The following is a 72,089-nucleotide window of genomic DNA, read 5'->3' as shown; positions in this document are numbered from 1 at the left end:
TATTTTTGATATCAAAAAATTTTAATATGTCCTTTAAAACACCAAAAATATATTCTGTCTTATGGCTTCTACTCACGTCTGAAAACCTAAAAACCTCTCATAAATATTAGACGTAACGCGTATCGAAGAAAAGTCAATGACATGTTACCTCTATCAGTAGTTTAGTCTATACCGAAAAGCATCAAAATGTAACTACTAATTGATTCTTTCATTCTGTGCTGTTTTAGGTACGCCGCTAAATGTCTTCGAGTCAGAAAATAAATTAGAAAATTTATTTGGCTATAGGATCATTTTTGAAAACTCTCTTACGCACAGCGCACAGGGATCACTTAACGTATGGGATCGATCGAATTCTTTTAAAAACAATGAATAAAATTTAGTCTGTATTATCTCACAGATATTTTTTTATTTCACAGAAACGAACATCATCAACTCTGATTAAATTAAATATTTAAAAAAATCTATAATGTGTCCATAAATGTGTGGGTCAGCACTGCCGACCCTGCCGACCCTGACAAGCCGCCACTGGAGAAGATGCCTACAAATCACCAAAGAGGATAGAATAAGAACAGAGGAAATATGGAGTAGAATGGAAGTAAAATGCTCAATTACAAAAAAGTTGGAAAACAGAGTCCTGCAGTGGTACAGGCATGTACAAAAAATGCCAGAGCACAAGTGGAAAAAAATAGAATAGTGGACTGGGACCCGCCGGGAAGAAGACGGAGAGGAATTTGATTATTTTGCATGTAATAAAAATTAAATTTTCTAATACAATGGCGTGCACGTTTTCAGAAGCAAAGTGTCTCAATTCATGTCTGTTGTCAGTTAGGTATTATGACATGATTTTTGCCACTACTTGTGGAATATTGATTGTACCTATTCTAGCATGTAAGCCACCCCATTAGATTAAATAGATCTTTTTTGGAGCTGTATGTAACGTGAAAATTCCTGTATGACCTAATTTTGATTACATATTTTTCAAAATTTTTTTAACATAATTAATAAGATCACTCTCTTTATAGTGGTGCTTAAGCATTTGACCATAGCTCCGAAGATGGTTTTATAAGCCAAAAGTGCTCAGCTAGGAATTAATAAATTTTACAGACTTCAAAAATATTTTTACTTTTTTTCTTTTCCCAGTCATTCAGGTGTAATAAGTGTATATAAGTTGGCTGGAAAGTCCCTTTGCACTAATAATAATAATGTTTCAACACCGCACCAATGTTTATTTGCGTTCCAGCGCATGTAAAGAATAAAAAACAAGCACCGAAAAATGGTAAGCCATATGACAACAAGAATAAAACCCACTTTTACGTAAGAACATTTTTGTTTACTTTAAAAAAATGTATTAAAGGAAACCTGAAACTATTTGTTGGTACAACACTGCACCGCGGCTGAGAAACGACATCGTTAGATATCTTTCGAGGTAACAATGCACTATTCGATCACAGCATACTCCGAAGATATACCTTATTACATAAATGGATGTCGTGAATGTCACTGCTTCCACTAAAATACCACGCTTTTTATCAATCACGTTGTTACGAGTACGTCAGCCTTTATGCCAACAACTATGTTGTCGGGATGTTGGGATTAAAAATAGTAGGTATATTAAATAAAACCACGAAAAAATAAAATAAAAAAAACCAATGGGAAAATCCCAATAGTTGGCTGTATACCATAGTTTAAAAACTCATACAGAAGTAAAAACTTCAAATTGTATTCTGGTATAAAATCGTTTATTAAAAACTATCTAAAAAGTCATCCAAATGGATTGCAAAACGTTTTCGTTCTAATTCAGAACATCTTCAGTGCCTAGAATGAAGTATTTCCACGTTAGATTAAAGCAAAAAAGTTAAAATTGTGACTGTAAGAAAGAAAAAACATGTGGTAATACTTACATTCTGCAGAGTAGTTTGAAACTAGCACACTATTTAAAGTGGTAACCCCATAATATATGGTTTACATATTATATATTAATAGAATATGTTGACTACAAGTCGATGTTGTTAATAGTTATAATAGAATACATACCTAAAGGGCAACATGCTTCCCTGCTCGAAAATGATAGGTACTTGCCAGTTCAATGAGCACAGACCAACTAAGAAAATAGGAAAAATAGAAATCCTATTTTCTCAGTTGGTCTGTGCTCATTGAACTGGCAAGTACCTAGCATTTTCGAGCAGGGAAGCATGTTGCCCTTTAGGCATGTAGTCAATGTAGTATATCTAGAACCGGCTCGGTGACCTCTATTCACCGTATATAAAGTATTTCCGTTTCCCAATGAAACACCCTGTATAATTATGTGAACAGATCTGACAGTTTTCGTTCTTGCTTGTCTTCCTCGACCTCTAAGTACACGATTTCGTGGGTCATCTGATTTTAGACAAATCCTGGCTTTTTCTGAAAATATCACATTTTGTCAATTCCCAAAGTTCCAGTTTTGGTAGTCAAGATATCAATTTAGGCGATCAGCCTTGTGCTGCCTGCATAACTCGGGAACCCATAACTATCTTCTGCTGTATACCTCTTGGTATGAACTCTTCTTCTTATCGTTTCAACTGAAACAGTCACACCTGTAGCTTCCAAAAGCTGCCTTTGGAGATGCAGGTGAGAAATGGTTAGGTGTCTTCCATCTGATTGGATAGTTAAACGATCGTGGTGAGTTGTTATTACCTTTTGGCGACTTTTCCTTGCTTTATTTTTGACCTTTCTTAATTCCTGTTACCTAGCATAGGTTTTGGACAGAACGCCCTGTGTTACTCCTAGCTCTGCAGCTATGTCCTCTGAGAATATTACTTGCTCCATAAGACCAATAATCTTTCCCCGTCGTAAGTCCTATAACCTCACATAATATAACATAATATAAGCCATATTTTCGTTTTTGGATGAAAAGTTAGTTTATTTATTTTCGTTCAATTTGCAACTCAAACAAATAATCTATACCGTACCGAGCTGCACTATCTGATTGTCTTATCAATTTGTTTATTTTCAATAAAAACCTTTATTCTTCGCAACAATAACAAAGCGTTTTCAAAAGAAATAAATAGTGATTCCATATACGTTTGGTTGTATGTATTTATAATATTGAATGACTATTGGATGTGAAAGTAGAGTTGCCAATGTAGACGAGCGGTGGGTAGTGTGGCTAAATGTTAGATATCTAGGATAAGTAATACATAGCAATAGAGTACCATAGACACATGTACATGATATATTTAGAGCAGTATACAGTGCGTCTCTAACATCTCTACAACATATTTTATGAATTATAAAAATTAAATTAATAAATTTCTGATCGGTACTCATTGGAGGTCCCGCAGAAATTCCGATACAATTAGTGTCTCTTTGGAAAGACAATGAAGTCGACTTTTCAAAGTAACAAGACATTTACTCAACACATACTACACATTACTCCCCTAAGCTAGATATAAATATCTGTAATTACGTGGCTAAAGGTTTAACACCAAGGCCAGAAAACAAACAAAAAAAAATAAAATTCTGTGTAATTGAACCAAGGCATTATCATAGTCTTTATGATATTGCACTGACGTCTTTTTCTATTCAATCGCCTATTCGTTTTGAATATCAGCGATCATACTGGCTGTAATTATTTTATTGACTAATGCTTTAAATAGATTAGTTATTATTGTGGAGAACCATTTCCTCAGTTTTTTTAACCATGAGTTTCTTCTTCTCCCAATTTTTCGCTTTCCGAATACTTTGCCTTGGAGAATTATTTTTAGTAATCTATATTTGGTGCCGTTTCGCGTTATGTATCCGAAACATTCTACTGTATCCTTTTAATCGTGTGCATTGTACACCACTTCTCTTTCTTTTTTTTGTTGGTTATCTTATCCGTCCATGATATCCTAAGGATTCGCATGTATAGCCACATGTCAAATACCTCAAGTTTCTTCTCCATGGCAATGGCTTCAGTGAGTGCCCAGGATTCAACTCCATATAGTATTAAGAAGATGTAACATCATAGGAGCCCTACTTTCATGTACAGATTAAAGTTGTGGTTTTTAAAGACTTGCGTCATGTTGACTTAGTCTTCTCTATTACATTTTTTATCTCCTGTGACTGATCCGAGCGATATAATAAACTGTTTTCCTCGGTCTACTGGTGTATTCTTGATAAGCAGTTGGGTATCTCAAATTTTATTCTTTATGTTTATTTCAGAGCTAGAAGTACATATTATATACGACGGAGATGCAAGGTGGATAACAATAATAACTGGGTAAAAAACAGAAGAATATAATGGAATGACGACATAAGCCGAATGACAACAAATAGGGTATTCAGGACAGCGAGAGACGGTTCCCCAATAGGAAGACGATCAGTGGGAAGACCACGAAAACGATGGAACGACAACTTACTAGAGGCAGATTGAAAAAACAGACAGAGTCATGTTTATACAAAAAAAAAAGAAGAGGTGTTTATTTCTAGTTTGGATAACATAACCAGTGATCCACATTTTATACAAAATACCTCTATACAAAATTAGTGGTAAGTAGACGAGATATAAATACACCTCTTCGTATATCCTATACACCAGGGGTCACCAATTAATGGACCGCGGTCCGCATCTGGACCGTGGGCTAGTTTTGTGCGGACCGCCATTAAATTAAGAATAGAGTGTTTGGCAATTTTGAAAATGTTTGGCCATGAAATTGTGTACTACATATTTGGCTCAACTTATGTGTGCGAAGCCGCTTTATCAAGAATGAACTTTATTAAAAATCGGTACAGATCTCAGCTAACAGATGAATAGCTCAACTCCCTAATGAGAATCAGTTGCACTAAACTCACTCCAAACTTCAGAAAGATTGTAAATAATAAAAAAAAAGAATGTGTGTGTACTTTGTACGCACGTAAGAAGTTATACTTCTACTACATATTATGTGGTTTTTAAGAGAATACCAAAAATTTTAAAAAATAAAAGAAAAAAACGCACACAAACACATTGAAAAATGCCACAAAGAAAAAATTATTTCTGAACGATAATAATTGTTGGCAAAAATTTTAAATACGCATTTTCTGAAAAAAAAAATTATATAACAAATATATGTACTTACAATCATAAAATGCATAAAAAAATTAAAAAAATAAAAACTTGCATCGGGAATCGAACCCGTGAATTTCGAGGCGCTTTGATTCGTAATCGAAGCCTAGACTCACTCGTCCAATTCCACATTATTTGTCATGTGGAAAAATAGGGTAACTGAACGTTTTACTGTTTGACAGTTGTTTTGAATATAATTAAATTATGTAGTTTAAATTTTGTGGAAGAAAATATTAAAATATAACAAAACAGTAAGAAAACAATATATTAGATGAAGATAGAAGGTAGAACTTTTGTTGGTAATCAAATTAAGTATGTAAATCAAAGCATTACATACCTACTAGATAAATAAATCTACGCCAAAAAATCATAATTTAAAAATAAAAATCGGACCTAATTTGGGATTTCTCTCTAAAATCCCCATTCTTGAGAAAATAAATGTATGTATTCCAACCTAATCCAAATGTATAATTACAATATGATTATAATAAAAACTACTTACCAAATTAGAATGAGTTTTCCTTGTCCAAAATAGCCCAAAAGTCCAAAAATATAGGTATATGAAAACTATTTAAAAAGGCAGTATAACTATTAACTAACTTTGTTTCTTTTCCCACAAATTTCAAAACGCAACAACCATAAATAATCAAACTACGTATAGCTGTGCCACAGCCGCCATATTGAATAATTTTTGACATGTCATTGAACATCCAATCAGAACAAAGTTATAATGCGCATGCGCCGGGGTCATAGGTTTTAACATATAAAAATTCACCCTCATATCGCCGGTAAAGAAGTATAACTTCAAAAATCATTTTTCTCACTGATAATTTAATTTTGTAAAGAGTTTTACGCTTATTGTTATAATTATTATAATCATTAATTTTGAATTTAAGTAAACTATACCTAATATATACCTATATAATCCGTATCTTTATCACATCTTTAGTGGGCCTTTTTTATAAAAAATATACCATTTTTGGTTTTTTATTTTACTTGATTACCCATTTAATTGACCTGGTTTTGCCAAGGTGTGTAAACATTTTAAAAATTTATCCTGGTGAAATTTTCGAAAACGTGATTAAAAATAAATCCTACTTTAATTTCTGAGTTGGACCGTATAAGAATTATCGATTTAGTTGAAGAAGGCCATTCTCACATCGGTTCGTGGCGGAAAGAGTGGGTGTTTCTCAGAGTGATGTCTCACGGATATGGAATAGGTTCCTCGAAGACAAACTCGATACGGAATAGAGCTCGGTCTGGTAGACCCCGAGTTACCAATGATCGACAGAATAGATATATTAGAATTTCCATCTGTAGAAGTTCTTCTATGTCTGTACCAGTCCTCCAAAGAGAATCCAGGCATGCTACAGGAGTCAGAGTATCGTTAACTACAATAAGAAGAAGAATTTTAGACTCAGGTATGAGGAGTCGGCGACCAATAAGAGTTCATCAGCTACAACCTAGACATGTTTTGGACTGCCTCCAGCGGGCTCAAGAACACATACAGCTCCCCCAACATTTTTGGAATTTTGCGCTTTTTTTAGACGAAACCAGAATCTGTTTAAATAGTGATAACCGACGAATTCGTGTGTGGCTAGTTGTGCAGCTCTTGTTGGTTCTCGTCACACACAAATTCGCCGGTTATCACTATTTAAACAGATTCTGGTCTCGTCTGAAAAAAGCACAAAATTCCAAAACAGTTGGGGGAGATCTATGTATTCTTGAGCCCACTGTAGGCGGTCCAAAACATGTCTAGGTTGTAGCTGAGGAACTCTTATTGGTCGACGACTCCTCAAACCTGAGTGTAAAATTCTTCTTCTTATTGTAGACAACGATACTCTGACACCTGTGGCATGCCTGAATTCTCTTTGGAGGGCTGGTACAGATATCGAAGAATTTCTAAGGATGGAAATTCTGATATATCTATTCTGTCGATCATTGGTAACTCGGGTCTACCAGACCCAGCCCTATTCCGTATCGAATTTGTCTCCAGGAACCTATTTCATATCCGTGAGACACATCACTCTTAGAAACACCCACTCTTTCCTCCATGAACCGCTGTGAATGGCCTTCTTCAACTAAATCGATAATTCTTATACGGTCCAACTCAGAAATTAAAGTACGATTCATTTTTAGTCACTTTTTCAAAAATTTCATCAGAATAATTTTCCAAATGTTTACACCTTGACAAAACCAGGTCAATAAATGGGTAATCAAATAAAATAAAAACCAAAAATGGTATATTTTTTATAAAAAAGGCCCATTAAATATGTGATAAAGATACGGATTTATAAAAGCGTAAACATCGTGAATACGAGGGGTGATGCATAACTTTTGAAACTATGTGTAATGTGTAACATCAAAACAATATACAATTAATTTATATTTTATTTACTGTATTACCAGAAAAGTATTCAACTCTACAGTGGCCAACAAACAATCAGATACTATTAGTTTTTCTTTCCATATTAGTCCATGTTATGAGACCGCTCCTGTATGAAAAATTTTCTGATTCGGTTTCTTTGCGGATTCCTGTTGAAAAATGTCCCCTTTAAACGAATCAGAATGGTTCCGGCGAAACAACTTTTTTAAAAAAATTCAAAATTTTCTTTTTGCTTCGAAAAATATATTTTTAGGTTTCTAGGGTTATTTTAAACAAAAAAGGTTTCTGAAAAGTTGATAGTTTTCGAATTATAAGCGATTTAATATTTTAAAAATAAGAAAACACGCATTTTCGATGCTTGAAAACGCATATTATGTAAATTATTAGTTTTTATTTGACCAAGTATGTACCTAAATTGAAATTTATACATTCAATTTCAAGATTCTAAGGAGTAATCGAGGACAAAAATAATGGCACGTTTACATGAGTTTTCAAGCTTTGAAAATGCTTATTTTCGCATTCTCAGATTTTAAATAGCTTAAAACTCGAAATCTATAAATTTTGAGAAAATGACAGATCTTTTTTGTTTAGGATGACTCAAAAATATGCAAAAAACATTTTCGCGGGCAAAAAGAGGTAATGTTTTGAATTTATTAAAGTTTCTGCCGAAAAATTTCGTCCGGCACCCTTTTGATTTTTTTCTAGGAAACATTTTTTAACAAAAATCCGCAAATATACCGAATCAGAACAACCAGACACAGGTAGCATTAAATCCGAACCTCGGAAGTGTCATAGGTTTTCGAAACGGATCCTCAGGGAAACTAATTGGTGACCCCTGCTATGCACTATGTAATTCTTTTGTTTGAAGTAGAAAGTTAAAATTATTTTTACACAAAGAGCCTTTTTAGATATTTTATAAATATATTTAATTAGACGCCATTATATCATTTTGTGTATTGATGTCATCAAACCGATCCAAGAGAAAAGAAAAGGTATTTAATGTCACTATCTATTGCGCAAGTTAATGAAATGTCAGAGTAATGAATATATCCTAATTAGAGTATATCCTAATTAGCAATATGTTTTGCCAATTAGGATATACATTACTCTGAATATGCATTTCTGATTTCGAAGAAGTCAGTCAAAGACAAAATATCCTCTTTTGTCAACTCCTCCTCGGTGTGTAGTATAACAGATTTACTTGATTGAAATACGAAACGGTGACTTTTTGGAAAAATTAAAAACTGTTTCGAGGAAGGTACACAAAAACTCCTTTACATATTTCAACCGCTGCTGTGAACTTAGAAACCAACAGAAAGCCCGCGATTAAAATGTTGCTTGACTACACAAATCTCGAGCTCGTAGAGATATATTCATGAAAAACGCGGGTAATATCGAAAATGAAATTTCCTTAAAAAAAAAGCAACTAACTTATGCACGGGAGCCAAAATGAAAAAATAAATTCTTAATGCAGCTTCGACGATATTTTCAATAGCGTGCTTTAATTTAATAAGTCAAATATTAATGAAATTTTCGACATTCTTCGATAAGGTTTCCTTTTTGCGGATTGATACTAAACTGATTTGAAATGTTAACCGTTACCTCCTGTACGGTTTCGGACCAGTGATGTTAATAAAATATAGGTAAAGGTATTTGAGATATTATCAAAAAACAAAATATATACAGGGTGGGGCATTAGTGCGAGATAGTAAAATTAATGGTTTGCCGTAAGAGATACGAAAACAGTTATTTAGGTAAAAATTGGGGCATAGACGGGAGCATAATTTAAAAAATATTATCAAATATACAGGGCCACCCGTATTGACAGGGTGACACAAATTTATGTTTTTTTTTTATGAAACACTCTGTATATTTTTACATTTTTGGAATCTCCTCGATGTCTTGTTTCGTAAAATAAATATTATACGAGGTAGTTTAAGAGATAATTACGTGTTTTTGCTAATTTCGTAGCCACATTCACACCCTGTAGAATTCCAGTGATTTTAGCTCAACATTTCTATTTATCACATGGTTTCCCAATCCACTAAATATCGCACAAGAATACAGGGAAAACATAACAGGAATATTAACAATACTAACAGAAATCTACCCCAAACTCGAAGACAGACGCATTAAATCTAGAATTACACGAATAAAGAAGAAAATACGTCGTCCACTAAATCTAGAACAAGTTGAAAATGATGACAACTCCGAAGATACAGATGTTTCTCAAGGAAACCCCAATTAAAAAAAAGCAGTAAAATAAAAATATGAACAATAAATGGATATTATTTAGGGGAATATACAAGAATTATTTACATACATCGAAACACTTCAACTTCTAATAAAAGAAATAAACCCACAAAGTATAAATATATCTACAAGAAAGTAACTTTAAAAACAACAAAAAATATAACTTAAAACATTTTTTCTACAACCGTGTTAAAAATGCAATTTTAGCACTCCATACGAGCGTTAAAAACGCTACTTTAAGGCACTAGTGGTTTAAAATTTTTAAGGCACTGCAGTTCGTATTGACCGTATATTCAATTTTCATGTAATGTCAAAAAATATAAAAATGGAATGTCAGTCAAGTTCAAGTAAAAATTTTTGTAGATATTGTCCTGTAAGTACGTTTGTAGAAAAAATATTGTATGATACGCGTGTTAAAAAGTACATTTTTAAGGCACGTATATGAATTGCAGAACTCGCTATCGCTCATTCTGCAAACTTTCACATGCGTGCCTTAAACGTGTACTTTTAACAATTATATCATAAATAACTATTAATTCCTACTACATATTATATTGTAATGAAATGATATTTTATGGTAGTTTTTTATTTCTTGAGCACTCCCTATACCGAAGTGGTTATTTGTGAGTTATTCGTGATTCTGTAAGCCAAACATTAATTGCAACAAAAATTACGTGAAATTTTCAACCAAAATATTCAACCAAAAATAATTTTTCGAAAAATAAATACATATTAATCTAGACAGGTCCTTAATTTATTAATATTGGATTTTCTTCTCCTTAAAGTGCCTATCCGTTCCGGATGTTGGCGATCATCATGGTTATCTTGACTTTGTTTACAGCAGCGCGAAACAGTTCAGTGGTAGGGGAACATCCGTAAACTACGTCGTAAAAATTTTGGAGTTTTTAATACCCTCCCCCCTTCCGTCGTAAAGCGTCGTTTGCAGTTGACTCCCACTCAGACCGACGTCGCAATTGCAACTCATGACCCCCTTTTTAGTGTTTTTTTTTAATTCCATGGTATTCCTAGATTTTTAAAAGTTAGCTCTCAAAGTTTATTTACGAATGTTTCCAAATCAGTATTACTATGAAGCTCATTAATATCCGCGTACTCTCTCAATTCACTGTACAACTAATAATTAGCTTTATAGGGACAAAAAACAACACTTTTATCGGAATTCCTATGCTTTCTTAACTGCATCATATAAATCCTGAAACTTATTTTGTTTTGATTTCAATGCCATTTCTTTTATTAAGTATAAAGAGGTACAATGTACTAAATAATAAATAGAATAGAATATTTTGTTTCTATTTATTCTTTTAGAATTTTTTCACACAGAGTATTCAGTGAATAAGTAAACAGTTTAATATTTATTGCTTCCAGACGTTGTTCTGAAAAGAAGCGTTTGTTTAAAGACATAGAACAATGTTTTCTTGTTTGTTATTCTGTATAAACCTGCTAGCAATATTATTAAGGCTGTTAGTGATAAAAACGAAATGAAAAGTATGCAATAGAAGTAATATACAAATTCTTATTCATTCTAAAATAGGGTATATTTTTTATATTCGTGAACTTCAAACGACGTTGGATGCGCACTTATGGTCCCCTCTCCCCTGTCGTATACCGGCGTAATAAGCAAAGTCCCCCTCCCCCTTTTCAACGACGTAGTTTATGGATGCTCCCTAGTCGTATTATACCACTTTCGTAAATTTTGAAGCCTGGAAATACCAGATAATATTAGATGAGATATCAAAATACCTACGTTAAGATTGTTGGCCCGTAAATTATTAATAAAAAAAATGAATGTGTGTGTACTTTGTAAGCACCTTAGAAGTTATACTTCTATTATATGATTTCAACGAAATAAATATATTTTAAACAGTTTATTTGAATTTTATTTAAACATTAAACTAATTTTAATACTTAGGTACTACTTTCCAAAAATTTTTATTAAAATAATACAAAAAAATTAAAAAATTAGTTATTCTAGTTAAATTCTTATTCATCTTAAACTAAAAAATCTAGTAACTAACTTTATACTGTGGGTGTGCGCGTACTTTATACTACTGTCATTTTTATAAAAATTCACTCTCAACATTTTTCTCAATCGCGCCTAAAGAAGTATAACTTCAAAAAGATAGAATATTCTACCTAGTTGGCTATGAGAGTACAATTGCTTAAACATTTGACATTATACTATTTGTATAGTTCCAGTAAGTTTATCATTGCTGATGATAAATTCTTATGGCTAGTATTGCACATTTTTGTTGTAAAGTTCTAGCACAAAAACCATATTAATCCTCATTAGAAAAATTTATATTAGTAATGGTAACAAAGCAACTGGAACTATAAAAATAGTATAATGCCAAATGTTTAAGCAAGTGTCATATCCAACTAGGTAGAATATTGTGTTTTTATTAATATTTTACGCACCAACAATCTTAACTACGTATAGTCCGTCCGCTATAACTTTTCCCATGCGGTACGATTCATTTTCAATCAAATTAAGTCAAAACATAAATTGAAACGAACGTCGATGTGTATATACATTTTGTATACTGTATACTATATACTACACACATCGGCGTACGTTTCACTTTCTGTTTTGACTTAATTTGATTGAAAATGAATCGTACCACATGGGAAAAGTTATAGCGGACGGACTATATATGTTAATATCTTCGTATATGTTTTTTTTTCGAAAAATATTTTTGATTGAATATTTTCACGGCCACCTAAGATTCGGCTAGATTTTAAACAGTGTTTAGCAACTTTCTAAATAAAACGAAAATCTCTATCTACAAAATTGTTCTTAGAACTAAGTCACTATAGAAGTCCACTCTTACGCGAAAACACTCCTTAATGCTAAATTTTTATGTCTACAATTTTAACATATACAGGGTCTTGAAAATCTATGGTCTCGTGGTCTTTTACATACACAAAATTTATTTTATTTTTCATTTTACATACAAAAAAATTGTTTTATTTTTGACCTGATTTTGAAATACAAAAATACATATGGACGTAGTTAAGCAGGAAATGTCCAACCCACAAATTGTCAAAAATGAGATTTTATTACCAGCGAGTACAAAATTCCTGTTTCTGTAATGTGCAGAAACCATCCAAGCGAAAACACTACCTCTTTCTAATAAAATCGTCAAAGATCTAACCCACAATCATGCCTAACTTAGATTTGTAATATAAATAATAACGTCAAGTGATTTGAGCGTTTTCTAAAAAATATAAATTGATTTCAATAACCGTATTAAAATAACCGTTGAAACGTGCCCAGTGGTTTGAATCATTTCAACGCTTCACGATAGACTAAAATTAGTATGTGTTTTTTGGGATGGAAAACGTTCAAGTGGGTTAGACGTTTTCTACCTATAAATTTCAATGTAAATAATAGAAATACGAATACAATCAGAAATCGTCCAAATCACTTGGTATCATTTTACAGTTTGTGTTCAGATAATATGTGAAAGCAATTTTTAGTAGATATTATAGGTCTGGATCCCGCGTCTGAAAAAAAAGTTGATTAATAGCAAGCTGAAAATTTGTTAATAGCTTAAGGGTGTCTAGTCGGACAAACTTTGATATATAGGAACACTGGAACAGGGGAAGTTTTAATAGTGGAAAAGGTTAAAAATTTGGAACGGTCAGACCACGAAAACGTCACACGTATTTTGTCCGACAGAACTTCCAATTGATTTTTTACCCTTTTATTAAATTCTCATGAAAAATTAGGCTGCTATTTGTCACCAAACGGGAATTATAATGAGTGGTGGAACACGTGGAATATGTCAAATGACAGGAATTATGACAGGTGATAAATAGCAGTCTGATTTTTGCATGAGAGTTTAATGAAAGGGTAACAAATCAATTGGAAGTTCTGTCGGACAAAATACATCTGACGTTTTCGTGGTCTGACCGTTCCAAATTTTTAACCTATTCCACAATTAAAACTTCCCCTGTTCCAGTGTTCCCATATATCAAAGTTTGTCCGACTAGACACCCTTAAGCTATTAACAAATTTTCAGCTTGCTATTAATCAACTTTTTTTTCATACGCGGGATCCAGACCTATTATAATTATTACGTTGTAATATCGGTAAATCGGCATTGTCACATGGGTAAATCACCGAGTACGAAATTATGTGTTTATTCGTGCACATTTGTTTTGATTTAAAAAACAGTTTGTGTTTAACCCTACAGTGACAGTTATGTCTGAAAGAGGAAAAAAATGGACATACAGCGACGTGGAAAGTCAAATTGTAGAACATTTTTCGACATTATTTGTACTGCTCTGGCCCAATGTAAATCTTTAGCAGATGCAAAAGTAAAAGAGGTCAAAAGTTATATGCACCTTATTTCAGATGATGCTAAACCTTTTTACAATAATTTTGTTGGTGCTGTCAATCTGATAGAAGATGTTGATGGGTTCAATGGTACGGACTTAGATTTTGAAATGGATCTTGGTAATATAAATAAGTAATATGTTTTTGATACGTTCAAGTTATTATAATTCTTTTTTCAAAGCTATCGTTTTTCATTTATCTAAAACACTCCAACAAACATAACCATGTTTTATCATAACATTTTCTCTTATTAACATTTAGGCAGTATGCGTCCAGCCCGTAATTTTGAATATAAATATATCTTTTTTAAAAAATGCGCTTTTGAAAAATTACCTAAGTAAAATCTTCATACAATTAATATCAAGTATTATAGTCACTGTGATAGTAATCAAAACTATTGTGTTTTAGTGGAGTACTCTAATAATACTTAAATTCAATTTCTCAACAATTGCTATTTTTTGGGTTAGACTTACTCTGCTTAAGGGGTTACATAGGTCTTGAGGGTAAAAAAGTGAATTTTTAAAAAAATTATATCTCAAAAACTAAAAATTATTTTTATTTATAATTGGAACATGTAAAAGGGTTACATAGGTCTTGAGGGTAAAAAAAGTGAATTTTTAAAAAAATTATATCTCAAAAACTAAAAATTATTTTTATTTATAATTGGAACATGTAAAAGTATAGTACTTAAGGTACTCTCAAAAAAATGATAAACCAAAAATATTCATTTTTGTAGAGTTGACTGCAATTTTTCGACAACAGCCCTTTTTTGCGGTGGGCAGCATAAATAAGTCCAGTCTCAACTAAAATAAAAAAATCAAAGTTTCTTGTAGTTTATACCTCTGGCTAGTGAATGAACGAAGGAATTTAAAAAAGAATTAAATTTGAAGATTTCACATAAGTTTAAACACATTTTCGACCCCAATTTGTCTCATTTTTTCAAAAATTACGATTTTTAAAGTAGGTTTTTTTTATAAAACAAAAACCACTTCACCAAAAAAAAATTCCTTCGTTTATTCACTAGCCAGAGGTATAAACTAAAAGAAACTTTTTGATTTTTTGATTTTAGATGAGACTGGACTTATTTATGCTGCCCACCGCAAAAAAGGGCTGTTGTCGAAAAATTGCAGTCAACTTTACAAAAATGAATATTTTTGGCTGAAAATTTTTTTGAGAGTACCTTAAGTAGGTACTATATTTTTATAATTTTTAGTTTTTGAGATATAATTTTTTTAAAAAGTCACTTTTTTACTCGCAGGACCTATGTAACCCCTTAACTACGTCAATATTATCTCTATATAAATTAAAAAGATGAGCAGATGAGCCAAAAATCTTGCTTTTACCAATTAACTTTGAGTATTTAATATGTAATTTACCCTATATTAGAATAGATTTTAGTGGTTTTCGAGAAATTCAGTTATTAATATAGAATGCAAAGGGGTCCGCGCCCAGTGGGTTGGTTCTATTAAATATTTCTAAGGCATATTTCCTGGTTTGTCCGGTGCACTCTATTTTCGTGCGTCGTATAATCCTTGAGTGAGTGAAATAAATATAACCCTTAAGTACCTGGAAAAGGCGTTTGACAGAATCCGAAGAAAGGACGTTTGGAAGACACTAAAAGAAAGGGGAGTCGACAGACACATAATAGAAGTAATAAAGGATATGTACAAGAATATAATACAAATACAGTAAGAACCAATAACGAGGAATCCAGAGAATTTACTACAAGTAAAGGCGTCAAACAGGGATGCGTGCTGAGTCCACTGCTATTCTCAGTGGTACTGGATGAAGCGATAAAGAAAGCCAAGAGAAGAATGAGAAAACTAACATTAGGATACTGGCAAATGAAACAGACTCAACTATCGGAGCTACTATTTGCAGACGACATGGTATTGATAGCAGAAAACAGAGAAGACTTACAGAACAATCTTGAAATCCTAGAAGAAGAACTATCAAACATAAATATGAAAATTAATACAGAGAAAACAAAAATAATGATAATTTCAAATACGAGGAAGACACACGCAATAGAATTAGACGGGAAACAACTAGAGCAAGTGGAATATTTTAAATACCTAGGAGTAATAATCGAATCAAATGGTAAACAAGACATGGAAATAAACGAGAGAATGGGACGAACAGCAAGCTTATTTAACACTATGAAAACAATATTTTTTGGGAAAAAAGAGATACCGGAAAAAGTAAAAACGGCAGTCGTTAAATCAGTAGTTAGACCAACAATCATGTATAGCAGCGAGACATGGACATTGACGGGGAGACAAAAATCCAGAGTCAATGCTATGGAAATGAGGTTCCTGAGGAAAATAGCAAACAGAAAGAGGACAGACAAAATACGAAACGAAACAATTAGACAAAACCTAAAACTAGAACCAATCAATGAAAAAATAGTAGAAGGACAACTTAGATGGTTCGGACACGTGTGTAGAATGTCGAACGAGAGGCTAACAAAACGAGTGTTCGAAACGAGAGTGCAGGGGAAAAACAAAAGAGGGAGACCAAGAGTTATGTGGGTAAATGAAATCTGGAAAGAAATCGAGAAGAAGGGATTGACATTGGAAAGTGCAAGAAACCTAACGCCAGATCGGAAAGCATGGAGACTACAATGCCAAACTCAACTCCACCAGCCTTACACCTAAAGGTAGACAGGCTTAGGACTAAGTAAGTAAGTAAGTAAAACACTCCAACCCACGTAACCATGTTTTATCAAAACATTTTCTCTTATTATACCATTTAGGCAGTATACGTCCAGCCCGTAATTTTGAATATATACCTTTCTTAAACAATGCGCTTTTGAAAAATTACCTAACTATCCTCATACAATTAATATCAAGTATTATAGTCACTGTCATAGTAATCAAAACTATTGAGTTTTAGTGGGGTACGATAATAATACTTAAATTCAATTTCTTAACAACTGCTATTTTAGGGTAGGACTTATTCTGTTTAACTACGTCCATATTATCTCTATATAAATTAAAAAGATGAGCAGATAGTGCCAAAAATCTTGCTTTTACCAATTAACTTTGAGTATTTAATATGTAATTTACCCTAGAATAGATTTTAGTGGTTTTCCAGAAATTCAGCTATTAAAATAGAATAAAAAAGGGGTCCGCCCGCGCCCAGTGGGTTGGTTCTATTAAATATTTCTAAGGCATATTTCCTGGTTTGTCCGGTGCACTCTATTTTCGTGCGTCGTATAATCCTTGAGTGAGTGAAATAAATATAACCCTTGAGTACAGTAGCAGCGAAAAATAAAAGAGAATAAAAAGGGCTGTTCGGCATCAGGGCGGGCATTTCGTAGGGCGCCGAGTGGAAATTTATCTCAATAAAAGCAATAAATCTCTACAGAGGCAAAATCAATTTGGGTCGTGGACACATTCGTCTGTCCGGTTGGAACGGATGCCTGGCCGAACTACATCAACAAATCCACCTTTAACCAGATCTCTGGCCTCAGAGACCGTAAAATATCAATTTATATATAAAAAGGAAAAGGAAAAGGGAACGTAAGAGTAGAAAAACATTCTTGTTTTAATAGCTTTTCGAGAAGACACATCAGGTTGTGATCAATTATCGGATATTGACAGGGTTCAAGTTTTCCTTGAGTACAATGAAGAATCCTACACAATAACATTATGGAGGAGATATTTTATTAAGGTTCTCGCAATGTTCTTTGAAATTTTTTGTCTACAGGGAGCTCATCATAAATTTTTTAATTTATATAAACAATATATTTTTCAGTGCGTTCCAATGAGTGACTGTGTGACTGTAATAACAAACTCGGAATATTTTTAACATTTGTTTATACGCACAACAGGCCGTGAAGACCTATAGCATTTTTATGAAACATAATCATAAAAATAACTAATTACACTCATAGACCTGGATCCCGCGTACCAAAAAAAAAGTTGATTAATAGCAAGCTGAAAATTTGTTAATAGCTTAGCGGTGTCCAGTCGGACAGACTTTGATGTATGGGAAACATTGGAACAGGTAAAGTTTTAATTGTGGAAAAGTTTAAAAATTTGAAACGTCAGATTACGATAACGTTCCATGTATTTTGTCGGACATAACTTTCAATTGATTTGTTACCATTTCGATAAACTCTCGCGCAAAACTCAGACTGGCGTTTTATCACCAACTGGGCATTTTAATGAGTGGAACACGAAGAACATGTCAAATGACAGGAATCATGTTGGTTAGTAATAGCAGTCTGATTTTTGCATGAGAGTTTTATGAAAGGGTAACAAATCAATTGGATGTTCTGTCCGACAAAATACATGGGACGTTTTCGTAATACGACGTTCCAAATTTTTAAATTTGTCCGACTAGATACCGTTAAGCTATTAACAAATTTTCAGCTTGCTATTAATCAACTTTTTTTGGTACGCGGGATCCAGGTCAATTATTTTAAACAAAATTCAAACTAAAGTATGTGCAAAATTCTTAACTACTTTTAAGAACCTGATATATAATATTTCTCCATTCGCTTCTATTTTGTGCCTTTCTTTTTCAATCCCTCACCTTCACGTGTTTAAGGTCTTCCTCCACTTTATTAATCCACCTTGTTCTGGGTCTACCTCTTCTTTTGGGATCGATTAATATTCTGGTCATATCTAGTTTAGGCATTCTGTTCACTGCCATTATTTTTACATATTATACGCCAGTCAATGGGAGCGAGAATAGGATATTACCTCCGAATTCTATCCTATTGCATGGATTTTAATGAAATTTTGGGAATAGCCTCTACTTATCTTCTTATTCAAAGTCTACCATATGCCGATGTGTGCTTTTATCTTTGGAGTGGTTCCCACCCCTTCTCGGGGGTTGAGAATTTTCGGTTAAAATAACCACGGAAGTTGCTATAGAACCTAATTCTAAGCAAAAACTGTTCTATGTATTTTTTTTAAATCAATACTTTTTGAGTTATTCGTGGTTGAAAATTTGCCATTTTCATTAAAAAATGACACCTTTTCGAACGGTTTTTTGCAAATACCTTAAAAACTATGCATCTAACAAAAAAACTATGTATATTAAACATTTTTGTAGCTTATAAGAAAACAAAGAGATTCGTTTCGTCACAAGTCTTCTAGTTATAATACAAAAAAAGATATGGTAGGTGAGAAGAGTTTGTTTTTTTGATGCATGCTCAAATCGGTGTATTCAACTTGAAATAACAGAGAAACGGTCGATTGTAGATGTATAATGCTGCCAATACCTTTTGTAGTGCTTAAAACGACCTTTAAAATGAACAATATTAAATGTTGATTACATTCGAACTAAGCGAGATATGCTGCAAAAAAATTGATGACTAATGTATTTTAAGAGAAAATGAGAAGTATATTTAACCCCTCATCCACCAGAATTTAAATGCATCGTTTTCCTTGTACTATACCTTTTATTATAGTGTTATCTCTATGTTCAAAATGTTGGACGGGTTTAAAATGAATGGTTTTTGAAAAAAAAAATAAAATCAAATTTTTAAGCGCATTTTTAAATTTTCTTAAAAAGCTTCCTTTTTCTCCCTGTAACTTGAAAACAATAAGAGATACAGTAATGAAAAACAAAAACAAAATTTTTATCTAAAAAACCCTACATTGTTGTTTCGTATCTTTGTTTCGTATCTCTTATAATTTTCGAGTTACATGGAAAAAAAGGAAGATTTTAAAGAAAATTTAAAAATGCGCTCTATAATTTGATCTTATTTTTTTTCCAAAAACCATTCATTTTAAACCCGTCCAACTTTTTGTACATAGAAATAACACTATAATAAAAAGTATCGTAGAAGGAAAAAGATATATTTAACTTCTGATGGATTAGGGGTTAAAATATACTTCCCATTTTTTCTTAAAATATGTCTTAAAACGAATTTCATCCAGAACGGGGTGTCAGACAGGGATGTATACTATCTCGACAATTATTCAATATATATATGGAGAGCATATTATGAGAAGAGCACTTGAAGGATGGGAAAAGGGCATCTCAATAAATGGTGATAAAATAAACAACCTACGTTTCGCAGATGACACAGCCCCTCTTGCAAATAGTCAAGCAGAGCTGATTGATCTTATACGACTGGTTGAAAACGAAAGTCAAATATTTGGTCTGCAATTAAACATATCAAAGACAAACATCATGATAGTGGATAGACTACATAACAATCATCCACACATAACCACAATTGATCGGTTTGAGGTTGTGAGCTCATACTTATATCTGGGATCATTAATAACAAACACAGGGTCACTACAGGAAGAAATAAAACGTAGATGTGATCTAGCAAAAGTCGCCACAGCAAAAATGACCACAATATGGAAGGACTGTCAAATTTCAAGAGCGTTAAAGATGAGGTTGATCAACTGCTTAATATTCCCAATACTTACCTACGGATGTGAATCTTGGACCCTGAGAAATTCGGAAAGAAGAAAGATAGACGCCACTGAAATGTTCTGTTGGAGACGAATACTACGAATTCCTTGGACCGACCATAGAACAAATAATTCAATTTTAAGAGAGCTAAAAGTTAGCCAACGACTCTCCAGTAAAGTCCATCTCCAACAATTAAAATACTTTGGACATGTTATGAGAGCAAATACAGAAAACATGGAAGGCTCATTATACAATGAAAGGAGGAAGGCCGAAGATAACGAGGAAGATTCCCAACAAGATGGATCGATCAAATTACAGGAATAAGAAAAGACCTATGCATGAGTTAAAAGAAATGACCAGAGACAGAGATCTTTGGAGACAGACAATACACGACATCACGTCGACCACTACACTCCCTCTGGGGGGTCAGGATTAAAGAGAGAGATATCTTAAAATTTGTCTTAAAATACATACACTAATATTGTCTTAAAATAAATTAGTCATCACATACTGTTTTATTAAATAAAGCTTTAATCTATTTTTTCTTTGATCCAGCTTATTTTCGGATGTAGACAAACGAAATAATTTCACTTCACTATTTCTCCTGATAAGTAAACAACCAATAAGGCATTTTTAAAAGATAACCCTAATTATAATGTACGTATTACGGTCCCCCACGATTTACAATTTACGCCACCATGTTCAGTCGAAATGTCATATCCCCCCCCCCCCCATGTGAACCCTCCCAGCGGATATTCTATTGTTTCAACATTGCCGATTTTATACAAATATTTTTAGCTTTTAGAAATTATATATTATTTAATATTGCTTTTTTCTACAACCACTATTCAAAATGCACTTTTCTGCACAGTTTTATGTTAGCAAACTTGATATTTTCTCACAGTATAAGACATTTGACATTAGTGTACAGAAAAGTGACATTTCCGTGCCGGAAAGTTCTTTTCTGAACAGTTGACTACCTCATTCTGAGTAACGTCATATTCTGTTTACATCCGTGGTTAAAGTTTAGACAAATATATAACCTATAAGACAATTATTATATTTAACTATAGAATAGAAATTAAATTATGGATGTTACAACTGTTTTATTTTACAATTTTATTCTTAATAAACATTTTATAATTATCAACTAACCAAGAATTTAGCAACCTCAACAAGATACGTCGAATGAAGTAGGTTTGGTGGAACTCCGTGACTGCATAAATATAACGTCAAATGTGACATTACTTTGTAATAATTATTTAAAATAGTTAGTGTAGGAAACAGAGGTTGAACCTTGCAAAATGGACACAAGTCCGGTTTTATTTTTTTTCTGGCATATCAAGGGGTGCTTATTATAAGACTAACTTTTTCTGAAAAAATTTCGCCCCGGAACCCCCATTTTCACCCCATTAAAGGGGGTAATTTATGGTTTTTGCAGAACGTAGCCCTTCCTGTACCTTTTACAAAAAATTTCTTTTATAGAAATATAAAGAGGACTATATTTTCTACGATATATTTCCGACAGCATCTCTCTATCATCCACCGTTTAGCAAGGGTGGCGCCCCAAAGTTGACAAGTTTTAAAAGATGTTTTTAGAAAAAATATATTTTTCGCTAACTGTAACGGAAATTAAAAAGAAATGCTACGGAGATTATTCACAAATATATGATTGATTTTTCCGTATAGGTTTCACTTAAGGGTAATTGCCCTTTTTTTAATTACAGGGTGTTACATTTTAAAAAACCCCTTTTTATACCATCTGAACCGTTTATGCTAGAGTAAAAAGACTTTCAGCGATTACCCATGTACTGGTGTTATTTACAAATTTGTATAATGCACCCCCATTTTTTCCCCGGAACCACCCAAAAAAGAAGAAGAATTAATAAATAAAGTGATTTTCTTGGAATTCTTCACACACAATGCCCTTCATTAATATGCTTCATATATCATTTTGTGCAAGTTATTATTACCCATGCATGGACACTAAACGCGATTTCCTAGTGCAACCCTTGTAGCCAAAAACAATAAATAAAATGGGGGGTTAAAATTTTTTTTTTGTTTTTTGCTTTTTGATCCATATGGGCGTATGCTTCATCAATAGTGCTTTTCAAAAATATATATAATTATTGCAACATCCCTGCGCAAACCACCCCTATCCTTGAAAATATACTGCAGAAACTACCCCTATACCTTATCCAGCATATTTTTACGATTTTCTCATTACCTATTCATTTTTTTTAAACAAAACTTATACAAGGTTAAAGATCACTATTTACTCTAAAAATTAGGTCCTATTCATTTTTTTCGTTTAAGCAACCGTTACGTCACAGTGGCGCCGTAAACCTCATATATGCTTTGACGGGCTCCAGTTTTTGTTTATTTTTTCGTCATCTGTTTGTTTTATTGATAAAGTACTTATGTAAAATAAAACAACACAGTGTAACCTACAAATCATGACCTATGCACATTTTACATTCTTTGCTCCCCAAAGCTACAGTGGTGGCCCAAAATAAATTTTTTCATATTTTCGCCACCTACACGCATTTTATTGCGTTAATGCTACCTTAATAGCACAATATTCACCCCTGAGTGGTCGCTAAGCAGTGACGGATCCAGGGAGGGGTGATGGGGGCGATCACCCCCACCCCTCTCAAACCAAGTGATATTATATTTGAAGACTATAAAAATATTAATTTATTTTTATAGAAATACTTATATAATATTAATATTATTTTTATAAGAATGACTTTTTATGCTTTAGCGACAGTGGCGGATCCAGCATCGTTAAGAGGGGGGTGCCAATTGGTTAAATTTCTATAAAAATAAATGAATATTTTTATAATCTTTGAATATAATATGACTTGGTTTGAGAGGGGGGGGGAGGTGTTCACCACCATCACCCCTCCCTGGATCCGCCACTGCGTAGCGACCACCTAAGGGTAAATATTGTGCTGTTAAGGTAGCATTAATGCAATAAAATGCATGTAGGTGGCGAAAATATGCAAAAATTTATTTTGGGCCACCACTGTGGCTTTGGGGAGCAAAGAATGTAAAATGTGCATAAGTCATAATTTGTAGGTTACACTGTGTTGTTTTATTTTGCATAAGTACTTTATCAATAGAACGAACAGATGACGAAAAAAAACAAAAACTGGAGCCAGCCAAAGCATATATGAGGTTTACGGCGCCACTGTGCCGTAACCGTTGCTTATACGAAAAAATGAATAAAACATAATTTTTAGAGTAAATAGTGGTCTTTAACCTTGTATAAGTTTTGTTTAAAAATAATACATAGGTAATGAGAAAATCGTAAAAACATGCTCGCCAAGGGATAGGGGTAGTTTCTGCAGTACATTTTCAAGGATAGGGGTGGTTTTCGCAGAGATGTTGCAATAACCATATATATTTTTGAAAAGCACTATTGATGAAGCATATGACCATATGGATCAAAAAGCAAAAAACAAAAAAAAATTTTCATCCCCCCATTTTATTTATTTTTTTTTTGCTTAAGGGGTTGCACTAGGAAATTGCTTTTGGTGTCCATGCATGGGTAATAATAACGTCCACAAAATGATGTATGAAGCATAGTAATAAAGGGCATTGTGTGTGAAGGATTCCAAGAAAATCAATTTATTTATTAATTCTTCTTTTTTTTGGGGTGGTTCCGGGGAAAAAATGGGGGTGCATTATACAAATTTGTAAATAGCACCAGTACATGGGTAATCGCTGAAAGTCTTTTTACTCTAGCATAAACGGTTCAGATGGTATAAAAAGAGGTTTTTTAAAATGTAACACCCTGTAATTAAAAAAAGGGCAACTATCCTTAAGTAAAACCTATACCAAAAAATCAGTCAATTATTTGTGAATAATTGCCGCAGGATTTCTTCTTAATTTTCGTTACAGTTAGGGAAAACTATATTTTTTTTAAAAACATCTTTTTTAAAAACTTGTCAACTTTAGGGCGCCACCCCCGCTAAACGGTGGATGATAGAGAGATGGTGTTGGAAATAAATCGTAGAAAATATAGTCCTCTTCATATTTCTATAAAAGAAATTTTTTGTAAAAGTTACAAGAAGGGCTACGTTCCGCAAAAACCACAAATTACCCCCTTCAAAGGGGTGAAAAGGGAGGTTCCGGGGCGAAATTTTTTCAGAAAAAGTTAGTCTTATAATAAGCACCCCTTGATATACCAGAAAAAAAATAAAACCGGACTTGTGTCCATTTTGCAAGGTTCAACCTTTGTTTCCTACACTAAGTTTAAATTCAAACAAATTAAGGAAGTGCATTAATATTTTAACTGATTTCTGTGTAATTTGTTTAGGTATAATGGATTTAAATGTATTAGTATTAATTAAATACAGTTTAAAATTTATAATTTATTATTATAATAAATCTTCGTTTGGAAATTGTGATTTTTATTTTTAGCAAAAACTGTGGTTGTAGAAAAAGTATAGTATGTAACACGTGCAGAAAGGTAATTTCTCACCCGTTTGAATTGCGGTACTCGCAACTTTTCAAACTCCTGAGAAATTAGTACCTTTCTGCACTTGTTGGACAATATACTATTTCTGTGTTGTTTATTCTTTTCAGCATTATTTCTTAATTGCGGATATTTTTTTGGTGTCGTCATTTTATCAGTTTTCAGCTTTCCCGTAGATCAATAACATATAGTAATTATTCAAATAATAAATTATATACGTGGATTTTATAAAATAAATATAATCAAAAAATCGATATATAAATATGGTATCTGAAGGTTTAACAATGTTACAAATTATACCTTTAATTATTCATTTGTACCACGAGGTTTTAATAATTAAAAATGTGAACAATTATTGTAAATAAATAATAATTGCATAATTGCAAATGGACATTTTAATTATATAGCGATAATTTCAATACGTAGAATCATTTTTCACAGGTCTCGGAATTTAATCGCCAGTTAGGCGATAAGGAGCGCAATAAATTACATAGCCTCGCGTAAAAGTTAATGAAAGTTTAAATAATAACATTAGGTATGCCGACGATACACTCATAATAGCCGACAATTTGGAAGACTTAGAAAGAATAATGAACAACATATTAATATATAGTGGAGAATATGGACTCTCTCTAACATCCACACAACCAAGTTTATGAAAATTGACAAGAACAACAATAAACATATTAACGGTAGGCGGCCAGCAGATTGAGAGTAAAAAAATATACTTACTTGGGAACGATAATCACAGAAAATATCGATTATACTGCTTATATGCTTATATATAACATTGAAAAATCACGTGTCAATTTCGTGACAATGAAAAAGATTTTATGCAGCAAAGATCTGACATTGGCCCTCAGAATAAGACTAATTAAATGTTATGTACACTACACAGTGTGCTTTACTATGGAGCTGAATTTTTAGAAAAAATTAAAAGTTGTTTGGATCGTTACAGTTTCACTGTGTATGGTACAACAGAACGGTGGTAGACAAACTTACTGATAGGCAAATTGTTGATTCAGTTATTGCCTAAATGATGCAGAATAATCAAGTAGTGTCACTGTATAAGCTGGTAAATATTCGGCAAATGTTTCGTCAAGGAGATAATTGAATTAATGCACAAAGGGTAATTAAAGAGCGGTCTCATCCATATCAAAGTTGTATTAAGAGTTTTGGCCAAGTGAATAATTATACGTAGTTGAACAACATAGTCCGAGGTCCGTCGGTCGACCAACAAGCACAATACCAAAGGATCTTTCTAGAGGCCTCGGCTCTAGTGTAGTGGCCCTCGTTACCCGTCATAGAGGCCTGATTACATGTTGCATACTTTATATTATGCCGTTAATTTGGAAACAGCGAATCAATCGTTGTGTATTGCCCTTTAGGAATTTCCAATTTAACCAATATTAATACAATATCCTGTCAAGCACGTAATGCAGATATATACCAGATTAATTGCGTTTTCTGCACGGTGAAGTTCGAATTGTGATTGTACGGGGAGGTATATTTAATTTTAACAGTAATTGCAGACCTATTTCGATCGATATTTCGCTGTGCCGCTGCCTCGGGGACATGTCAGAAAAACATCGGCCGACTAATTAATCTACTATATCTCGAATGAGACTAACTCAAATCATTTAAGAGATTTACGTGATGCACATAGTAGTATATAGTGTGTTTTTTTAGACATATTCGCCGTATCGGAAGAACAATGACGTAACTGCTAAATAATTTTTTCAATTTCTATTTATTACGTCATTAACAACTAAAATACCGTGGGCAAATTATGAACAACGACACAACTGTAACTATGTGTTGTGCAACTAGAGGGTAGTTGTGTTATTATTGACATATACGCCCATTTTAGGCTATTGATTATATTCAAAATAAGATAGCTAAAAGGAACTACAACGTTAACGGGGTTTTATTATTTCATATAGTCAATGGACATCTATATATGAAAAAACCGCGGAGTGCTACCATTTAAAGTGGTGCGTTTTTGAGAAATGGGTGAATTAGTCTCTGGGCACAGGTTACATTAGGGTGAGTTCTATGCACTTTTGGTACAAACATACTCGTATCTACATAAAAATTGTTCCTGGTTAAATTTCGTATCTAAATATCACTATTTAAAGTCAATGATACTTTTTTTTACAAAAATATATTCAAAAGAAAAAGCACAAAATAACCCAAAAGAAAGAAATTTTGTTTTTTGTCCCATAACTTTTGTCCACGAGGATATAGGTATAGACATTGCTTTACAGAAAAAAAATCTACATATTTTTTCTTTAAAATGTTGTTTAGTAGAGGTAATTAGGATTTATAGTTTTCGAGATATGATTTTTCAAATTTCGCCACTCACAGCAATTTTGGGCAATTTTCCTTGTCGCAAATATTGTTCTGTAACTTTTTTCTACGTAACTTTAGGTATATGCAATGGTACACGTAATAGGAATAGAAATCAATTACCTTTAAGATGGTCTACTGTATAATGTTGTACGACTTTTTTTAAAGAGATTATGGTTTTTAAATGTTTTATACTATTAACGATTTTTTATAATATAATATAAAAATAAAATAATATTATTATATAATATATTATATATTATATAATATTATATTATATATTATATATTATATATTATATTATAATACCTAATATAAAAAAAGCTTATTTTGTTTACTTTAAAATGGTGTATCACAAAAAATTCTAGGATTATTTTTGAATAAGATAATATTTTTCAAAATGTATTAAGTACTTGCAACGATTTTTGATTTTAGGTTTATTTTTTAAATTTCTCATTATACCTTTTTTTCTTGTACATGAATATACTATATATTGCTCAATAAAGATGGCTTACTTTCTGTTCTTTAAAATGGTGTATCATCTATATTTAAATAATGGAAACCGAGTGATTCGTTGGTATTCTTTACCTGTATTATTTAAAATTATTTCATTTACAAAAATTACAAAAACATTAGTCTTAGAAAACATCACTTAAGTTAAAATTATTTAAACGTTGACATTTAAAAAATTTTTAGAATCAAAGTCCATCTCTTCGTTAGCATTAGATTCAATATCTTCCTCTGACACCTCAGTTATCTTAGAGTTCCCACAATTAGTACCCATGCACATGCACCCTTTGCAGAATATTGAACAACTAATTCCTATCTTCCTACAACCGCAGTTTTTTGTACATTCTTTGGTACATTTACATGCTATTTTTTCAAGCAAAGCTTGTGGTGCAGGAGCTTCAAGTCAAGTCAAGTCCGAGTCAAGTGGATCCAAAGTATTACCTATAAAAAATAAGATTCAATCATAACACACAATCACATAAAAAAATTACAATGAGAAATTTAAAAAATAATCCTAAAATCAAAAATCGTTGCAAGTACTTATTACATTTTGAAAAAGCATATCTTATTCAAAAATAATCCTAGAATTTTTTATAATACACCATTTTAAAGAAACCAAAATAAGCTTTCTTTTTAATATATAATATATACCTAAATGTAGAAAAAAAAATTATAATGGAAAATTTAAAAAATAATCGTAAAAAATATAAAAACTCGTTAAAAGTATAAAATCTTGAAAAAGATAACCTCTTTAAAAGAAGTCGTACAACATTATACAATAGAACATTTTAAAGGTAATTGATTTCTATTCCCCTTACGTGGACCATTGAATATGCCTAAAGTTACGTATAAAAAAGTTACAGAACAATATTTGCGAAATAACAAGGAAAATTGCCCAAAATTGCTGTGAGTGGCGAAATTTGAAAAATCATATTTCGAAAACTATAAATCCTAATGACCTCTACCAAACATCATTTTAAAGAGAAAATATGTAAGTTTTTTTCTGTGAAGCAATGTCTATACCTATATACCCGTGGACAAAAGTTATGGGACAAGAAACAAAATTTCTTTCTTTTGGGTTTCTTTGTGCTTTTTCTTTTGAATATATTTTTGTAAAAAAAAGTATCTTTGACTTTAAAAAGTTATATTTAGATAGGAAATTTAACCAGGAACAATTTTTATGTAGACGAATATGTACCAAAAGTGCACAGAACTCACCCTAATGTAACCTGTGCCCAGGGACTAATTCACCCATTTCTCAAAAACGCACCCCTTTAAATGGTAGCACTCCGCGGTTTTTTCATATATAGAGATTCATTGACCATATGAAATAATAAAACCCCGTTAACGTTGTAGTTCCTTTCTATAGTACATAATCAATAGCCTATTTAAACCTTGTTTCAGAACAACGACACAAGCGTCAGTTGTGTCACGCAAGACTTCTGACCAAGGCATTGAGATCGACTTGGACGGGAATTTTTGTGCAACAACGACACGACGTAAGTGTGTTTTATGTCATTGTTTAACTAATTCTCTGTATCATTTAATGTCTTTACTGTACTTTACACCATTGTTTAACTATTCATTTTTGTTCTTTATCCAACCTGACGGTTCTTAACGGTATTGCTGATCCAAAGATTATGAATTAAATTTAATATTGTGCTAGGTTTCTCCATGGTAAAGAAAAATTTTAAGATGAACCATGACGCAACTGCAGATAGGATTGAAAATAGAGGATTAAATTACGATACTGAAATTCGAACCAATAGGGATGAAAATAAGAAAAACCAGCGTTGTAAGGATAAACGCCATACCGGTGCTCCTGGATGATTATGTACTGTTCATCACTATTTTAAATATTTAAAAAACGTTTTTTGAACAATTTTGCTTTTTGCAGTTACGTCGACGTTCCTCCGGGAAAGCGTAACAGAGATGTAAGTTAGTAGAAGTCCTAACACTTTTATAACTGCAAACCATTTTGACAGCGGTCAAGTGACTTATGTTTAGTTTATTTTTGCATTTCAGCATGAATACACTGGTACCGGAACAGCGCTTTAAAACTTCTTCTTCTTCTTCTTTTTATATAGACATTACTCTGTCTGTTTTTCAATGTGCGTCCAGTAAGTTGTCATTCCATCTTTTTCGTGGTCTTGCCACTGATCGTCTTCCTATTGGGGAACCGTCTCTCGCCGTCCTGACTACTCTATTTGTTGTCATTCGGCTTATGTGGTCGTTCCATTCTACTCTTCTGCTTTTCACCCAGCTATTAATGTTGTCCACCTTGCATCTCCTTCGTATATCTGCACTTCTAGCTCTATCCACAGCGTCTTACCATCGATTTTTCGCAATGTTTTCATCTCTGCTGTTTCTAGCATTCTTTTTGTCCTTTCTGTATCAGGTCTTGTTTCTGCCGCGTATGTCATTATTGGTCTGATGACTGTTTTGTAAATTCTGCCTTTCACTTCTTTTTCGATGTTTTTATTTCTCCATATTGTTTCAATCAGAAAACCTGCGGCTTTGTTTGTTTTATTCACCTGATCTTCCACTTCTGTTTCGAGCTTTCCGTAGCTACATAGTGTGATGCCTAGATATTTAAACTCCATGACTTGTTGTATTATTTGACCCTCCAGCTTTAATTTAAAGAATTGAAAAAAAAACAGCATATTTTTACATAAAAACCAGGAAAAACACAACTTCTGGTAAACCGATTCTTCCGGTTCAAGACCTTGATCTTATACATCAAAAAAAGAACATATATACCAAATTTGGTTGAAATCTGAAGTCTCGTTCAAAAGTTATCGTGCTATTAGTCACATATGTATAGTTGCCATTTTGAATCCTTGCCATTTTTGTAAAAGGCAAAATCTGAGATGGCATCCTATCTAATTTTGAACCTTTATATGTGCAGTATATGTGGTCCAAATTATATGCTTCTATCATTAAATGCACAATTCTTATAATATTTGCACGAATCTGCCGCCCTAATATGCAAAAAATAATATTTAAATTATATTGCCAAAAGATTATATTATCTTTTAAATAAAGTCAATTTTAGGTCAATTTAAAAAATAATGGTGTAATACGTGTCGAATATTTTTAACGACAGAGTTTATGATTTCCAGTTTAACCCATACTTTCTGTCTTCAAAGTTGTATTTTAACTTAGATCAAATGACGACAGAAGAAATATTACCCAAAATTATAGTGTTTGACTAACGGGAGTCTATTTTCAGTAGTAATAACCCAAGGACATTGATAATTGTTCGAAAAATTTTTATAACAGATTTCGAAAGCTTGTTGCTTGGAAACAGACTGACGCCGTAGGCGGAGGTCTGTTGCCTGTAAGCAACAAGCTTGAGAAAGTTGTTAAAAAATTTTTGAGCATTTATCAATGTTCGAGGGTTATTCGGATAGAAAATTTTTTGCTGGTTATGAAAAAAAAAATACAGAGCAGAAACAATTTATTTAAATGTGCAATTAACAATTCTTCCACCGTCCGATTTCCATCTAATTCATATTTTCTATCATTGCAAAAGTCCATAAACGCTTTCCATACAAATTTTTTACTGTAAACAGTATTCTTTGGTATATTTGAGTCGATAATTTCATTAATATTCTCATCAGTATTACAACCAAATCGTGACATTTTGAAATATTGAATATTTGAAATGTCAAAATCGAAATGAAACGAAATGTAGGTATCCATAGCTACATGACTGAGTGAAAACAGCCCATGGGATCTGTTTTCAGTATAATGTTGGTTTTATTGGTTGTATTCAATCAGATGACCACAAATTAATTGATTTCATTGGATTTCTAATTGAGCAAAAAATTTTCCTTTATAATAAAACTAACATTATGAAAGCAGAGTCACTTTGTTGTCTATTTTATTACTGTCAATTACAACTTTAGAAGTCCATTCACCAAGTTTATCCATCACCATCACCTCGAGCTTATTTTACTGCTTCGTGCGGCAGGCAAGTTTGTACATATTACAGGAATACGGGGATTCAATCCAATATTTACCGAGATGCTGGCAGGTGCGTGTAATGTCTCCGTTTAACCTCAATTTTATACAAATACAGTCGTTTTCTTGTCACTTTACGAACTACAAGCGTAAAACATGCTCTTTCTTCCTTGACAAAGATTGAAAAGTGAGACGGAAACACGTCGTTTATGCCCTTTAAGATGGCATTACCGCATAGTCGTAGATGTGGGTACTGAAAATTAGAGTAAAAAAATATTAAAGTTAACAAAGGTTCAAACAATACAACTTTAAAAACTATTTCAAAATTCAATATTGTCCGGTATTAAGCAAGTTCCAAAGTAAAGCAGTACTATAGGTGAATAAAAATAACATCAAAAACACCACGGCAAGAAACATAATTTTCAAAATCAAAAGCTTTTCCGCAGGAGAGATTGGCCATAAGCAACGAATGTTTAAGGAGATCTATACCGGGAAACCGTTATGATAACCAGGATTGAATAAATTAAAAAAATGGTGCCAAACCTTAAATATTCAACAAGAACATGTAGGTACATTGAACAAATTTAAAATACAGATTGCGCAACGCGAAACTGGTTAAAAAATCTGGCAATGAACAAAAGACACAATTTATCATACTGATAATACAATATAGCCTGGCTGTTTAAGTAAAAACTATTACGTGGAGATCATAGTAACGGTAGTCAACTTTTTAGTGAAAACGGAAATATAAGAACAAGAAGAATAAAAGTGAAGCTGAGGCATTGCGCCATGGTTATAGAAAAATGAAATAAAATTGGAACGAGTTAGAAATTACACTTACCTAGATAGTCCTGTCGCCAGGGGGATACAACGGCCTCCTTAATTCAGATGGACTTACTTAAGTTTTTTTATGTATTTTGACCCGTACAACACGAATTTTTTGGGTAACAGTTGATCCGGATGTTGATAAGATTGTTATAAACAAAGAACTTGAGGAGTTACATAACAGCGATTTTTCGCAAAACAAAACATTTTTTTGTATTTTTTGGGTGATTCTCAGCAAAAAATGATCTTAAAAGTTTTTTCGTAGAATGCATAGTTTTCGAGATTAACGCGGTTGAACTTTCAAAAAATCGAAAAAGTGCAATTTTTGAACCCGAATAACTTTTGATCAAAAAATAAAATAGCAATTCTGCTTACTGCATTTGAAAGTTCAAGTCAAATTCTATCGGTTTTGATTATTTGCATTGCTAAAAATTAAGTTTTTATTTGTTAAACAAAGCCATAAACACATAGTGTTTCCCGTGCCCAATGCATGCGTTTTCGTTTCCCGTGCCCAATGCATGCGTTTTAATGTACGTAATCTACGTAGATTTTGTCTGTATGCGCGCCTACTCGTTGGATTTCAAATGAGAAATGCATTGAAAACATCATTCAATCACTATGTGTTTATAGCTTTGTTTAATAATAAAAAAATTAATTTTTAGCAATAAAAGTAATCAAAACCGATAGAATTTGACTTGAACTTTCAAATGCGGTAAGCAGAATTTTATTTTTCAATTAAAAGTTATTCGGGTTCAAAAATTGCAATTTTTCGATTTTTTGAAACTTCAACCGCGTTTATGTCGAAAACTATGCATCCTACGAAAAAACTTGTAAAAACATTTTTTGCTTAGAATGACCCAAAACAATACAAAAAAACGTTTTGTTTTTCGAAAAATCGCTGTTATGTGATTCCTCAAGTTCTTTGTTTATAACAATCTTATCGACATCCGTATCGACTGTTACCCAAAAAATTCGTGTTCTACGGGTCAAAATACATAAAAAAACTTGGGTAAGTCCATCTGAATTAAGGAGGCCGTTGTACCCCCACTGGCGACAGGACTAAGAAATAAATGTGAAAAGTGTGGCGAAGTAGAGCAGTTGCTATTAAAAATGACACGTCTAACCTGTTACTACATAAAAACTGATTTCAGACATAAGGGAAAAACTTGATAGATGGAAAAAATATATCCAGAAATTTTTTACGTCGAAACCTTTACTACACGAGGCGACTACTGATAGCTGTCCAAGTATTACAAAATAAAAAGTACCTATTATACGCAATAAAATTAACAAAAGACAATAAAGTTTCGACCTGATCAAATACCAGCAGAAATATCGAACTGATCAACGAAGAACATATAGAAGTACCAGTGCATTTATATAATTCTATATACAATACGTTACAATAATACTAATAATGTAGATGTCCAAAATATGGAAGGACTGTTCAATTTTAAGAACGTTAGATATGCGGTTGATCAACTGCTTAATATTCCCAACACTGACCTACGGATGTGAATCTTGAACCCTGAAGCAAGCGGAAAGACTAAAGACAGACGCCACTGGAATGTTCTGTTGGAGACGAATTTTACGAATTCCTTGGGCCGACCTTAGGACAAATATATAATTAAATTTTAAGAGAGCTAAAAGTTAGCCAACGACTCTCCAGTAAGGTCCGTCTCCAACATTTAAAATACTTTGGATATGTTATGAGAGCAAACACAGAAAACATGGAAAAATTTATTATACAAGGAAAGGTGGAAGGCCGAAGATCGCGAGGAAGATTCCCAACAAGATGGATAGATCAAATTACAGGAATATGCAAAAGACCTGTGCATAAGTTAATAGAAATGACCAATTCCAGAGATCTTTGGAGACGGACAATGTACGGCATTAGGTCGACCACTACACTCCCTCCGGGAGGTTAGGATTAAAGAGAGATATATACAATACAGAAAATGTTCCTAAAGAACAATTTAAGTCTACTCTGATCATTGAACGATGAGCCTTGGGTCCATCCCTCCCCATCTATCGCAGATTGGAACAAGATATCAGCAAGACATACATTTGGCTTCAGGAATGGCCTTGGAACAAGACAAGCCTTATTTTCCATGAATGTGTTGGTCTAAAATTTGCATGTATATGTTGCTGCTTTTTAGACTGGAAAAAAGCATTCAATAAAATCAGATACAACCACCTCATACACCTACTCCAACGATAGAATTTAGATACTAAGAACATTAGAATTATTACTAAACTTTACTATAATCAAGCAGCCATAATTAAGAAGGAGAAAGAGTTTTCGGATGAAATCCTGCTTAATATGTTTTCCGAAGAAATACATATAGAGAGACATATGGAGACAAATAGATGGAGTTGCCATCTAACATTCCTCATGTAGAGTCATACAGTGTTTAAGGGCCTTGTCTTTATAAGTTTTATCCATTTGGAATTTTAAGTAACAATGTTAATATAACAAATTTTTATACCATTTAAAGGGTTTATACAGTGGTATTTTTTTTGTGGCTCAGCATGAGATCAACCAGTTCAAACACCGATGATGATATTTTATATATCGAAAACCTTCTGTGGTTTTTCAATAAAAAATTTTTAAAATCCACAAGGAAAAGAAAATTTTTCCTGTAGTTGGCTGTATACCATCAATCAGAAAAATTGGAAAAAATCCTTTGTAAAAGGTATAAAATTTTATTAAAATTCTTTTAAAGGGCTACATCACAACAAAATTTTTTCGATTTATAAAAAAATCAACATCAGTGTTAGACCTAAAAGTAAGTATAACCGACTTAATTAATGTAAAGTTGATATTTAAATTCTGACTAAGGTTAGAGCAAGTTTGTTATACTTACAGATTGGATGCTAGCTGAGCCACCAAAGAAAAATATTCCAGTAAAAACCCTTTAAATAAAATAAAATAAAATTTAAAGGGTTTTTACCTGAATATTTTCCTTTGGTGGCTCAGCTAGCATCCAATCTGTAAGTATAACCAACTTGCTCTAACCTTAGTCAAAATTGAAATATCAACTTTACATTCATTAAATCGGTTATACTTACTTTTAGGTCTAACACTGATGATGATTTTTTTATAAAATCGAAAACGTTTTGTTGTGATGTAGCCCTTTAAAGGGATTTTAATAAAATTTTATACCTTTTACAAAGGATTTTTTCCAATTTTTAAAAAATTTTTATATGAAGAATAGTTCTAAGTTTTACTGCTGTAAAGCTTATCCCTTTCTACACCACTGTATGACCACCGGTAGGTTTTACGACGTTTTTTGGCTAATAATATGCTACCTACCCTACACCGGAGGTCATTTGCTGTCTTATAGGTTATGTTTATGGCGAAATAAATAATACAGATTGCTGTTTGCTGAGCTCTTATACCTGCGAACTCATAAAGCAAGACGGATGATGAAAGTCGTCTTTTATTGACTGTATAGTTGAAATTTTTGGATGAAATATGCTCGGGGACACTCATTTAAATACTTAATACGGTATTATGTTTCGACACGTTTTGCCTATAACACAGAGATATATTTTGCTGCTGATATGATGCTAGAAGATAATAAAATTATTTATATAAATCACTTTGTATTGTGCCTTTCAGACAGTAGAAAACAAAGAAAGTAATGTATTTGTCAACTTTGTCAAACTTTGTCAGAATGCGCAAAAAAGTGGCAGTATTAATGTTTAGTATAAATGTTTCAGAAATTTAATACGACGCTTTCAAGATAAGAACTTGCCGATATTGTAACATCCCATTACTCATGTAAATTAGTCCTTAGTAATCAACTTGCATATTGGTACCTTCAGTAGTAAACTCCCCCTATCCGTGTGTCATTTTCAGGCAGGCGAGAATAGCATAGCTAATACTATACTACTATTCAGCTCACTATCCACAGACCCCCCCCCCTGTCTGTCTGCTGATCTTAGGTAGGCGAGCCTGTCCTTTCATTTTATGAGTTTACCCTCAAAGACCTCCCCCTATCCGCCTCTCCGTTTTTAGGAAGGCGAGAATAGTATAGAAGGGCCTATGCCAATCTTCTCCTTTAGCCCTACTTACATAGACTGCGCGGGATATCCCCATGTATCGTTCACTAATGAACACGTCCAGGGATATTCCGGGTCGGAAGAGGGGGGTGGTTTTAGTTGGTAGGCGGCTGGTTATGGGGGGTACGCGGGACGCATGGACCTACTCTGGTCTGTGGGCCCTGGCGTGTTCTCCTCTCCTGTCCGAGTCCAACAGTACTAGGGACACCTTCCCTAGTCTGCTAACAGCGTTCCACCTCAATCAAAAAAAAAAAGATCCACCATACCCGGATGAGCCCCTTCTTCAAGATCCGCAACCTTTCTCTTGGCACCAAACAGCTGCTGCGATGTTACGATGCTCCATCTTCTCTATTCTTTTTTAGGGTGTTGAATTTAGAAACTTAAACGAAGATAATCAACTACTTTCAATGGGAAATAAGCCAAAATTTTACCAAAAAAAAGAATGTGTGTGTGTACTTTGTACGCACGTAAGAAGATATTCTTCTATTATATAATAGGTAATTTAAACGAAGTAAATATACTTAAAAGGTTATTTGTATTTTATTTAAAAATCAAACTAACTTTCTTATCTACCACTTTCAAAAAATTTTTATTAAAACAACCAAAAATAAAAAAAAATATGAATCACCCATGAATTGAACCCGCAACCTTCCAATCTCAGTGCTAACGCATTTCCCACCACTCCAGCGAGGCCCTAGAAATAGACATGTAAGTTTCGGATATAATTACACAACACTGCGACATATAGTGTAAAAATGTTATGCTTACATAATATTTCATTATTTTACTACAGGGAAACACAAATCCAAAAACACAAGAATTATAATAAATAATACATTTCCTAAAACCACTAATATATTCTTTTAATGACTTATTTGCACGGTTACAGATACATACATACCTATCTTGAAAGATTAGCAATGAACTACATACTGTCAGAACTACATACTGTCAGTGTGCGCAAGCGCGCGGATCATGTACAATTTTACCCTCAATCGATTCGCCGCTAAAGAAGAATATCTTCAAAAATGATTTTATTAACGTTTTAGTATTATTTTGTATTTTGACAACGACACCCGACTTGGGCGTCGAAATGTTAATAAAATCATTTTTTGGTAAAATTGTGACTTATTTCCTATTGAAAATAGTTGATTATAAAAATGCCACAAGGAAATAGCTTCAGAACAACATTAAACGAAGATATGTGCAGAAGATTGGAATGTGCATTTGAGATGTGGCTACATCAGAGAATACTTAAGATCCCGTGGATTTACCGAGTCATAAATGTCGAGGTCCTCAGAAGAATGAATAAGAACCGAGTGGTACTAACCACCATCAAATCTCGAAAGTTACAATACTGCGAACAGATTATGCGAAATGAATCCAGATATGCCCTTCTACAAGCCATCCTGCAAGGAAAAATATTTGGAAAGCGAGGTCCAGGAAAAAGAGCATCCTGGTTAAAGAATCTCAGAAATGCTTGTGTAGCTTTTCTGCGCAGCTGTAAATAAGATAAATATTGCTATGATGAGAGCCAACATTCGACACGGCTCATCCGTGTCGAATGACATCAAAAAGAATAACAAATGAATACGATTTATTTCTATTAATAATTTTAGGTGCCTTAAATGGATCTATAAGTACGTATAAAAATACACTTGACAAGGTAAATACAGAATTACCAAAATTAAGTACTTACATTATAAATTTGGATTAGTTTATTCAGAATGTAGCAGTTTTCTTACCTAAAACAAAAAAAAAGTATTGTAGCAAAACAATGAGTCACCAGCCGCAAGGCGTAAGCCGAGAAAAGTCTAGAGCGAAGCACGCTATACGTGGAACCGATGCGCGGTTGTTGGAAGGTCACACGATAGTCGGAGAGCTGGCTTAGCCCGGAATGATCGAGAATAACGACTAGGATATATAAGGCATAATTTTTGTGAATAGAGTTAGTCTTAAGCTAAAGTTGGTAAAGTAAACTTGTATAAATAAATAATAAAGTCGTATATAAATTACGAACCGCTAGTTTTATTGTAATTAGAAGTAATTACACTAATCACGCTACAGTTGGTGTCAGGTGTGGGGTCGTGAAGTTCGGTTGCCCTGCGACCTAGAGTTTGGCTGCAGACCTTCCGAGGAATATGTTGCAGGCGAAGAATACGTAGACCGCCTGAAGTTACGAATGAACAACATTCATGAACATGCCCGACAACACATCCAGATAGCCAGTGACAGAATGAAAGATCAATATGATTCTCGCTGCAAGAATGGAAGCTTCGAAGTAGGTGATCTTGTCTGGCTTTATAATCCACAACGTCGTCGAGGCCTGTGTCCTAAACTGCAAAGACAATGGGAAGGTCCGTATGAAGTTAAGAAGAAAATAAATGACGTAATATACAGAATTAAGAAGTTACCAAACGGTAAACCAAAAGTTATTCACATAAATCGTCTTGCACCATATGCTGGCTCCAATGAAACAGAAGAAGCCCGAGTCCTCCAACAGGAAATGAAAGATACCGCACAGCCAAGTTTTAAGGAATTTATGTCAAATTACGCAGAAAGAAAGAGTGCTAGATTCGGCGTGACCACAGAAGTTCAGCAAGATCTGTTTGGTGTTCCAGAAAACGTCTCTCTAGCCCACTGTGTTGCCCAAGAGCTCGAGATGACTAAAGGAATATCGTCCGTATTCAATAGAAAGTTCGGCCGCCTGGACGAGTTACGAAATCAGCAGCCTAAAATTGGAAGAGTACTGCGATTGGAAGATGGTCCTCGATCTTTGCTGTATATGGTGACCAGGAAGTCTTATACGGACACGCCAAGCTATGAGAACATATGGCGTGCTCTATGTAATTTGAAGAAAATCGTGTGTAATTATGACATCAAAGATTTGGCTTTACCAAAAATAGGCCATGCAGTAGAAAATCTGGATTGGAAGATTGTGAGAAGCATGCTTGAAGTGGTCTTCAGAGAAACTGGCGTACGAATTACTGTGTGTTGCATGAACCCGAAGATGTCGGATCCTTCAAAGACAGTAGACTGTTATTTCTTCTTGAAGGGTGTATGCAAAGCTGGAGAGTCGTGTAGATTCCGCCATCCTGGGCCTTCATCTAGAGTTGCTGATCGGGACGCTCAGATCTTAAGAGGGGAGCAATGTAGCAAAACAATGAGTCACCAGCCGCAAGGCGTAAGCCGAGAAGCGTCTAGAGCGAAGCACGCTATACGTGGAACCGATGCGCGGTTGTTGGAAGGTCACACGATAGTCGGAGAGCTGGCTTAGCCCGGAATGATCGAGAATAACGACTAGGATATATAAGGCATAATTTTTGTGAATAGAGTTAGTCTTAACCTAAAGTTGGTAAAGTAAACTTGTATAAATAAATAATAAAGTCGTATATAAATTACGAACCGCTAGTTTTATTGTAATTAGAAGTAATTACACTAATCACGCTACAGTATATATTACGTTTTGTTTCACTAGAATATCTTAAATGTTAAAACGCTGCAACAGCGAAGCCATACACAGAAGCTGAACAAAGTTATGAACAACTAGAAAATGTCATAAAATCAATCAAATCTAACGAAATTAGAAGTGGGAGACAGTAAACTGAGTGGTGCAAAAAATCCAGAGAATTTTTGGAAAATAAAATGAACATTTCGGAGCATTAACATTACATAGTCAGTTGGCCACAACTCTTGAATTAGTACTTTATTCAAAGGTGAAATATTCTATACAGCTGCTAGATATGTGGAATATAATAGTTTAGTCTTAAAAGTCAGAACTGAGAAAGAGATAAAATACAATGCTGGAAATTTATGCCAAATACCAAATAATATCCTTAGAAACAGATATACCTGTGAGTTTTTCTGCATAGAAATATGCTTTATTGTCGTTGAAAATTCTACAATTTTATAGACAAAGCGTTCAAAAAGTCAAAAAAGAAAACAATAACAAATACAATTTACTAAAAAAAGTCGTCAGTATGAATTAAAAAATAATAATAAATAAGTAAAATAAAAACAATATTGCAAAATTTAAATAAATTGCAAATAATCAACCTTAAGGGGGTGGGTACGTAGTTTCTGCTCCAATGCTATTCAAATGGGATTCATTGTTTTCGAATTCTAAGAAATCTCATAAGTATTTTTGAAAAATTTAAACGCAGAATGAATGATTACGTTATTAGCGAGGGCCGAAAGTCCCTGAGAACTCCTATAATGTTTATTTTAGTAAGTTACAGGGGTGAAAAACTAAGAGAAAATTTAGTGTGATTTTTAATTTCAAATATCTCATTCAAAATCAACTTTTTATTTATTCTAAGGGACTTTCGGCCCTCGGTAATAACTTAGTCTTTCATTCTGCGTTTAAATTTTTCAAAAATATTTATTGGTTTTATCAGGATTCTAAAAAAATGAACACAATGTCGGTGGTAATATTTTCCAAATCTATTTTTGTCATACAACGCACTCAGTCGAATAGAATATTGTCAGCATATTGTCAGTCAGACAGTGACAATTTTAAATATTTGACATGGCATCGGGAATATTTTGAGTTGTTGATTAAATAATATTGATAGTGTATTTGATAAATAATTGATTTAAGACGTGAATTTAATAAAAAATTATTTATTGTTTATTATTTATGGAAGATCGAAGCAGAGAATACACCAGGATATATTTAGTGATCCAAGTATTTTGTTGTTAAAGATAATTCATAGTAACAATATATTATTAAAAAATCACTTTATCACTTTTCCTCTTTTCTCGATTGATTATTAGTTTTTGTTGTACAGTAGATAAATTATTACAATCACTGAATACATAGTTAGTGAAACAACTTTCAGTAGTAATTGCACAAGAGCTCTAAAATTATCGAATTTTTCCCGAGTGACACTTTGACAGTTTTAATTTCACGACCTGAAGGGGAGTGAAATTATGTCAAAGTGTCACGAGAGCAACAATTCGATAATCATTTTAGAGATGAGTGCAATTTGCTGCGATTATTTCATACATAAAACTGTTCAAAACCAAAATTTTATTGTAATTTATTTATGTAAGTACAAATTAGTACAATTAAACACACAGTTGATATAAATATTTGACGGTTGAAAGTTATCACTTTTATAACTTTTAAAACATTAATTGTCATTAATGTCACTGAATGTATTTTTTGGTAGTAACGAAGGGCATCTGACGTAATATACTTGACGGGATATTATCAAAAATTATCACTTTAATTTTTACTTCTGTAGCTTTCTATTGGTCATAATCTCCTATGAATGAAATAATCATATTAATTAACTGAATTAATAATTAAGGCAATTAATTATACAAGTAACAGTTATCCAAGAACATTCAAAAGCCATCTTTAAATTTAATGATGACATTTTCAAGTAAAGTTTACATATCCATAGTAGTGAGAATTTTACTACACATAATTTGCCGTTTAAAGACAGAAAAGGTAGGGATAGCCGTAAAATATTTGCAAATTATGTACCGATGGCCATAAGAAAGAATAATTTTAATAAGTTTAATAAGTTAAATAAAGTAAGCTGCTACATGGTACCCACATATAAATAAAAATACTACTTTTATGTAAGTACAGTAAAACCTCGATACAACGGACCCCTATTTAACGGACAAAACATCCTATCAAATGTAAAAAAATGGATGTTAAAATATATGAAAAATCGAATTCTGGATCGCTTGGATTGACTGTTATAATTGTTAGCAAATCTCGTAAACCTAGAGTTGTCAAAGGTATAATGCATCATCTGCCCGTTTTATACTAGAGCTCTAAAAAGCATGGTTCACCACAGATATTTTCAAAAATTGGTTTTGTAAAAAATGTGTACTTGCAGGGAGAGAATTTCAAGAGAAGAAACTGGAAACACCGCCGAAAGATGTTTATTGATTTTAGACAACGCTCCTGCTAATCCCCCTGAAAATATTCGACATGCAGAAGATGGCAACTTTAACGGTATCTTTTTGCCAAAAAATTGATCGCTTATTCAACTCATGGATCAGTGAATAATTTTGGCAATGAAACGAGTATATTGCAAAAAGTTTTTAGACGAAGTAGAAAAGTAAAAAGTAGCACACAAAACTTGATCGCTTTTTTAACTTGTACGATATCAGATTTGTACGCTGTATTGATTGATTGATTTTAAACCAAATTTTATATAACGGACTTTCGGCTTATAACGGACATCCCGTCCCCCAATTTGTCCGTTATATCGAGGTTTTACTGTACTGTAATTTTTTGAGTACTGTAATTTCTTAGTTATTGATTAAGAAGTCTTTCAGATAGATAGGCTTTCGTCATTTTACGGAACTTGGGAAAAGATGATGGAGTTGCAGAGGGAGATGGTTGTTTAGTTCTTTTACAGAATATAATATAGATTTCTTTACTAACTCAGTGAACGGGATCGGCAAATAGACGTCAAAGGAAGAATTTCTCGTGAAGTAGTCATGATTAGGTCTTGGTGGAAAAACATGTAGATATGTACGAATTAAGCAAAGTTTCTAAAATATATAAAGAAGGAAGTGTTAAAATCCCGTGATCCTTGAAGTAGCTTCTGCAAAGGGTTGTTCTTCTAAAGAGGCTAAATTCAGTTCCTTCGAAACATATCTTATTCCATAGCAAGCTGAAGATAGTTTCATTCTTAACACATCGATATGAAGGGACCATTTAATATTGCTATCTAAAAAAATACCAAGAAATTTTGCAGATTCAACGGTACTGATCTGGCTGTTATTAAGAGTTAAGGGTTGAGAGCTCCTTTATATGATAATGCTACTGTTTTACCTACATTAAAAGAGAGTAATTTAGAATCGGACCAGGTTTTTATTGTGAGTAGATCAGAAGTTATAGTAGCATGAAGAGTTGCAATATTTGAGTTGCTCCAAGTAATACTCGTATCATCAGCAAAAAGAAAAAATTTTCCATCGATTTTTAAACTGGTGATGTACTTTGAAAAATCGTTCGGCCGCATCAATACTAAGCAAATGTGGAAGATCTAAAACAATCAATATGGGCTAAAAATAACATTGATTAACTTTATAAACTAAAATATGAAGTATATGGATACTTAAAACTGATTGATATAAATATTGTTTCTTTTTAAACTGTAAAAAATTCAGTATCCGAAGTCGAATTAAAGACTTAACCTCATATTTCCTTGTTTACCTAATCTGTGTTCTATATTCACGGCATTCCTAGGTAAAAAACAAAACCTCAATTAATTATTACTTCATACATATCTTAACTAAAAACTACTTTATCATTTTACGAACACAAATACAACACGTGTAGTTGTGTGTAGAAGAATTATGATTTACCACCGGGGAGTCATTAATATTAATTTACCCTAATTATGATAAACGCTGCGACGACGTCTGTAGAAGAAATGCTTTTGCGAGCTTTGTTTTGATAATGGGAAATTCGAATTTGCGCTGCTGATAACATTTGTGACTCGAATACAAGAAAAGGGTGAGATTACTTTTACATGCACACCGCGCCAAGATTATAGCGACATTGATTATTTCTATTTTCTGTTTTTAATAATTAATTGGCAAACAATTATCTGAATTCAATAAAAAGAATGTAATTTGTGCATACTTTATACTGTTTTATATAGAACAAAAACATTTTGTTGTGCAAATTATCTTTAAAATTATTTGAAACTTCCATGCTTTCATAAAAGACTGAAAGTAAAAAAAGTCCACTTGACATTAGTAGTTTCTGGAAAAGAAAAAAATTCCGAAACAATGGAATAGTGCACTTATTTGCCCTATCTATAAAAAATGCGACAACACGGAGTTATAAAACTATAGAGGTGTAGCACTATTAGAATTGGTTTATCAAATACTTACAAACAGTACTACTAATAAACATTTTTAGGACAAGAATAATAAAATATGATTACAAAATAATACCAAGGAGAATACCACGGAGGTTATAGAACCGGAAGAACAACTACCGATTACTTAAGTAAGGTAAGTGTACCTAATTTGGGCACTGCACCTATAATGGGCACCCCGTGAATATATTGATAAAATAACGTTACTGTGCTTTTAGTCACAAAAAAAAGTAGTGCGGGAAGTAACCTTGAATCTTGGCTTGCCATTCATCTAAATACCGCCCTCAGTTTGACTGTGAATTTTGCCGTGTGTGGTTTGTTGTAAGCGGTTGTGAATTTACGCGCCAAAATAACCTCAAATTATTCGATTTACTAAGAGGTAAGTTTTTTTAATACTTATTTTTCATCAAACTTTATTTAGTTTTGCATTGCGGTATTGGCTTTGTTTGTATACTTAATGTATAAAATTATTAAACACATCTCCAAGAATATAAAAAACATTATCTTATTGGTTTTGAACATGGGTGCCCAAATTAGGAACACAAATTTTATCAATGTACCAATAATGGGCAGTGTGCCCAACTTGAGAAATGTGGTATAAGGTGGGATTGTGCTTGTATGTAAAAGTCCACTGGATATAAAATACATAGATACGGTCGTCAGTATCACATAAAAACTGGTTCCAATAATGGGCACCCATGCCCAATATAGGGACATTGCCAGTGCCCATCATAGGAACTCCAAATCATATTTTTATTTTGTCTTGCAACTTGTCTTATTTTGTTTCAGGATCACTATGTCGTACAAGAAGTACTCTGAAGATGTAATCAAATTAGCCATACAAGAAGTAAGGGAAGGAAATTCGATAAAATCAACGGCCAAGAAACATAATATATCACGTCTCACACTTCAACGGAGGTTAAGGACAGATGTTTTTGTGGCAACACGCATGGGTCCCCCCACTGTTTTTTCTCTCGATCAGGAGCTAGTTTTTGTTCGCTGGATCAAGGAGATGGCTAACAAAGGTTTCCCAGTGACAAAAGACACATTTATGTTTAGCGTTGCTAAAACTGCAAAAGAATTAAATATCACTTTTGGAGATGGAAGCAGTGACCCTGGAAGGAAGTGGTATGAAGGGTTTATGAAGCGCCACCCTGACGTTTCCACTCGTACCAGTCAAAACTTAACAGTTCAGAGACGAGCAGCAACTCAGGCAGAAATAGAAAAATGGTTTCAGGAGGTTCAACAATATGTAACTGACAATAATTTGAGAGAAGCATTGGAAGATCCAAAAAGAGTTTTCAATTGTGACGAAACTGCATTTTATCTCAATCCGAAGCCTGGAAAGGTTCTGGCCGCAAAGGGCTCTAAATCTGTATACACGGCATCCGGTGGCGATGAAAAATTAAATTTAACTGTGCTCCTTACAGCCAACGCAGCTGGAGAACTTGCTCCACCGATGATTGTGTATAGGTATGTAAGATTACCGCAATTAATCGTTTCAGCCATGCCCCCCGAATGGCCCATTGGTAGGTCAGAAAATGGATGGATGACCCATGAGACATTCTATGAATACATAGTAAATTTTTTTCATCCTTGGCTGACAAATAACAACATCGCACGGCCCGTTTTACTTTTTATGGATGGTCACAAGTCCCACATCTCGATGCCATTGGCTACCTTTTGTGCAGCTAACGAAATTGAACTTATATCACTTTTACCAAATGCGACCTATGTACTACAACCTATGGACGTTGCTGTTTTCCATTCAATTAAGTTGAAATGGAGACAGGAAGTTGCTGATTGGCGCATGGCAAATGAAGGTCGGCAAGTAGAAAAGCATAATTTTCCGATTATTTTAAATAACATATTACAAAAATTTGCACCCACAATCATTCAAAATGGTTTTAAGGCATGCGGTTTAGTACCTTGGGATCTAACGGTAGTTAAAATACCAGAAGTGTCAAAACATAAGGCCCAGCATCCATTTCAACAGTTGCAGTCTGTTGGTGTACCTCATGATACTTTCCTTAAGACACTTGAGAAAAAAATAGGACTAGCTAAAATACAAGAATTTGAAAAAAATGTAGGAGACTGGCGAGGTGATATAAGGGATTTTTCTTTATACCACTTGTGGCTTAATGAAAAACAATCTAACATTCAGAAATCTAGAGAATGTATGATGGTTCAAAATCCAGAACAGCAGGAGGAACTAAGGGGTCTTAGTATTTCCCCAACTCAAGATGATCAGTTAGCGGGCCCTTCTACAGCACCAGATTATGCACCAGATGCTTTGATTGATGCTGGTATGACTCCGTCAACTCCTCCACCCATTGGTCATTCATCTGGATCCAAAGTAGACCCAATGGTACCTTCTCCATTTAAAAGAACTCTGTTTTGGCCTGGTGAGACTTCAGAAGATAAAAAAAACGAGCAAAAAAAGAAAAGCTGCCAGCGGTAGTTACTTCTCCTCAAATGCTTGCCTATTTTGCAAAAAAGGATGAAGCTAAAAAAAGGTTAGAGGACGAGAAGCAAAGAAGAAAATTAATACGTGAAACCAAAAAGAAAGAAGCAGAAGAAAAGCGCAAATTAAAACAAAAGGTTGTAGTACATTCATCTCCATCTAGTTCTTCTTCTGAATCAATCATTTATGAAGAGTCGGGGATGTCTTCTTTTGATTCAGAAAGTAGTGAGGACGAAAATACTGAATTAGTCAGCCAGAGTACAATTAAGGAAGGAGACTTTATAATTGGCCAGTTTTTAATGGGTAAGAGGGGAACAACTGTATACCAGTACTTATGCATAGTACAACAAAAGGGCCTGAACCAGGAGAGTTTGTTGTCCAAGGCTTAAGGTCTGTGGACGAAACAAAAAAACTTTTTAAGGTTGTGGACAAAGACATTTCCTCGATTAATATTAATCAAATTATTAGAGTAATCTCTGCTCCTGCTATTATTCATAAAGATAGTCATTTAATTTATAGTTTTAAGAAAAAAATAAGTGTATTGGAAAAATAACAAAATACTTAAATACCTTAAAATAAGTTTTGTTTTTATTATGTATTGTTTTTATTGTTATTTAACAATATTAAGTATGTAATTACTTAAATACTTACGAAGAAGTTAAAAATAAATCATTGTTCGATTATTAGGTTATTCATATTTGTGTTTTAATACTTTATTTTCCTTGGTATTGATAAAATATAAAATCATTTCCACCTTAAATTACATTTTATAGGTGCCCAATATAGGGGTGCCCAACATAGGGTGGTGTGAAAAATTGTGTGCCCATTACTGGGGCAATGAGGGCACCATATATAATTTTTTTTCTAAAATATATCAGACAATATTTTACCACCATAGTCACATAATACTTTAAAGTAAACATAATATAATAAATAAATAAAACAATCCAGACCTCAATATTACCTAGAGGCGAGAAAAACAAGTTTGTTTGCTTAAGGTGCCCATTATTGGTACACTTACCTTATGTTATGTAGCTTCAGAACAACATGAGTCCTTAAATTGAAGAATTCTATATGAGGGCATGAGAACATTAGAGCCACCATAAAAGTTTATAAGGCTAGTGAGAATGATGCTTAGGATCACAGTAAATAGGGTAACAATGGAAGAAAGCTTTTCAAGACAGTTCACAGTGAATAGAGGTCTAAAACAAGGGGATCCACTACCAGCGAATTTATTTAACCTAGTATTAGAACAAATCGTAAGAAGATCAAATATGAGCACAAGCAGGACTATCTTTAATAGCAAGGAACAGTATATTATGTACTTGGTTGATGTGGTAATACCTACTAGCGAGAACAAAAAAACATCTAGAAAAAGTTTTACAGACATTTGAAGAAGAAGTGAAAAGATTAACATAAACCAAACAAAAACTCAATATATTGATATGGAAATAAGAAGAGCCATAACAAATAATGGCAAATATATAAAATTTAAAGGAGCAGAGGCTGTCTATAGTTTTGAAAAGGTATCAGAGTTTGAATGCTTAGGAGTAACCTTAACAAACACGGAAAAAGAGAGACAAAATATTAATCAAGCAAAGCAGAGTGATAGAGTCATTAAATTCGATATTAAAAGCAAAAAATATGACAAGAACAGCTTAACTGCGAGTCTTCTACTTTAAGTTCCATCTTCTATCGAAGGTTGGAAAACATCATGGCAATGCGGACCCTGTTGACGGCCGCTCTAAATAGCTCTGCACTACTGCATTCGAACCATTCCCATAATTTCTTAAGCCAGGATTATCTACGAGTTGAACTGTGAGTCTACGAGACAGTAATCAAACCGACAGGGATGTATCCGAGCAAAAACGTGGATTATGAACCAGCAATAAGAAAAGGCGTGTAATAACACGTAATACTTATGCCACCTGATGAGAGGACAAAAGTACACATTCCTACAAAATATAATGCAAGGAAAAATCCAAGGACGAAGAAATCCAGGCCGTAGAAGAATGTCCTGGATGAGAAATTTGAGAGAGTGGTTTGGCTGTACCACTAACGAATTGTTCAAAACAGCAGTAAATAAAATTAGAATCGCCCTAATGATATCCAATCTCCGATAGGAGAGGCACTCAAAGAAAAAGAAGAAGAATAAGAAAAGAAAATAGAGGTATGAGAAAGAAAGGTGCCAGAAAAATCTTCGGATGAATCCAGACGGCAGAGAATATTTGGAGAAGACAAACAAATAAAGAAATAATGAGAATGTAGGGAAAACCCATAAATACGGCCAAAATACGAACCTAAAGAGCTAGATGGCTTGACCACATTGTAAGAATGCCAGAGAATCTAAATGTTAAAACAATAATAAAGTATCGAATAATGGCGAGACAAGAAGAAGACGCTCAAAGAAGAAATGGTGGATGCTGTACAGCAAGACTTGTCAGAAATAGGTGTGAGAAATTGAAGAGAAAAAGCAAGGGACCGGAAGAAATGGAGGGAAATAACCAAGTTTTTGGAAGCCACTGTAGCGCTGAATAATATAATTATGATAAACTTTGCGACGACGTCTGTAGAAGAAATGCTTTTGCGAGCTTTGTTTTGATAATGGAAAATTCGAATTTGCGCTGCTGATAACATTTGTGACTCGAATACAAGAAAAGGGTGAGATCGGTTTTACATGCACACCGCTCGAAGATTATAGCGACATTGATTATTGCTATTTTCTGTTTTTAATAATTAATTGGCATGTAATTATCTAAATGTAATTTGTACTTTTTTACCATTTATACTACACTTGCGAGTTGTAAAAAATCGACTCACTCAATGAATTGTAGTTTATGCTTAATAATTTAATGTTGTTTTCTTTAAACTAAAACAACTAATGCAAAAAATATTGTCTATTATAATCAATAACATTGATAAAAAACTCTCCAACGATTTGATGAACCTAAACCTAAATAAACAAGGGATCAAAACGGTCACTGAAATGGTGACTTGACAATGCCGTTAAGAAACCACCTATACAAACTAGGTAAGCTGACTCCATGGTATTATGAACCATGGTGCAGAAAGTGCGAAATGAAAGAAGAGACTGTCATACACATACTATGTCATTGCAATGTGCTAAGTGATGTAAGGCAGGAATTTACTGGTCAGCTAAGGTTTGAATCAGAAGAGATCCTAAAATTACCAATAAAAAAACTGTTGGTCTTCGTTGAGACCACAGAACTTTTTAGAATTTAAGGAAAAAACAAGGTATGGTACAAAGGCCTTACGACCAACTGCCAGAGACTAACCACTCTTGCCTGACCTAAGAAGAAGAAAAACATTAAATTTGCACAATAATTCCATCAAATTTGTATAATTTTCAGTGACAATAAGGTATATATTTCTATCTATCTATCTAGTAAACAAGAGATCAAAAACAAAATGGCCACTGAAATGGTGACTGGACATTGCCGTTTAAAAAACCACCAATCAAACTAAAACCGTGGTGTAAAAAGTGCGAAATGGAAGAAGAAAGTGTCATATACATGCTATGTCATTGCAATGTGCGGCAGGAATTCACTGGCCAACTAAGGCTTGAACCTAAAGAGATCCTAAAACTACCAATAAGACTTTATTATTTTTTTAATTACTAATTTTAAATATTAACTTTTCTCAAAACGAAAGAATACGTCTCATGTTAAATTCACATGTGTTTTCGTTCCTAAAATACAAAACCAGATTGTATAAAATTAATGTTTTTTTCAGGGAAACACAAATTCTGTAATAGATTACGATGCCAGATTGGCCACGCTCTTTCTTTATGTCAACTTCTTAAAAACAACAGAAAGGTTCTCAGCTTTTAAAACGCCATATTTAGTAATTTATCGCCTTTTCTGGCCACATGGTAGAACCGCATACATGATGACATAATAGCGTTTGTGGTCTCGGTCAGTATCGTCACAGCGGGCACGCGGTACAGTCACACCCTCGCTAAAATAACAAACCCTTACGAGATATAAACGAAGCCCGCTTGTTTACCCAAAATAAATAAATATATTACTGTTCGTTGTTTTACACTTATTTTAATTACATTTAATCGTTTCCGTGAACCACAACGGAACAGACTGTTTGGCCGTATCAATGGCCGTAATTGAGGTCACAAATTAGAGTTTAAGGAAAAAAAAACAAGATAGGGTACAAAGGCCTTACGAATAAGTGTTGTTAATTTTAAACATTTCAAAATAACAAAAATATAAGTAATCCGAATTTCAGTAAAACTGCTCGGACTATGAACCGGCAAGTTTGCAAATTAGTGAAGTTTATGCCCAAAACAACTGAACTACAAACGAAACATAGTTACACACATTCCCAACCCGATGCGCTTCCCTAATTACACCAATTCAACTTAATTCATCTTAATTCATTTACGTTGAATTGTTGCGCCATTTCACAGATTGAGTCTTTATCTTCTCGTCTGATGTTCAAACCATGTGTACTTTAATTTCTAAAATATTATTTTGGCGCAGCACGCTACCAGAGGCGCTGTGATTAATTTTACCTCCTTTGGACTAATGGGGATTTATTGGTTGGGACAATATGAAAGGTGTAAAAGGTAAGGGGATATGGTATACAATTAAATACAGAGTGAGTTTTATGTATGGAAACCATCAATTATCTCGAAAACGGCTTGCACGATTTTTATAGATTTTGGTAAGTAGGGGTTTTCTAATGCGGCCTGTTACGATAGTGCTAATTACATTGTTGTCAAATTTTCCGTTTTTCTGGAAATTTAATGAACTTTCTTATTTCAAATGAAATACCCTATATATATTTTTTGCGTTTTGAAGTCCCTAAGAAATACTGATTATTTTTAGTGTTATATTCCCTATACCTAAATGCCATAGTTTCGGAGTTATTGCTACATTTATTAAAAAAAATTAAACACATTATAAAAATCAATTTTTGTTAGGCCCGGGTAGACATTATTTTAGGTTCTTTGGATCATTGGGAACAAAAAAGGTCTTCTGTAATTTTTCTCTAAAGTTAATCGTTTTCGAGTAATAAACAATTTAAAACTGAAAAAAAAAATAAATAATGACGATTTTCATGGTTCAAAAACACAAGTAAAAAATATAATTTTTGAAATTTTAAAGTACCTAAATGCAAGACCAACTTTTCGTCTAATAGCTTGGCATCAGATTTTTTGACTCGTTTTATTCTAAAACATTGCTTTTTAATTGTTAATGAAGTGCATATGAGAGGACGGGCGATCGGGCTGCATTAACAACTAAAAAACAATGTTTTAGAATGAAACGATCTCAAATTACTTATCGGTAACCGATAAAATATGACTTGAGCTTGAATTTGGGTATTTTGAAGATTCAAAAATAACATTGTTAATTTGTGTTCTTGAACCTTGAAAATAATTGTTATTATTCGATTTTTTTAGTTTTAAATTGTTTATAACTCGGAAACGATTAATTTTAGAGAAAAATTACAAAAGATCTTTTTTGTTCCCAATGATCCAATCAACCTAAAATAGTGTTTACCCCGGCAAAAAAAATTATTTTCATAATTTGTTAATTGTTTTTTAATAAATGTAGCAATAACTCCGAATTTATGGCATTTAGGTATAGAAAATATAACATAAAAAATTATCACTATTTCTGAAGGACTTCAAAACATAAAAAATATACATGGTGTTCCATTTGAAATAAGAAAGTTCATTAGATTTCCAGAAAAACGGAAAATATGACAACAATGTAATTAGCACTATAATATCGGTAGCATTAGAAAACCCCTATCTACCAAAATCTATAAAAATCGTCTAAACCGTTTTCGAGATAATTGAGTGTTTCCATACATAAGACTCACTCTGTATAAACTTTATTTATATGGATGATAATGGAAATATCATCACCAACAGAGATGAATTACTACCAGTAGTAGAAGAGTTCTATACAGAAAAAATCATTAAGGAAAACCCATAAAATTCATTGAAAAGATTAATCAACCAAAGTTCGGAATTGATGCCTCATATAAAATATCAACAGACGAAATAAGGATCGTAATAAAAAAATGAAAAGAATAAAGCTCCGGGAGAAGACAATATCGTTATAGAAGCCGCAAAATATTGGAGGAGTTAGACTTTTACAGAATATGAAGAAATTGTTTAACTTATGTCTGCACCAAAGTGAAACACCTACAAGATAACACAATGCCCTTACCATTTTATTGCACACAAAAGGCGATCCAACAGATCTCTAGAATTACTGCCCCATCAGCCTCTTAAAAAAATAGACCATTCATCAGCGGTAAAAAACTGTAAAACCGTGGAATTTTGAGAATCAACACTGATTTTAATGAAAATTTGGATTTAAGCTCGGTTGACCCTTTTCTTCAAAATCTATCCTATGTCGAACGGGGCTTTTGCCCTGGGGGTGAAAACAACCCCATCTAGGGAATGAAATTTTTTTTCAATCAAAATAACTATGGAAGTCGATAAATTGTCCAATTCTGAGTAAATTTTGCTCTATAAAATTTTTTTGCAAAGTTGATACTTTCCAAGTTATTAGCCATTGAAACTATGCATTTTTCATTGAAAAAATTAAAGTTTTATAACCATTTTTCATGAATAACTTAAAAAAATTTAATTTTATAGAAAAAATCATAAATAACAAAATTGTAGCTAATAAAAAACCAAAGAGATTCGCGGCATAAAGACCTGTGTAAACCCAATAACAACTGAGTTATTGCTCTTTAAGGGATGGTTATTTTCGAAGAACCTCGAAATGGAGAACCTTCAATGTAAAATAACTCAAATGTGGTGCAATTTTTTGGAAAAACTTAACAGACCTCTTTTAAATTTCATTAAAAAACCTTTCACATGAGCTCTGATAAAAGATTTTTTGCATAAGAACTGACTGACTTATATGACGAAAATAAAGTCGCTACCTGCTTTTTTTTAAATGTAATAACTAAACCTTCGTCATTACAATCCTAATAGAAATTAATAGGTTTCCACTTGAAATTAACTTTATTTAGGTATAATTATATGTGATTTGATCTGTTTGGAATGCTTAGTTTAGAAAAAAATTGTTGATTAAATCAAAAATGACATTTTTATAATTTTTTTAAAAAAGTTAATTTTTCTTAAATAAACCTAAACGTGTTCATGATCAAAAACAAAAAAAAAAACAAAAGTTTCAGTAAAAAAAATGTACAATTAATATTTGAAACATTTTTCCGTATTATGAATACTTTTAGATTTATCTAAGAAAAATAAACTTTTTTTTAAATACAAAAATGTCATTTTCGATTTAATCCACTGTTTTTTATACAGGGTGAGTCACCACTAACGCAACGGAAGATTACAGCGAAATAGAAAAAGATTTGAAAAAAATTTAAATTGAATAGTTTGTCAGCTACATTTTAAAATTATTTTGAAATATACAGGGTATCCCAATAAATGGCGGCGTGTCAAAGTTATATTTTTTCTTATGGAACGCCCCGTATTTTATTGAATTTTTTAATTGTCCGCAAAAAATAAGGTATAGTTTCATAAGGCTTCCCTGTACCTATGTACAGAGTGTTCTGAGTTATGTTGACTTTTCTTAAAATGTAAAGTTTTAAAAGAAGGCTTATTCTCAAGTTATTTACGAAATTATAAAAACTTTACTTTTACATCTCAATAGTTGGATATTGGTTGAATGTATTCCATGATTAATTATTACACATTTGTCTACAGGGTGTTCAAAATTTACAGTTTCATTAGTGGAGTATTCAGTGTGTTATATGATGCTTATTTTAAATGGAACACCATGTATATTAATAAATAATTATAATAAACGAATTTACCTCTTTCGAATGGTATATGGATGTCCTATACCTAGGTGTTATAGTTTTTGCGTAATTTCCAATTATTTAAATTCTTAATCTGTAAATCGATTTTAAAACAAAAGATGAAGTTAATTAATGTCATTGTATGACATTGTCATTTTATGACAATACGGTCTGGTCACTATCTTATAATTAATGCATGTATTCCATGATTAATTATTACACATTTGGCTACAGGGTGTTCAAAATTTACAGTTTCATTAGTGGAGTATTCAATGTGTCATATGATGCTTATTTTAAATGGAACACCATGTATATTAATAAATAATTATACTAAACAAATTTACCTCTCTCAAATGGTATATGGATAAACTATACCTAGGTGTCATAGTATTTGCGTAATTTACAATTATTTAAATTCTTAATCTGTAAATCGATTTTAAAACAAAAGATGAAGTTAATTAATGTCATTGTATGACATTGTCATTTTATGACAATACGGTCTGGTAACTATCTTATAATTAATGCATTCCATGCTTGATCATTACACATTTATTTACAGGGTGATCAAAATTTACAGTTTCATTATTGGATTATTCAATGTAGCATAATATGATGGGTATTTTATTAGAACACCATGTATATTAATCAAGGATTATACTAAACACAGGTTGTTCCTCTTTCGAATGGTATATGGTATATGTTCTATAACTAGGAGTCATAGTTTTTGCGCAATTTACAATTTTCTTAAACGGTACATCGATATTAAAAATATTTATAGTCACTCTCGATTTTTAAACTCATTATCTTGGCATGGTTGTTATAGAGTGTAGTTGTAAATAAATATGTAGACATATTTTTATTTGCTGATTTGTAAAATAATTTTTTTCGTTATTAAGTAATAATATTAAGAAAATAACTAAATACAAAATGAACCACAACTTATTATAAGTAAAAAATTATCAGTTATATAATACATGTTCAAAATGTTTATACATACAACAAGCGATTTTAAATGATTTGCTTACATTATTTAATATAGCTGGTGTTATAGACGCAAAAGCGTTCGAAATTCTTAATTTCATAAAAATAGCATCTGAAGTAGTAGGCTAGGAAGTGTAGCATTTAAAATATTTTTAATACAACCCCTTTTAAAAAAATTCATCTTGGTCAATCCTGGTGACCTAGGTGGCCAAATATATGGACCGAATATATCCATCCATTTATTTTTAAATTTTATGTTGAGGTTGTTAACATAACGTCAAAAATAAGCAGGAGCTCCGTCCAATTGGAGCCACATGTTTGTTCGCACGCTAAGTGGAAGGTTTTAAGAAGGATCCAAAAAACTTGTTTTGTTAAATTTAAAAAAGCTGCTCTATTCAGATTTTCGTCAAAAAAATATGGATCGATAACGTACTCGCTCAGAATACTGCCTCAAACATTAACACTTCATCGGTGTTGGTGATCAACAGTAAAATGTTTGTTTACTGTATCATAATAAAATGAAAGCTATATCTATTAACTAGACGATTATTATGAAAAGTAGGTAGATTCGTCTGTACACAATACATTCTTAAAAAAATCAGGATCTTCTCCAAATTCTTAAGTCTATAAACGAAAAGTTAAACGTTCCTGTTCTGTCTAATGCTGGTGTAGTTGAGTTTTATACGGATGATAGTGGTTTTTCTTATGTATTCTACATACACTCGTTTGACTGATTTCCAATTGACTCGAAATTTTTCACGTACTAGTATTTGGGTTTCCGTAACAGAAAGCAGGACATCAAGTTCGTTGACGTCATTAAAAAAAAATGGTTTATTTTTATTTAACTTTTCGTACCTTCGTACCTATGCAACATTACCAGCAGCACGGAATCTATCGAGAAATCTCTCAAAAACGTCTTTTTTTGGGTGTCTTCTATCAGGATACCTTTAAGCGTAAACTTTAGAAGCTAAGAGACAATTTTAAAAATATTCCCCAATTAAAAGTAGCATGTCTACTCTTTTATACATATCGTGATTATTCGTTTTTAGGAACAATTAAATTTGAATGTAATTGGCTCTGCCAAAGCCATTTTTAAGTAAAAGAAAATTTGAATATCATACACCGATGTTTATAGTTTTGATAATTACCAGACCGTACTGTTAGGTCTGGATCCCGCGTATGAAAAAAAAGTTGATTAATACAGCAAGCTGAAAATTTGTTAATAGCTTAAGGGTGTCTAGTCGGATAAACTTTGATATATGGGAACACTGGAACAGGGGCAGTTTTAATTGTGGAACAGGTTAAAAATTTGGAACGGTCAGACCATGAAAACGACACATTTATTTTGTCCGACAGAACAGACTTAAACTCTCCGAACAGAGATTAAACTCTCATGCAAAAATCAGACTGCTATTTATCACCTGTCATAATTCCTGTCATTTGACATATTCTACATGTTCCACTCATTAAAACGTCCATTTGGTAATAAATAGCAGTCTGATTTTTGCATGAGAGTTTAATCTCTGTTCGGAGAGTTTAAGTCTGTTCTGTCGGATAAAATACATGTGCCGTTTTCGTGGTCTGACCTTTCCAAATTTTTAACCTATTCCACAATTAAAACTTCCCCTGTTCCAGTGTTCCCATATATCAAAGTTTGTCCGGCTAGACACCGTTAAGCTATTAACAAATTTTCAGCTTGCTATTAATCAACTTTTTTTTCATACGCGGGATCCAGACCTATGTAATAAACTGACAATGTCATACAATGACATTAATTAACTACATCTTTTGTTTTAAAATCGATTTACAGATTAATAATTTAAATAACTGTAAATTACGCAAAAATTATGACACCTAGGTATAGGACATCCATATACCATTCGAAACAGGTAAATTTGTTTAGTATAATTATTTATTAATATACATGGTGCTCCATTTAAAATAAGCATCATATGACACATTGAATACTCCACTAATGAAACTGTAAATTTTGAACACCATGTAGACAAATGTGTAATAATTAATCATGGAAGACATTCAACCAATATCCATCTATTTAGATATAAAAGTAATGTTTTTATAATTTCGTAAATAACTTGAGAATAAGCCTTCTTTTAAAACTTTACATTTTAAGAAAAGTCAACATAACTCAGAACACTCTGTACATAGGTATGCTTATTATGCATAGCCTTATGAAACTATATCTTATTTTTTACGGACAATTAAAAAATTCAATAAAATACAGGGTGTTCCATAAGAAAACATATAGCTTTGATACACCGCCATTTATTGGGATACCCTGTATATTTATAAATACAGTACAACCTGCCATATCTGTCATATCCGGACCTCCTCATATCCGGACGGTTCTGCCGTCCGGATCTACCGAGAAAGGCAGTTGCTGTTGGACAACGCACCCTCTCATCCCGACCTAAAAGAACTAAAAGATGGCGAAATAATGTATTATAGAATCTATAAAACGTGTCTATCGACGAAAGTTATTGACGGCGTTGACTACTGGAATGTATGAAGGAGAAAACGCTTCAGAGACTATAAAAGAAGTGGTCACAGAAGTGGTCTTGATATCCGGATTATTTCATATCCTGATCGGTCTGTCGCCACATTGATCCGGATATGGCAGGTTTTACTGTAATTTTTAAATGTAGCTTTTATCAAGTTACACACTATTCAATTTAAATTTTTTTCAAATCTTTTACCATTTCGCTGTAATCTTCCGTCGCGTTAGTGGTGACTCACCCTGTATACTGATAAAATGAGGATATTTTGATGAAAAAAAGGCTAGTAGTTAAGGTACCTAACTTTTTTATTCCAACATGAGCGAATGAATCAAAAAACAAAATGTTAAGAAAACCTGAGGCTATAGTTTGGTTTAATGTCAGTATTTTATAATTGCTAGAATATTCCACAGAGTGTTGAGAACTTTGAGAAAGCAACACAATTTGACTGGTACAACCGATATTCAATGACAGTTTATCTGTCTAGCAACGATATTATTACAGCGACATTCTTAAAGAATAAGGCTATAACATATTAAAAAAATCACTCAAATCGGACAACAGATTTAAGAAATTTGCGTTAATTTCTTGGATAAGTTTACATTAGTTTCTCCTTATTTTTGCGGGTCAGTGTATTTGATATAAGAAAATTGATATTGGGCCCTGTTACATTACACGCCCTGCAAAAAATGCGAAACTAAAAATACCAATCGACGTGTCAGAGCGTTTTTTGGAACATTCCCATTTATTTATTATCGAATTTATTCCATAAGTGGTTCTTTAGACACCTTTTGACCCGCTATCAAGGAAACGACAATGGACCACAAGTAAACACGCGTAAATAACCGGCGACGCCGCAAAACAATACTGCAGCATGTTCGGAAACGAAATACACGACGCCTAAACAAGTGAAAACAAAAACAACTGAGTCTTTCTAATTGAATTACTCATCGAAATTAGCGAGCAACAACCACGGCAACTAAAACAAATGAAGAAGACAAGCGGAAAGATTGCTTAGATAATTGTCTTAACCGTTCTCCCGGTGCTGCTCTGTTTCTTAATGAAATATATTGAAATAGGACAGCTAATTTTGGTGTATATAAAATGGTTAACTCTAATGCCGGATTTATACTCAGCCTTTGCGACTGCTAATGTCGCTGTCGGAAATATTGCCAGAAATACGATATCGACGCAAGTGAAGTGTTCACACCAGTCCTCACCAATGTCGGCAATGTCCTCATGACTAATACTTACACGCATTCGCGCTGCCTCTCCTTTGACTTCCGTCCCAAAAACCGACTTTTTGGGGAGCGCCGTGCAATGGCAGTAGCATGAGCAGCGGCAGCGCGAGTGAGCTATTTACACATTCACGCTGCCCACTTCTCTGCCCAATTCCCTGTCCAACAGGACTGAGTGTAAATCCGGTGTAAGGAGGATAATAAGATCTTATAACACTATCCGAGCGATCTCGTTTGTTGTTTTTCAAAAAATTCTACTTTTAAAAGGGTTAGTTGCCAAACTTAGCTTGATATCTTACTAACATCTAAATACTTAGTGAAAGTAACTTGGCCACTTCTTTCATTCGGATAATAGTCACAGAGAAATAAGGTATTCCCGTGACCCAAGTATCTAACATTTTTTTTTAGTTTTATGGATCCCAATAACCCAAGCCTACGTGTTCCTACGGTAGGTTCGGTGGACTTTTTAAGTTATTAACAATTATTTCTCTTCTTCTTTCTCGAAACTCCTTATGCCCCTCAGGGGCGTCGGAGGTTTTATTCATCTTCTATCCATCTCTTCCATTTCTTGCGGTCCTTTGCTAACTCTTTTATTTGTTGATGTGTTTTTCTTTTTTCCTGTCCAATTTCTATAATCTGATCGATCCATCTCTTCCTTGGCCAACCTTTCCTTCTTCCCTGGTAGTCTTCCCTGGTCCATTCTGTTAATGTGTCCATACCATTTTAATTTTCTTTTTTGTATCTTGGTTATTATCGATTCCTGTTTCAGTCTTTGTCTAATATCTTCATTTCTTATTCTGTCCAATTTCGTTTTTCCTGCTATTTTTCTTAGCTGCTTCATCTCCGCTGCGTTCGTTTATTGTACTGTCTATTTTTGCATTGTTTACCCATGTCTCGCTTACATATATTAAAGTTGGTACAGAGATTGCGTTGTATACCTTCAGTTTTATTTCTTTATCTATTTCTTCCTTTCCAAATATTGTTTTATTTAGTGCATAGTAGATCTTATTTGCTTTTTTCGCTCTGTATGAGATTTCTTGATCTATCTTTCCATCCTCTGATATTATTACTCCAAGGTATTCAAACGTCGAGACTATTTCTATTATTTCGTTTTTGCACCTAAATATCGTTTGGTTTATTTCTTCCCTTTTCTTTTGTGTTACTATCATGGTCTTCGTTTTCTTTACATTTACCTCCATTTTCAAATTTTCTATTTCCTCCACCCAGATATCGATTAATTTTTGCATTTTCTCTTTATTGTCTGCTATTATTACTAAGTCATCTGCATACAGTAATCCCTCCATTCTCACTGGTACTAAATTCCTGTACCCTATTATTGACTGTAATTGCCTTGACCTTCTTTTAGCGCCCTTCATTACTCTATCCATTACTAATATCAACAAAACTGGGCTGAGACTGTCCCCTTGTTTTATTCCTCTCCTTAGGTTTATTATTGGCGATCTGTTTCCGTTTATTTGTACTTTAGCAAGTACGTTTCTATATGTACTTTTTACTACGCTTACTATCTTTTGCGGGATTTGCAGATCTTCCATTACTGACCATATTACTTCTCTATTTATAGAATCAAAAGCAGCTTTAATATCTATAAACGTAATATATAACTCTTCTCCTATTTCGTTTTTCCTTTCAATTATATTTCTCAGTATGTATATATTATCTGTTGTTCCTCTTTCTTTCCTAAAAGCCGCTTGTTCTTCTTCTAGTTTTCCTTCCACTTCTTTCCTGAGCTTCCTTTCTATTATCCCGGTGTAGACTTTATATGCCACTGATGATAAACATATAGCCCTATAGTTATCACATTCCGCTTCATCTCCTTTCTTGTGTATTGGTATCAATAAGTTTTCTTCCCAATCTCCCGGTATCTTTTCTGTTCTCCATGCTTCCCTCATTATTTCCAGTAGCCAAAGCTTGCCTCGGTCGCCCACGTACTTCATCATCTCCGGATTTATGTCATCGGCACCTCCCGCTTTTCCAATCTTTATTCTTGCCAATCCTTCTTCAATATCTTTGATATGAATTTCGTCTACTAGATTGTCTCTATCCACTTCTCTTGCCTGCTGTCCTCTCTCCTTATTTTGTTGGTTACTTGCCACGAATTTTTCTTTATAGTGCTTATTCCATATGGTTAGTATGTCTTGTATGTTTGTTTTCAATTCATTTCGCTCATTTCTAATTCCTCTTATTTGTTTCCTTTTTGTTCCTTTCATGCTTCTTATTTTATTCCAAAACTGTTTATTGTTATTCCCAAAACCTTCGTTCAATTCTTCACCGAATTCCTTCCAGCTCTTCTTCTTCGCATCTTTTACTAGTTCTTTCACTACATTTCTCTGTCTTCTGTATTCGTCTCTGTCTTGCTCTTCATTTGTGTTTATGTATCGCTTCCACATTTCTTTCTTCTTTTTTACAGCTTGCTTTATTTCCTTATTCCACCATCCCGTTCTTTTATTATTCTTCCCATTCTTTCTTATTCCACATACTTGTTTTGCAGTGTTCCATAACGTATCTCTCAATTTTTTCCATCTCTCTTCCATATTCCATATTTACTCATTGTTTTCATGCTCTTCCAGTATTTTATCTGTCTCTCTTTGGTATAATTTTTCATCTTATGTATTGCTATTCTTGTATATTGAGGACTCTCTATTATTTCCATTAGTTTCATGTTTATCTCTGCTGTCACTAGTCTGTGCTGGGTACCGAGTTCGGCTTCGTTCTCTGATTTTATATTTTGTATCGTTAGTTCTGCATCTCGAGGATATACTATGTAGTCAATTATGCTTCTCGCATTTCTTTCTTCTGTTACGTATGTATATTTTTCGTTTCTCGGTTGATACCAGAAAGAATTACCTATTAACAAGTCATTTATTTGGCAGAAACTTATCATTCTTCTACCATTTCTATTTATCGTCTCTTCTCCATACCTTCCCAAGCAGCCTAATGCCATATTTTCATCATTTCCTATTCGTGCATTCCAGTCTCCTAGTAAAATGATGTTTTTACTTTCCTCTTGTATCTCATCAATAAGTTTCTGTATCTCGTCATAGAATAGTTCTGTTTTTTCATGCTCTGTTCCTTCTACCGGTGCATATACCTGTATTATGTGACATTTTGCTTCTTCTAACTCTATTTTTATGTATATGGTTCTTGATGATACTGGTTTGAATTTGGTTATTCTTCTATTCATTTCTTTCGTTACAACTATTCCCACGCCTTCTTTTGCCCTTTGTCCTATCTGAACTCCGGAATAGTATAGTATGTGCTGCCCTCCAATATCGACAATTCCATTTCCTACTTTTTTCATCTCGCTTACTCCTATCAACTGCAGCTCAAATCTTTCAATTTCCTCTGTTAATTCACGTTCCTTTCCTGTTATCGAGGTTATATTCCATGTACCCATTCTCGTTTGACATTTGTTTTCATTTTTATTTTCTTCCTTGTTATTAGTTTTCCTCGTTGTTTGCTCTTTCATATTACTGGATTTTCCATGTCCTTTCCTGGTCGTCATCAATGTCTCTCCGTCCAATTCGCTTATCAGATTTTTGGATGGATTGTTCTTGGGTATTTGTTGCTTATCTCAGGTATTAGTTTATCCGCATCATTGTCCCATATCCATTCTTCGTTATCTATTATTATTTTTTGAAACCTTACTTTAACTTTCTTCCCCTTGCTTCTTTCTTCTTTTGCCTTAATTCTTATTTTTCCTTGTATATCCCTCTCCTTCTTGCTCATGTCCTCGTTAATATATATTTTTCCTTGTCTGTACCCTCTTAGTTTGATTTTATTTTTCATGACATTATATTTTTCAGACTCGTTGCTCAGCTTGATCAAACAGGTTTTACTGCCTAACATTTTAGCATGTGCTACTGTAACAATTATTTACGACCAAAAATGTCCTATAATATTTTAAGAACTTTTGTCTACCAGTAAATTTTGAACGAATTTAGGTGTTATTATTTGACAAAACACGTTAAACATTGAAAACGGCGATTTATAGATATTGATGTTGTTACTTAGAAAACTGTAAAAAGCGTTCTTAATTTTGAATAAAATTTAATAGCCATTGTAAAAATGAACCTACAACCTTCATATTGCGTGGAAAGTTGGGTCTTATAGTGCTAAAAATGTGTTTATCCTTATTCAATTTGTTTATCCCAAAAACAACAATATGTTTTGTCTATAACAATTAAGAAACCTAATTAGCGTCATTTGAAAAATCAAGGACAAGATTTATGCCTGATTTGTTGTTCAACTTGTACTTAGTGGAGGTGGTACTTTAAAATTTGCACTATAACACATGTACATTGCACATTTTTAATCATCTGTTATGGAGGATAGATAATTCCCATTTTTCGCAACAATAAAGTACCATTTCGCAATTAATCAGACAGTCAGAGACAAAAAGGTAGTAAATGCAATTTTCTTTTTAATTGAATGTTACGAGTTATAAACAATTTAAAATTGAAAAAAACAAAAAATAGCGATTTTCAAGGCTTTTTTTTTCTTTGGAGTTTTATGACTACGGGTCCTTCAAGGCTCATTCGCCGATTCACCAAATTTGCTCATTTATTTTACAATATATTTTCCTATACCTATCTACTTAACATTTTCTATCCTACTTATCCTACATAATTTATAAGGATTAACCACTGGCCAGTAGGAATACCACATCAAGGCTTAATAAATTGGTTAAAAGTTATTATTATGAAAGTCAGAAAGTGACTAAATCAAAGTATAAAGCCCCCCCCCCTACAAGATCCTGAAGAAATTTTTGTCATAATTTTATTACTAAGCTGTTATTTTTAAGTAATAATAATGAGCGCCAGCACGTATTGAGCGGCCGTCTATGGTGACTGCGAGAGAGATTCGCGGGATTCCGGCAGTCCAATGGGGTATCTTACTCGCACTTCGCACTCACGGCTTATTGTTAATGATTAAAAATAACAGCTAATAATAAATTAATGACACAAATTTCTTCAGGATCATGTAGGGGGGCTTTAAACTTTGATTTAGTCACTTTCTGACATTCATAATAATAATTTTTAACCGAGTTATTAAGTCTTAAAAATGGCCCTTTTTGCGTTTTTCAAATTTTAAATTGCTTATAACTCGAAAACCATCAACTTTAGAGAAAAATTACAAGATACTTTTATTGTTCAGAATGATCTAAAAAATCTAAAAAACATTTGTCCAGACCAAAAAGAATAATTTTTGCAATTTGATTATAAAAAAATTGTTAAAAAAAATTTGGACCACTTTTCTCGTGGGCGACTTCTTGAACCTTATTCTGGGGTGTATTACAAATGTGATTATGTAAAAAATCTCATGGGAGTATTTTTTCCAACGAACCCGCCTTTTTCGTCTTGTCTAATACGGTATGCGGCAAAATAAACAGTACTGAAATTCATATGCCTCAAATTTATATGTGTTAGGCGCCGAAACGTACTGAGTGGTTTCCGAACGTCGCGTCGGTTGTTATAACGTATGTGAATGTCGTGATAATGTTAGGTGCTTCAGAATGGTTCTCAGTTTTGCAGAAAAAATTTTTATCGTGGAGTACTATTTTCGGTAATACGAAAAAGGTCGCGAAAACCGTCCAAGCTTAAAATCAACAATAATTTCAGCAGGACAGGACAACCAGGGTGTCTCTTCGAATCCTGCACGATCATTTTGGGAGTTGCCACTCACCAGAAATAACGCCACCAGATGCGTATATATGGGAAATGCTGAAGGAGTCCAGACGCGGACTATAATTAAAGATTTTCGTGCCAGAGGCAGTGGCGGATCTAGAAATTTGTCTTGAGAGGGGAAATTTGCCTTACGGCGTAACTTTCAATGAAAATCCAACCAAAAGACATAAAAAAGAAAAACTCAGATTACATAAAAGACATAAATAATAACTTATAGGTATTAAGTGCCCTTAGTTTTCCTAACTAGCGTGTTTATTGGGCTGAATTTGTCTTTCTGTGGTTTCGGTTTCATGTCAGCTAATATATTTTTATGTCTGCATTTTTTTTTTCTTTAATTTTGGACTTTGTTAGGGGGAGACATTTCCTAATTTTCCCTTCCCGTAAATCCGCCACTGGCCAGAAGGCACTTTTAATATCTGTTTTGTCGTGAATGTGCGTCGTCGTGAATAATGTTTGCAAGGCTATATCATGTATACTCGATAAACATTTAAAAATTCATTTCATTATTGTTTATTTTGCCGCATACTGTATTAAAAAAAAAAATTAAAGGATCAAAACAATACATAAGATTGTTAAACGGTTAAATCCGCATTACTGATACATTTTAATCATCTTCTGCTCTTAGCCGTAGTGTATTATCTAAATGTGCAGTACATAATTACCAAACTGTATTACCAAAAGCCCCAAAGAGACTCTATTTATTTTCATTTACACGAACTAAAAAATCTCACAGTAGAATATGCTTCTGCTTTTGCTGCTGTTACACTTAATTGAACTTGTGAATAATGGTTAAGCGTATTAACATCACACGCTAATACCTTTGTGTGTCATATTCCATTCTGTCATAAATGCATAAACCAAAATGATGGACGGCGAAAATCCCCTAATCTGATATTTAAACCTGTAATTAGCAGAATTCGTATGTAGGTCTGGTTCAAGCCACAAAGTCTGAAGTTATATAAAAATAACGGAATGGCAAATGTTCGCCATTTTTATACACAAAAAAAATAATTACTCGTCTGTAACTATCGCTAGCAAAGAAAAATGCATAATTCACAATTAAAAACGTTTGAAACGTTGGTACAGCCAGTTTTGGTACGTACAGCTTGTAAAATATAGACACAAATTTGAGATTTGGCTTTTTTATGGTCGAAGAATAGGTCGGGACAACTTTTGGACGAGCAAGATTGCACTATATGTACACTTTGCGTCAAAAAAACTGGTACAACTCTTATAGCCGAAAATCGCGTTTTTCAAGTTGTGTAAGTTGATCTTGTCAAATGTGTCATTCTAATTTCTAGGGCAACGTTGCCAGTCATCTCAATTAAGTACCCATACAGTGATTCGTGTTTTATTATAATTTACGAAAATATTTCAATTAACCCTTAAGCTCCTAGCGTTACATATATGTAACGCAGAAACCGCTAAAATCTTTAGCCTTAAATTCGGGAAGTGATCCTAATTTTCACTAGATGATGATGCAAGACTTTCAAGGGACACTTGTTTACTAGTTTTCAGCAGTTGGTTCGATAATTTGATCTAACCTTTTTATTTAGTTGAGTGTTTTATGTGACGGTGTTTATTATTTATGGTAAAAATGGATCTCAAGTTTGAGTAAGTTTATTTTTACTATTCTTTTGTTATTATATTTTGTTTAAAGTGTTTTCAATTGAGAATAAATTGATGTCTGTTCTTATTGATAATATAAATTTTTAGAAATTTTATCCGGGTTTTGTAAAAAATTCCTTTAATTTTTGGTGTTACATATATGTAACGCTAGGAACATATGGGAGCAAAAATCGGAACTTTTGGAATTGTAACGTATTGTTTGTTTCAGAAAAGGGTTTTCTCTTCAAGAGGCGCTGGAGATAATTAATGCCGTTGAAACTTTAGACGTTGATGCTATATATAGGTACTGAAACCCCAGAATTGAATGTGCTTACAGACGAGGAGTTTGGTGATGAGGAATATAATGATTTTAACAGTCTGTCCGAGAAAATTCTAAGAGCACCTCTTGAATTTGTTTTACGAAAAAGTGAAAGATATTTCGAAAGATATGATGATATTGACGAGGCTCAGCCTTCCAGATCATTAGCAAAAGCTAAAATACTAGTGAAAGGAAAGTTGAAGTTGATCTTATGGACCAAAATGTAGCTAGATACCAAGTAGGAATTTGCTCTAAAAATGATGGTGGTGTCTATTTACATTGATGCTGGACATAACTATGGACATAATGGTCTATTTACATTGATGCTGGACATAACTGGACATAATAGATCCTATGATCCTATGCCACAACTAGAATTTCGAATATATCTAGTAACATCGTATCTTACGAAATATGGTACCAAACCAAAAGATGCAGACAGGCCATCTTCGTCCAAAGTAGTCGTAGCTATAAGATATGATAAGATTGATCATCTCCTGACCTACATTCCTGATAAGAAAAGGAGACGTTTTGCAGATGAATGCTGTAGTTCATATGTGCTTACCACGGGTTGCAAGTGCAATGTGGGAGTGTGCATCAAGTACAACATAGATTTTAATCTACAATAACTTAAATATGATTTTTCATTTATCTAGTTTTGTATTTGTTTGTTATTTTGAAATTTATAATCGAAAATCTTTTAAATATGTTTGCTCTTATATCGTCCTAGCGTTACATATATCGCACCTTGAAAACCATATGGCAATATCTACAATTTTTTCATGAAATGACCTTTGAATGCAGTCTAATAGGAAAAAAAAGCTATTTTTTAATGCTATATAGCAGCGTCTGCAAAAAATTTTAAGTTCGGTACCAGAAAGATACATCTCTATGGCTTTTGTCAAAAATCGATTCTTCTTTTTATACCATCAGGCATTATCTGCAGTAGTTGATGCTCTACGGTTCTAAAATTGGAACAAAACCCCAGATCTATATGGCAATATGTGCAAAATGTGACCCACGCTCGTAAAATGAAAGCAAGATATACTAAGGAAACATCCTTTGAATGCAACAAAACATAGAGTGCTGCATAGAGATTTGATTGCAACACTGGAAATAAGCGACAAGACTATAACAAATTGATATACAACGTCGTACTGCAGATGGGTTTATCCCAAAAGAAAAGCGAAATATAACCGACAGACATTATATAACCGACAGACATTATATAAGCGACAGATTATAATATGCAAGACTTTGATTAAGTGTTAACACTAAAAATTTGTAATAAATAAGTACAATCAATAAATCAAAACTGTTATTTTATATAAATTTTACTGTATCATGTGCGAAAATTGATATATTTTTTAAAACCATATGGCCGTATGTGCTAAAATACCTATTCCCTGGGGGAAATTTTACGTACTTTTAATTCATATAAAAATATGTAAAATTAAAGACAATTGTGCCAAATACCAGGTTTGCAACTTAATTTTTGGAATTACAGTAAATAAAATTAACTTTACAAAAACTTAAAATGCTCATAACTCAATATTATGATTTTTGCAGTTACTGCCCTATGGTTTTCAAGGTGCGATATGTAACGGCAATTTTCTAAAAAATAAAAAATAATTAAGAAGAAAAATGTATATATTTTGTTGGAAAACCTTCTCCTGAATACATAAAAATAAAAAAAAAATTTTCTATATAAATTAATTCAGGATATTAAGGGTTAAAAAATAATGATAGTTAATAAATCTAGACGTAACTTTAAATTATCATGTTTAAATTAAAATCGAGAAGCGTGATTGGTTTCTCGTAAATTGTACTGTAAATACGAAACTCTATTAGTCCAGAAAGCCACTGCGCATCCGCTAGGAAAAATATTCTGATTCGGATTTTTTGCACAATCTTACTCAAAAAGGACCCCTTTTAACAAATTTGCATGTTGCCAGGACCAAAAGGTGGTCAAAAATTTTTTAAACGTTTTTTTTTGTTTTTTTCCTAAAATTATTTTTTTGCATGGAAAAAAGTTTTTTTAGGTTTTTTGGATCATTCCAAACAGAAAAGGTCTTTAGTGACTTTTCTGTAAAAATGATAGTTTTTGACATATAAACGATTAAAAATTGAAAAATTGCGAAATCGCCCATTTTTAACCCTCAAAAACTATGTGAAAAACTGAAAATTTGAATGTTGCCAAGGTAGGTAGATATTCCTTAAACATCGATTGATGAAATCCCGAAGAGTTTTTTGCAATACAATATTCACAACTCCTTTGTTTTTTAATTGCTAATCAAGCGTGCGCGACACTATTTTCCACCGACAGTATGGTGCAAATGAAAGGAATAAATTCGTTATTTCGTAAACCGGCGACTTTAAGGTAAAATCTCGAAACAGGTCGATTTTTATTTTTAAGTTATGATATTGTGGCATATATGGTATACTAGTGACGTCATCCATCTGAACGTGATGACGTAATCGATGATTTTTTTAAATGAGAATAGGGGTCGTATGCTAGCTAATTTGAAAGGTTCTTTAATACTTTATTCAGTAATATAAACATTTACATAATTATTTATACAGGGTGTCCAAAAATTTTTTATTAAATTAAATTATTTGTCAAAAAAAGAAGTAGAAGGACACCCTGTATAAATAATTATGTAAATGTTTACATTACTGAATAGAGAATTGAAAAACCTTTCAAATGAGCTACCACACGACCCCTATTCTCATTTAAAAAAATCATAGGTTACGTCATCACGCCCAGACGGATGACGTCACTAGTATACCATATATGCCACAATATAAAAATCGACCTGTTTCGGGATTTTTCCCGAAAAATCCCGAAAGTCGCCGGTTTACGAAATAACGAATTTATTCCTTTCATTTGCACCATACTGTCGGTGGAAAATAGTGTCGCGCACGCTTGATTAGCAATTAAAAAACAAATGAGTTTTGAATATTGTATTGCAAAAAACTCTTCGGGATTTCATCAATCGATGTTTAAAGAATATCTACCTACCTTGGCAACATTCAAATTTTCAGTTTTTCACATAGTTTTTGAGGGTTAAAAATGGCCGACTTCGCAATTTTTCAATTTTTAATCGCTTATATGTCAAAAACTATCATTTTTAGAGAAAAGTCACTAAATACCTTTTCTGTTTGGAATGATCCAAAAAACCTAAAAAAACTTTTTTCCATGCAAAAAAATAATTTTAGGAAAAAAACAAAAAAAAACGTTTAAAACATTTTTGACCACCTTTTGGTCCTGACAACATGCAAATTTGTTAACAGGAATCCTTTTTGAGTAAGATTGTGCAAAAAATCCGAATTAGAATATTTTTCCTAGCGGATGCGCAGTGGCTTTCTGGACTATATTGAGTTGTGGGATACTAGAATAAACACACGGGAAAAATAAAAAAATTGATTTGAAATTAATACAATATGAATAACTTTTACAGTGAACAAGTGTGGAACTTAAATATATGAATTACAATTCGAAACTGCTAAAATATTAATATTTTGTCATAGCTCCATTATTATTAATCCCTTCTTGAAATCTTCTGGGCACCGAGAAATAAATTTAGTTATAAATTTTCATCTTCGTCCAAGCTTTCCTAGGTTTCTTCAATGATGGTCTATTGGTAGTGATAAAAATAATACCTATCTAAAACCTTTTTACATTTTTAAACGTCATTTTTTTGTATTCATATTTAGTGCAATTCCGTTATCTATTATGGCAACAACGAAGTAATTCACGAACTATTGCATCCAGTCTGAACACAGCTTTACATTGGGAAAAAAAGTGTTCCAGTTTTTTATGACGGGAGTGTACTACTGAGCCACACATATTCAATTTATACGATCCAAATATACAGGGATATAATATAGTATGGAGCCAAGTAAATACCTTTAAAACGATATTCAAGAAACTATGCATGCAAATACGTCGAATGACATATTTTTTTAGTATTCTACTTTCGGTTTCACTGGAAACAGCCTCAATTTATTTAATTGTCGGAGAAACTGTACATTTTTGGAGATTTTAAAAAACTTATTACTAATTTAAATATACCAAGTTTGCTAGAAGAAATTTGGTAAGATAGGAAACAAATCCTTTACAGTTTATTAATGGATATGTTACCGTTAAAACCCGAATTTACTAGGAAAAACTAGTTTTAACTATGCGCTTTAGACAATTCTAGATTTGACTGCTACATTCAGTTAAAACTAGAAATCCCGAACGGATTTCATTTAGAGTAATTTATACTAGTTCAAAGTAGTTTTTTTGGAATTGCTGGCGAATACCAGTTAAATTTGTTGAAAGAGACGTGTTAAATGACGAAGGCCGGTCGGTAGCAAAGTAGTGTGTGGAACTGTTGACTGTTTTGCATCGTTTTTATTGGTTATATTACACCACTGTGTATTTATTATTCACCATTAGTAATAATGTCGAAGATCAGATTGAGAGCAGAGATATAAGAACGTGAAAAGAACGTGTTTTGGAAATGATTTTACAAATGGAAGAGACAGAGGAGAAAGAAAGTCACTACAATGTTGTGACCAAAAGCATATATAATAAATTAATGGTCGAAGTACAAGATGCGGTACTGTCTGCCAAGAAAACACCATTACAAAATTGAAGACTAAGATGATTTAAAATTGTTGAAGTTGGCGAAATATAAAAGTTAGCTTCTAAATTACGTACCTGTCGAAAATATTTTTGGCATAATTGAAGCAGGTAATGTTGCTATTTTTCATGGAAATCGGGATAGGTTGAAGGCTGAAACCGCCAGGATTAGGCAAATATAACTTTTTATTGATATGATCAATACTTTTATACCAATGTGTGAAACCTGCCAACGGAAGAAGAGTAAAAATATAAAAACGAAGAGAGGTGTTGTGTCCAAACCTATA

The sequence above is a fragment of the Diabrotica virgifera genome, chromosome 7, assembly GCF_917563875.1.
Source record: "Diabrotica virgifera virgifera chromosome 7, PGI_DIABVI_V3a".
Lineage (NCBI taxonomy): Eukaryota > Metazoa > Arthropoda > Insecta > Coleoptera > Chrysomelidae > Diabrotica > Diabrotica virgifera.
This window is presented reverse-complemented; position numbering follows the sequence as displayed.